Below are 72,089 nucleotides of genomic sequence, written 5' to 3'. Positions count from 1 at the left end.
ATTATAGGCTTGAGCCACCACGCCCGGCCCACGATTTTTGTATTTTTTGTAGTGACGGTGTCTCACTATCTTGCCCAAGCAAGTCTCAAATTCCTGGCCTCAAGTGATCCTCCCACCTCAGCTTCCTGAAGTGCTGGGATTACAGACATAACTCCTGTACCCAGCCTCAAATACCTAAATGTTTAATTTCAACTATTTGAAGTACAGGTACAATATGATTTTCTAACTCTGAAAGTTCAAGAATTTATGGAAGCTTTATAATCTATGTATTTTCCTACTTATAAATCATTCACTTGTTTCCTGAACTCATCTTTCTCATCATATTTTTCCAAAAATAGTGAATTTTAGCCAATACATACAACTACAACATTATTTTCCAACTTCTTACCTCATGGCTTCCAGCACAATGGTATATACCTAGTCCTTTTATGCCATCAAATTAATGATTTTACCAAAAATTTTTCTGACACATAACATATATCTTTACAAATTTCAATGTAAAATTCCTTATCATCCACACCTTAACATTAAGCCAATGACACACAATAATTTGATACCCCAGCTCCCTACTTCTGGATACAAATTTGTTTTATTTAGGGTTGGCTAAGCTGTTTTTCAGAAACAGAGAAATCTCAATATCCCAGTTAGTTTAATAGCGTGAAGCTGTATTCCCTGCTCAAACAAAGGCATGTGTTCTCATTTATATAGGTCTTCTGAATGGTTCTCCTCCATATAATCATTCAGAGACACAGACGCTCTATATAGCATTTTTACTTCCACTTAAACTCTTGCGGTCCTACATGAATTCCTGGTATCTAATTGAGCAATGAGCAGGAGTGGGAGGACATTTTCATGGGCCATTTCCAAGATTAGGCTGGAAATTGGCACATGTCAATTCCAATGTCCCAGACACATTACGTGGTGGCACAGGGATATAAGGGGGCTCAGTGAATGTAGTTTACATGTGTCCCAGGAAAAAGAGGAGCTCTGCATATTGGTCAACACAAACAGTCTTCCCTAACATGAAGACTGAAACACTTGGTTGCTAAACGGGCAGCCCACTTAAAAGGATTAATACAAAAGAACAGATAAATATATTTTGAGGGCCAAATGACAATCCCCATCCCAAGTGTAAACTTTCGTTTCTTAAATGCCTTACGAGCTATGACAATTGGAGTCACCATAAATGAAAAGTAAATAAAATAAAATAAAAAATTTGGCCGGGCACATTGTCTCACACCTGTAATCCTAGCATTCTGGGATTCCGATTTGGGCAGATCACAAGGTCAGGAGTTCAACACCAGCCTGGCCAACATGGTGAAACCCCATCTCTACTAAAAATACAAAAATTAGTTGGGTGTGGTGGCAGGCGTCTGTAATCCCAGCTACTAGGGAGGCTGAGACAGGAGAATCATTGGAACCTGGGAGGCAGAGGTTGCAGTGAGCTGAGATCACCATTGCACTCCAGCCTGGGCAACAGGGTGAGAATCCATTAAAAAAAAAAAAAAAAAACACTCATATATTGCAATTTACTACATGTCAATGTCATTTTAATATTAAATAAACTCTTTTGCAACTACATAATATTTTGTTAAATTGGTATTCCCTAAATACAAAATGCTTCAATCTCTATTTATCAAACATGTATTGAGTATCTACTCCATGGCAGGCATGTAGGAGGGGAATGGAAGACAGCAGTAAACAGGAAGGTGTAGCCTCTAACCATGAGGATCACCTTGCAATTGATCTGGTTGATCTGGTATTGCTCCAGTCACATCCACAAATGCCCCATAGGGTAAATGTACCCTGATTTGAGAAACCGTCTTACACGCTCTTTAGAGAGTCATAGGCGTAATTATTTAAAAAGTGCCAAATTTAACCAGGCTTAAATGATCACTCTAGGTTTTACAATTAATAATTTATTTAGATAGGATCAAATTTCAGTTATTTTGGAATCTTTTCAAGTAGCATGTCCTATATTTTACTTCCCCATTAGGGTTGATGTTAGAAACAGGGCAATTCAATGATATTATGGAGTGTCCAAAGTGAAAAGAGATACAGATAGAAATAATAACTGAAATTCCGGGAGTGTTTGAAATATTGAAAAGAGACTAAGCAGTTTTTGTTTGTTTTCTGTTACATTAATATACAAACACAACATTGCTGATATTTGTATTTAAGGTTTCTTTCATTAGAAGTTGGAATAAGTATGAATTAAATCGACAGTTTATTTTATATCTTTAATAAACCAATAAATTATAAAAGTAAATTATTTTTTCCCAAATAAGGCAAGATAGCATACTCTCCTTAAAGCATGAAAAGATTTATTTAACAATATATGGAAAGTTGTAACATTGGACACTACATTAATGAAGGGTAACCAGGCTCGCCTGACTTGTTCCAGTTAATATCCCAGGAAGCATCAATCACAGAGAAAATATCCTTTTGGGGGTTAATGGCAGAGGCTGAAATGTGATGTCCACTGAATTTAATTTTTCAGGGAATTTTTACACTGTGTCTAAAACATGCAGGAGAGGAAGTACCCAGAAAGTGAAATGCCTGTGACAATAATTGCCTTTTTTTTAAATCTGGGATATTTTGGCATCCTTATTCATATGCCCCCAACATCAAAAGGAAAATCTATAATTATTTAAAAATCATTTTCCCTAATAAGATAACTATTACTATTACTATTTTGTACACGGAGGACATACACTCAAATAATACCTTATTATAAGAAGTGTATCTTAAATATGAATTATTTTATAACATATCAAAAGAAGTCATGCTGCTTGTAATTATTTTTTGAAGCCACATGTGGAAAATGTGAAAACAAAATTTATGTTTTATATAGAAGATTCTTGTCCTCTTTTATCAAGTAGCGTTTGTTTTTACTCATCATTTTCTGCACACAGCAACGTGGGTTTGTTAGCTTGACTTACATTTCAAAAGTAGGAATCTTTTCTGTTTTAGCTCAATGCCAGTTGTGTGCTGACTGCCTGCTGCTTCCCAACTACATATCTAGAATTTTGTAGTTTAATTGCCACTTGCACAGTGGTATTGTACATAAACACAGCAGCTGCTACTGTATGTTGGAAGTGGCTCAGAAAAATCTATGGACACTGTTCAACTTTGACTAAAAAGCCAAAAATTTTAGACCCAGCTGCATTACTCTAACAGCTTGGCAATATAGCACCTTAATAAAAAAAAATCCTCAACACATTGGAAGTCTTCTTACAATATGTTTGAGACCACACCAGAGAAAATTGCGTGGAACCATGTGGTCTAGTGGTAAAACTTTCCAAAAATGATTTTCTTTCTCTTTTTTTCTAGTCACTGAGGTCCTTGGATTTTGTTTGTTAGTATTCTGTATTGCTAGAGATAGCCACTAGAGATAAGAAAGCTAATATGAAACTTGGATATCTTCCTGTTACCAGGTAGAGATTATGTTATTTTTGGTTAAACCAATTAAAAATGTGAAACCAAAGGGGAAATGCACAGAAACTTTGACAGAAGACCTTTGCTGCAGCAGCTTGCAGACTTTAATGAACATTGTTATGTGGAAGAGGTAGGCTGATGTCACATTAAAAGCGTAGTTATGAAAAAAACTCAGTTTGTACTTAAGTGTTTCCACATAACATTTTTTAAAGGGGAAAATTAGAGAGTCATTTTTATGTTTTGTATATAAACAAAATTCAGGGCATTGCAATAAAAGAAATCAAGACTTCATTTGTTTCACTGCTTTGGTATTTATCCCTTCATTATGCAGAGTTTTCTGTGTTTCAGTATTTAGAAGCCCAAGTAGCATCATCTGAAGAATAAAACTTCCCATGAAAATTAGAAGTTGGGCATTTATAGGTTTGCTATAGAATATTGTTGTTATCTTGATGTTATTTTTAACCACTCTGATGAATTTAAGGATGCCTAAGATTGTCTAGCAAGAGCTTAAGCTCAATTTACACATGTGACATTATTTTTTAAACAATGTTAAGCTTGCTATTCGAGTGCTGTAAAACATTGCTAATATCTCTGTCAATGTTGGTGTGTTAGGTACCTAAGAGAATGTTAAGGTCTGATGGCAAAATGGCTTCCTTTAGAGTACAGTGGATCCAAATCCAGTGGTTGTTGTCTAGTATTTGAACAAATAATTCAGTTATTTATTTTCTCTCCCAGTATTATAAGCATTAAGAGACAGCTGTGATAGATCTCTTTCACAGAGTCACATGAAGGAATTTCTCTGAGGTAAATATACTGCAATAGCAATCTAGCAATAAAAAGTGACTTCAAAAAGATTTTATTAAATCAATGGTAGGATCTCGTTGACTTTTTACCTAATTAACTCAAATGACTGCAGCTGCAAATAATGAGGAATTGGCTGAATAAGTCCATTTACCAAGTGAATGCAATAGAAATATATTTAATTTAATTATGAAATCACGATCCTATATAGTTTTTAAATAGATCACATTGACGATTATCCCATTTTGGGGTGAAAACTTAATGCCAACATTTCAATAGTTATCAGCAGACAACCACTTCACCTGTAGGCACTCAGTTATTTTGTTTACTTTTCTCATTTTCTGCCATTAATTGGAGTTAATAAAATTTAAATGTTATAAATTATTTTCCATAAGAAATGTTACCACTTCCAAATGGCAATGTTAATACTCTAAAGACTCAAGGTTTCTGATGACTTATTTTATGTAAAAAGAATGTGCTGGGCACATTCATATTTGGGCAAACTGATAAAGACAGAAAATATAGAGCTCTGTGAAAACAGTATAACAAATATATCTGAAAGTTGATGACAATGTAGATAATTTCTGCAACAAAAAGTACTTAAAAAGACTACTGGAAAAGAAAAGATGTAGAACTATCCTCCATCCAAGTGTGTACATCTCAAAGATTAATGACTGTCAATAAGAGAGAGGCACTTTGAATAACAGAATCCAATGATACTAGCTGTCAGAGTTGATCCTCTATTTAAAAAGGTCATTTGCATGATCATAACCATACTTTATATAATCTTTTTATAAACCCAATAATAAGTCAGCTTTTATGCTGTTCTGAAAATAAAAACAGTCTCTCTGTGCATCTAGCAATAAGCATTTATTTCTTGCTCGTGTCAAAGGAAGGCTGAAATTCAGTTATGACTTTTTTCTCCATCTGGATTGTCTGACTCAGCTAGACTTTGCTTCATATATCTTGTCATTCCAGAATGCAGAATGAAGGACTGGCTTTTATTTGAAACATTTTGTTCTCATGGTGGAGAGAAAGGAAGAGGTCCCAGGAAACCATATGAGCATATTTAAAGCCTCTGCTTAGATATGGCATGTCAATTCTGCTCAATATCGGTTGAACAAAACAAGACTCATGGCCAAGACAAAGTCAGTGTGGTGGACTGTAATATTCCTCTTACCATAAAGTACTGTCAGGGTGGGAAGAGAATAATTTTGAACAAATAATAAGATGTGCAGTTGTCACCAGCCAAGTTGTTGCATGTGGTTAAGGTATTTATATCAACCATTTAACAGTAATTCATTCTAGTTTATTTTTAGCAGCTTAGTTTTATAAATACTCAATCCTTTGGAATTCTTCCTCCTCTCCATTTTCCAACCAAAGAGGGCTTATAGATGTGTAGGTGAAATAGGTGACTTAATGACATCATGATGCTTGGAGAAAGGTTTCTCTGAATTTGCAAAGGTTCTTATGCTCTTTTGGAGTTGGCTGGATCATTTTTGTAATTGGATCCATGTTGACATCTACTGAAGTGTTGTTCGTGGACTTGTGAGCTATTCTCTTGGCTCATTCAAGCCTAGATCGTCTTCCTCAGGGATATAGCTTTTCATTCGTTTCAAAGATGTGGCAGTTCCCTTTAACTTGCTACTACAATTTCTGGTTGGGCTCCATCTAAATTGTCCTTTCTTCGGTCACTTCTTTCACTGGACTGGTCTCACACAGATTTTTCTGACACTTGTTGCAGTTAAATTAAGGCTGGGACCTTGTTCGTGTGACAATACTTTTTTTTTCTTTTATAAACAGTTTATTTACTCTACACAGCAACACAGACAAAACACCATATAAACACAACGGAAGAGACACAGAGCCAAGATGAGGGCTGACCTGGATCTGAGACAAAAGCAACACAGCCCAGGCTCTAGAGAGGAGGGATGGGAGGGAGAGCACGTTTCCATGCAGCCAGCCCAGGCGAAGTGCAGCTCTGCACGGTGAGAAGCATGCCTGCATCCGAGAGAGAAGAACTCACTCCTGGGGGACTTATCCAAGGATAAAAGTTTATAATTTTACAGCAGTTGAAATGCTGACGTCAATATTAAAATAAAAGCGAGTTTTACATAACAACCAACAACAATTCTTGATGTTTTCCACCCACAGAGAAGCTGCCGTAGGTGCAAGACTGTAAGCTCTTAAACTTAGTAGTCACTGGCTTAACCCATTGTATTCTTTTTTTGGAACCCCCTAGCTATTATAAAATGCTCCACTCAAACTTTCCATGTGTGTTTGAATACATTGTCTTCTTCCTTGAGTAAATATTACGGAAAACTGTTTTTCCCCGAAACTACTATATCCTTCACTACTATAGGAAAGGGACATTATATTGTTGCTCTAAGTCAGAAACTTCAAAGAAACAGGTAGTGTGACACAAGTAGTATCCTTTGATCACCATTGTTATTAGGAGATAGCTGATGCACCACCTTTAATGGTATCCTCCGTTTTTGAAATGTATTGACATCTATTTATTCTGTAGTCTCCCCTTCCCTGTTTTATAGCTTCTTAAATTTGTCAGGTTTATCCACTCCATCTAATTTGTTCCAGTTTAATTATCTACAAATACAACCCCCTCCTGTGTTTCACCACTATTAAATATTGGTCTACACTGAATATTTCAAAATCTGCAATTCTTCTTTTGGCCACGAATGCTTGTTTTTTTGTTTTTTTGTTTTTTTTAATGTCTCCCATTTTCTCTTTCTGCTTTATTCTACTCATCTCCATTATAAACTCCAGTTCTTTGAAATATGTTATATTTCTCACCCATTACTACAGTTAAAATTTCACTTAACTTCCTCAACCATTTCTTCCTCATGGTTGGATCCTATGTTAGTATGCTCATGCTATATGCATTTAGCTCCTTGATCATCTTCTCTTGTAAACTTTCTCAAATTCAATTCCACAATTCTTTGATTATTCTATTTCTCCTCTAGGGCTGAGCATTTTATATAAGGTCATGAAAAATGCTGAGTGATTCTACTTTAAATCCCTGCCATTAAATTTTAACTAGGATTTTGTTATTAATTTGAATTCCATATAATTTTCTCTTGTATCCAAGTTATACTAACTATAGTAGCTGTTTTAATTATTTTTCTGTGGTCTTCAAAAAATCCACACTTCCACAAGACCTCTCAGAAAATAGACATAAAAAGTATATGTAAATTTCCAGTTTTACCTGGAGCATATCTCTTCACTACCAGTCAGCCCTACTAATTTTTGCAATGCAGGAATGATGTTACTACCTAAGGAATAATGTTCTTGATCCTCTTGTATACAGGAAATACATTTTTTTCTTTTTTATAACCAATTGTCAGAATATATGGTCTACACAGATGAATTTCACTCCAATGGAAATAGAAAAAAATGCTATTATAATTCAGAACTGTCCCAGGAAAGACAACAATAATCATGTCCCTGAACCACTGATCATTCATAGACTTCTGCAGGACACATCCAGTTTCTGTGATGCTCTACATGCACACAATTTGATACATGTGTCTAGACTGAGATTTTCCTGCCTACTCAGCACAGCTGGAATACCACTTCAAGCAATCACGTCATCATTCTCCAGTGCATGAGAAAATCCCACCAGGGAATTAGGGCAAGGAAGGTCATCTTTCTTTCATATCTTGAAAATATTTTTCTAATGTGTTCCAAATATTAAACAACTTAATAAAGAGATGATGCAGAACCAAAGGAAATGTTTAATAAAAATATTTTTAAAAGAAAACAGAAGCTATAAAAATTTCCAATACATTCTATAAAAATATTTCCCCAAATTTTTGAGTGAAATATCTGTAGTTGTACCGTGTTTATTACATACAAGATGAAAAATAATAGTATTTCTGCATTGCCAGCAATAAATTGGGAGTTGTTATTTCAGAAATTTTAAATTCCAGATTTGGAAGTTCAAGAATTGCAGCTGGCATCTATTATACCTCTGCTGCCAAATGCATAATATAATTCCCTGCGTTCTAATTAGATGCATTTACAAATAATGTAAAGTGTTTTTGAAGGACAGAGAGAAAAAAATTAATTTAATAAGTAAAATCTAAACAAAATATGAAGGACAAAAAAGTCATCAATAATTTTATTTGTTAAATGTTATAACTAATTGTGCTGAAAAATTAAGCATTTTGTAGTGAAAATGCAAATAGTTTCTCTTAATTGTATGTATTGTGATAGTAAGACAATGTAAGAGAATAACTGTCCACATTAAATTATATATAAATGCTAAAATAATTTGATATCTGTTTACATACTTATAGAAGTTAATCTTCCTGTAAGAAAACATACTCATGAGTACTCATTCTAAAGTAGATTTGCTTACTATTTTAATTTGAGAATGTAGATTTTTAAAATTGGAGATGAAAGAGGGAGAAAGATTCACTGAAGAAAGGAAAATCAATGCAGACAAAATGGAAAGGCATAATGGAAGACTGTGCTTGAAAAGGTGAGGGTTAGCTAAGATCCTGTGCAGAAATAGTTTGGCTGATCTGACTTAGATTTTACAAATTAGGTTAGTTCATTTAAAGTAACAGGAAGGAAGGCAAACTATGGTTTATGAGTAAAGATCCAGGCTGTTGCGTAGACAGGTTGTTTGGTTACAGAGGAAGCTCTCTTTGCAATCTTCTCCTCTTCTCCCTTAGTGAAATTAAAAGGAAGTCGCCAACTGAGTCTGAAAATTGGGAGATGCTGGAAATTTATGAAGAAAAAAGATAAGGACAGGAAAGTCTTCTAGGCAAGTGAGAAAGGAACTGACTCGGAATATGTAGTTTTAGAAACTTATATTGAGAAGTACTTATAATTAGATCCTACAATAAACAACACATAAACAATTAACTGGCACGGGCATGCTTTCGTGTTCCTGAGATGCCAGCCCCCATTGCCCTGGGCTTTAGGGATTCAGGGTAAACATTCTTTTTTAGTTTACAAATAATAGGCAACTTTACTGTATATCACAATCTTTGGGAGACAGTAATATTCTGGTCCAAATTCAGCAAAAATTGTATAGATCATCCATTGTAACAATTATGTATCGCAGCATGTCAAACCACTTCAAAACTTTGTGGTTTAAGAAAACATCATTCATTTAGTTCCAAATTCTATGGGTTGGTAAATGAGGCTGAGCTACATTGGACAACTCTCTTGCCACTCTCTGGACAGCTGCTGGTCAGCGAAACACTTTGCATTGGGAGATTGGCTGTCTGTCAGGGGCTTGAGAGCTACCATGCCATGTGATTCTCTTCATGGAGCAGGCTGACCCAGCTCAAGGCAGAGGTATCAGGTATCCCAGCAGCAGCAAGAGAGGAATCTGAAAGACCTTTTCAAGCATAGGCTTGGGACGTGTACAATATCAGTTCTGCCATATTCCACCGTGGCCATGTTTACAATCCATCCACACCTGTTACTTAATATTATAATGTCTTGCTTCTCATTTGACAAGATCCCACTTATGGAAAAGTGTTATCAGCTTTGTCTTCAAAACATATCCTACATCTGACCACTTCCTTCTATTCCTCTGCCACCGCCTCGTTCTCAGCGCCCATCTCCTGTTCCTGGGATTATTGTAGTGATTCCTCACAGATCCCCTTGGTACCTCCCGCTTTAATCCATTCCCAACCACGTAGCTAGTGATTATGATCACTACTCTTTCAGCAAAAACTCTCCAATACCCTGATACCTTCACTCAGAACAATAACTTAAAGTCTTTACAGTGACTTTAATTTCAAGCGTGATCTATGCCACCTCTCCATGCACTCTGTCATAGCTCAGAACATATTACCTACTCTAGTTCATCTCACTTTGATCTTGTCTTCTTTGTCCTTTCTCAAATATGCCAGGTAAGCCCCCAACGCCCTCACCTGCCTATATATTTGAAGTACTTAAGAAATGATATAATACAGAAATAAGATGGATGAATAAAAGGCAGACAACAAATTAGAAAAAATGTTTCAAGTCGAAGAATGAAATTATTTTAAAAATCATGAAATACTGGTCTACGAAAGCAGAAATATATAGGCATGCAATTTTTTATTTCATCTTCTAAATATCCACACGGTTTGTTTTCCCTCAGGTCTCTTCAAATGTTACGGTCTCAGCATGGTCTTCCCTGACCACGTTATTTTTAATCCTACCCCTTGATCCTGCTTTTTTACCTACCCTGGCTCAGTTATTATGTGGAGACAATGTTATGAACATTTTAAGCATACGAAGAAATTAATTCACATAAGACAACGATAAAGAATGTGCTATTCTAGCGTCCATTTTACAGGTAAAGCCGTTGAGGAGGCATATAGTTAAATATCTTAGATGAGGTCATGCTGTTATTAACTGACAAAGCCATGATACACATGTAAAGTCATCTGGATACACAGCCAGCTTTCTTAAACCAGTTCTTTATTCCATTGAATTGGCTCATGAACAGCATGGTGCATGCTTTAGCACTGTCATACTTTATGAGGCAGGTACTATTGCTAACGTGATTTTACAGAAGAACAAGTGGACACGTAGATGATTTAAAATACACTTTCAAGGTTACACTTTTTGTGGAGTCAGGACTCAAACCCCATCAGTCTCATGACAAAGCCCATATTCCAGCTGTCTATGCCACACTGTTTACCCTATGATCTGAACCTACAGTCTCCCAAATCCTTTCAGATTTAATTTTGGGTTCTACAACATGCTCCACTGTGACATGAAACATGATATTACAATTTTTTCTTCTACTTGGAACATTGTTTCTAATTACTTTGTTTCTGTCTTTTAGTCATCCGTTTTATTTCTGTATTATATCAGTCCTTAAATACGTCAGCCAGGTGAAGTGGCCTTCCTATGTACATATCATATCAATTTAAAAATCAGTCTTCATGGTTTATTTCTCACTATTGCTTTCTGAAGGAAATAGAAATCCTAAACCAGGCCTAGATTATCATGGTAGCTCCAGAATTTTACAATTTTACAATGACATACTAAGGGTTAAATAGATTTTTGAAATAATAAAAGAGATATATTTTTTAATAACAGTATGTAAATTAAATGCAAAGTTAATGCCTTAATTTTATGCAAGTACAAGGAGACAAATATTAACTACAATAACATTTTTTCCCATTTCACACAAAAAAATTGTGATTTCTTACAAGTTAATAGATAGAACAAATGTAAGTAAATCTTCTCAAGTCAATCCTGAGAGGTGGGGCTAGAGGGCTGCCTTGTTTGTCGCTTTAGGCAAGTCCTGAAGCATTTAGTGCCATGGAGAATTTTGACTGAAACCCTCTGCTACGGATCACTGGATTGTCGACATTGGAGGGATTCTGGATTTGCCATTGATTAAGTATATGATCATAACTAACCTAGGTTGTTTTGCGTGGCCTAACTCCTTCACCTATAAATTGAAGGTTACCTTAGGTGATGGTTGGTATCCATTTCAGGCATAAATTTATTTGCACAATAAATAATTAGCAAGTGTGACTTAAGTGTGTTCCTTCCTAATATATATCCTCCCCAGTGTATATGTATATTTTACATAGGTCATCCACAAGCTGTGCTAACACACACACACACACACACACACACAAATGGAAGCAGGAAACATAATTGAGCTGCAGTAGAGTCAAATGTCGTCTAAACTGCAAAGGTAACTTGAACAAGGTTATTGTCAGAAGCCACGTGTGAGACCGTAACTCAATATATGAGCTGACACAATGGAGCCCTCAAGATATCTGGAAAAAGGCGAGGCCCGGTGGCTCACACCTGTAATCCCAGCACTTTGGGAGGCTGAGGCAGGCGGATCACGAGGTCAGGATATGGAGACCATCCTGGCCAACACGGTGAAACTCCGTCTCTACTAAAAATCCAAAAAATTAGCTGGGCGTGGTGGCGGCACCTGTAGTCCCAGCTACTCGGGAGGCTGAGGCAGGAGAATGGCGGGAACCCGGAAGGCGGAGCTTGCAGTGAGCCGAGATTGTACCACTGCACTCCAGCCTGGGCGGCAGAGAGAGACTCCCTCTCAAAAACAAACAAACAATAAAAGATATCTGGAACAAGAGAAACAGGAATTCCAACTTGGTTTGGGTATTGAATGTTTGGGAGGTTTACAGTTATTTTATGCCTAAATATTTCTACATCATCTCAAGCCTAGAAATATCCCCAGTAATCTCAGAGCAGAAATGTAGCCTTGTAGGGTTTCTTGGTGTGGGAGTTTGACAGCAGTTGCTGACCTCTCCTAGAAACTCCGAAATGAATGAAAGATTTTCTCTCCATTTTGGGCTCTGAAAGTTGCTATGTGTTTGCCCTGAAAGTTTCAGTGGCCAGAGACTAATAGGTTAATTAGTGTTGCCAATTCCTGAACTATTCTTTTTCCTGCTTTTCACTTTGTAAGTCTTTAACTATACTTATCACTCAGTCCTCATTATTTTAAATCAGATCCTCACTACCAACTTGGTCAAGCCCAGTCTCTACTAAAAAATACAAAAATTAGCCAAGCATGGTGGTGGGCGCCTTTAATCCCAGCTACTCGGGAGGCTGAGGCAGGAGAATCGTTTAAACCTGCGAGGCGGAAGTTGTAGTGAGCCGAGATCGCACCATTGCACTCCAGCTGGGGCAACAAGAGCGAAATTCTCTCTCAAAAAATGAAAACAAACAAACAAAAATGAATAATTTTAAAACTTTTTATATGACTTTTAAAAATATTCTTCCCATGTAAATTATTTTTATTCAATAATTAATGAAATAAACAGCGTGCACAAACAGCTGCATAAGAAACAAGGAATTTTTGCCGGGTGCGGTGGTGGCTCATGCCTGTAATCCTAGCATTTAGGGAGGCCGAGGTGGGCGGATTGCCTGAGTTCAGGAGTTTGAGAAAAGCCTGGACAACACGGTGAAAACCTGTCTCTATTAAAATTAAAAAAAAAAAAAAAAAAGTTAGCTGGGCATGGCAGCCTGCGCCTGTAGTCCCAGCTACTCAGGAGGCTGAGGCAGAAGAATTGCTTGAACCCAGGAGGCGGAGGTTGCAGTGAGCCGAGATCGTGCCACTACCCTCCACCCTGGGTGACAGAGCGAGACTCCATCTCCAAAAAAAAAAAAAACAAAAGAAAGAAAGAAACAAGGAATTTTCACCCCTTTTCTGTTTTCCTTCTCCTCCCAAGTAGCATTATCTAGAATTTGGTGCCCAATATTTCCTGGATTTTCTTTTTAGTTTTACCATATCTATTATATCCATATACGTTAAGATGTAGATTATATTTTAAATATCCAAATATATGAATTGTCTGGTTATTTTGGCTACTGTCTTTTAATTTAATCTCATTGGGTCAGATGCTATTACTGTATGGAATAATTTTTGAGATAATTTCAATTACTGACACCTTTGTGATATATAGTTGAGTTCATCATATTCATCAATTTATGTAATTATCACTGTTAATATAGGCAATGCTTTCTTTACTTAATCACATTATTTGATAAAATGTTCTGTTTTGTGTGCAAAAAGAAATTTTAATTCATTGTATATCTCACACTGCTTTTTAAAAATCAATTCAGATAATTGTGTTTTCAGAATCAGCTCAGATAATTATTTGCACATTAATTCATTGCTTCTAAATGCTGTTACAATACTCCATCATGAAAATTCACCACTATTTTTGAGTCTCCTAGGAACAAACATGAAGTTTGCCTCCAGTTCTCTGATACCCACGAAGAAAGCTGTGTGAACATCTCGTACTGTATATGTCACTTTAGTATTTTACTTGATATTTTTGGGTATACCCAGGAAAAAAATGGTTGATTCACAGTGTATGTGTGACAGATTATAATATTGTTTATTATAATTTACTCCCATCTTTCTCTGCCCCCTGCCATATGACCAGCAGGACTTTCCAGTGGGAAGTGTATCTACCTGAATTTCTCATCTATAAAAAGTGAGCAAAAATGACATATTTTCACTTAATGTTGAAGCCCTAAGAGCTATTGAGTGTGCCCGATAGCTCTCTTGCTTTCTTCTTTCCACCATGATAAAACATATTCCAGACCTGGCATCCCACTTCAGCCCACAGCCCAGAAAGAAGACGCGTGAACACATGTGATACAGAGTTGAGCACAGCCACAGCCAACCAGCAACTGGCACGTAGTAGGAACAAGGTACAACCTTTTCTTATCGTGAACCACAAGAAATATGGGGACGTTTGTTACCACAGAGAAGCTTAGTGGAAAATTATCATCACAAAATGTTTGTAATTAATTTTTATAACTATGGGAGATTGGTTATTCATTTATTTTTCATATGGAGTCTCACTCTGTCACCCAGGCAGTGTGCAGTGATACCATCTCGGCTCACTGCAACCTCTGCCTCCCGGGTTCAAGTCATTCTCCTGCCTCAGCCTCCCACGTAGCTGGGATTACAGGTGTGCACCACCACGCCTGGCTAATTTTTGTACTTATAGTAAAGACAGGGTTTCACCATGTTGCCCATGCTGGTCTTGAACTCCTTGCCTCAAGGGATCCGCCTGCTTTGGTCTCTCAAAGTTCTGGGATTATAGACTTGAGCCACTGCGCCCAGCCAAGCAAGATTGCTTTTTAGAATACCCATCTACACACTAAGCAGCAATCCCTATATTGAAGCCAACACTTGACACAGTGATTTTTTAAAACACTAAGAGGAGAATGATAGCAAATTATTGTTTTACTTTTAGTGTCTGTGATTACAAATGATGTAGAGTATCTCTTCATGTGTTCATTATATGTTTTAAATTTCCTCTCTGTAAATTTTGTTAGGAAAGCATTTTGATTTTTTCATACAGTTTGCCTGCTTTTTCTATCTTCTCCTAAACGATCTCATCTCTTCTCCCCTTATTCATGATGCTGAATTTAATGTATATTGAGTCTGTCTCTGAGATTGCCATTTTGCTACATTGGTATATTTATCTATTATTGTGAAAATGCCACATTATTTTTATTACTATGACTTTCAAATATCTCATTAACTTCTAAGGAAAGATGCTTCCTCTTTTTTTCTTAAAACTAACCTATAGTAAATATTTTTAGTAGTCCGTATAATGTTATAAAGTTTAGCAAATCATTCAAGAAAGTTTCTGGCTCTTTATTGATAATCAATTTATTTTTAGATTTACTTGTGGAGTGCTGGTTTCTATAATATTACATCAATCGCATAAAATATGAATGACAAGAATTGTTACTGCTGCCAATTTGTCCAGTCTTCCAGTTGTTTAGTTCCTCTTTCAAGTTGCTGTTATTGCTAAGAATATCTTAATTTTAGTTACATTCACTAATTGCCGGTTACTGTTTAAAAGGAATTATTCTGTAGGTTGATCATTACATTTGTACATTTTTGATTTTGTTAATTTTTTTTTTTTTTTGCTCATCTCCCAAGCTGATGACAAAATTATCTTCAAATAATGACATTTCCATTATGTGCTAATGATAATACCTCCCTTCAAATCTTTTTACGTCCACCACAGGGAAGGCTGGGAACTGTTTTTGCACACATGGTGAGATGTCATGGCCAGTGTCATGTATCATATATCTAAGTAAGAAAAGGAGCACAGGTGTTCGATAACAAGAAACTTTGCTGCAGCTGCTTTCTCTAGCATGAATATTTGTTAACTTATTTTTTTCACCTAGTAAACAATAATGTACATAGATGTTTCTTAATAATTCTGTTTGAAAGATTCATATCCTGAATGAAGAATGGATTCTCAAACTTGGTGATGTATTATTAACCCAGTGGAAAATCAAAGGAAGAATCTAGACTGAATTTATTCAAAAATGTAAGATTAGCATTTTGCTGGGTCGTAACAAAATTGCTAAAATTTAATACTTTTATTTTATGCTTATTACCCAAAACTTACTTTCTGTCAAGTAAAAAAGTCATGATCTTTTAGCATGTAATGTTATTTAATATTGAAAACAATTGAATATCATAATAATCTACCAATACAAATATTCTAATAGAGTCTCCATGCATTCACAGTTGTGGATTTTGTATTAAAAAGTAAAATAATGCAGAATTGCAACATATATCTTACTGAAATAATTTTTAAAATCTGGTGAAGCAAGATATATGATCAGCAGCTTCTGGTCTTGTTTTCTTTGATCAACGTTAGCAAATTGCAATGGTATGTTTTGTACAACATTTATGTAAACCTGTAGGCAATGTTAAAACAATTCTTTAATTACTTTTATAGATTCCATTTAAAAACGTTAGTTATTTTTTATATGATCCAGCATGTGAAAACACCACAGCAGAATTGGACGAAGAAAACATTGAAGGCAAGCTACAGATGTTATTTCAAGGACAGCATTGGAAAGGGCATCGTCCTGTTAAGAGCTGAATTCAGTGTTTCTACTTTTCTAAGATCACTTTGAAATGGAAATGACAAGAACCGTTAATGTCTTGTCCAAATAAAAAGGTATACAGAAATCAGAGTCATGCTTGACAAGAGATAAGAGGCATTGCAAATACAGCTGGGATGAGCAAGTCTAACATGCATGTTCCCAACAGAATAATGACAAGATAGAATAGCCGGGGATTTTAAGTGGAGGTACAGAGGTGGTTAGAGATACCTTCTTTATGCATTATCTTGTAACAGTGGGCACATAAATATGTATTTTGTAAATAAGGATATTGTAGCAAACCTGTATCAAAATTGATATATACATTGCTATTTAGCTTTAGAAATTTCTCCAAAGATTTTCCTGCTTGATATATATTTGCTCTCTTAACTGAGGTACAAATTATTTTAATATTATACAGCCTTGCTTATATCATGTATAACAACAACCTGTATATGAATAAAGATGAAAACTGTTGAAGACTATATCCAGATTTTATGATAACTGTAAGTGCCAGAAATAAAGAAAGTAAAGGAAACAATATATTTAAAGATGTGTTCAGGAAATTTGCACAGCTATTGCAGATAGAGTTATGGTGTTGAGAATATTATTCTGAACTCATTCTAAACACTACACTAAGGAAAACCTTGATCTACTTTTTTCTTAACTTTTGTTTATCAGAAAGCTTATACAGGGGACTTCCTATAATATTGATGCTTGTTATCTTTCTTTTACTGTTATCTAGAGAGAGGACTTTAAAAAAGTAAATGTACTCAGCACTGTGTTCAACGAGGGAAACTGATAGCTCAGCGTTGGACAATTGAGACCAACAGGGAGTTTCTGCTGAATACAGATTCATTGATTTTTCTTCTTTTCAGAAAGATGCTACTCCATTTACTCTGTCAAAACCCTTGCTTCCAGGCCATGTAGGTGCATGCTGGGTGTGAAGAAAAATCACATGCTATCAGACAAGTGTCTGTGATTATTTGCTCTTTATTTAGACAAGAGTTTTAGAAAACAAGCTAGTCTTTAGCTAGATTACAAAATTAACTAAGTAGATACACAAATATGTAAATGGATTAGTTCACATAAGTTAATAAAAATAAGTTATTTAATTTATATTAACGTTCTTTCCATATGTAAGCTTTACCTTTTCAAAATATAAGTGCATATTTCATAATTGGCCTTTTTTCCAAAATGAAAACAATCTTTAGAAAAATTCTTTTGGAGAAAACTGTTAAGAAGTGATGTTTTTAAAACTACGACCACCTACAAACATCTTTAAAATTAACTTTTCATTGTATTTTAACTTTCTAAAGAGGCTCAATGATAACCGGGCGTGGTGGCGGGCGCCTGTAGTCCCAGCTACTCAGGAGGCTGAGGCAGGAGAACAGCGTGAACACGGGAGGCAGAGCTTACAGTGAGCCGAGATCGCGCCACTGCACTCCAGCCTGGGCGACAGAGCGAGACTCCATCTCAAAAAAAAAAATTAAAAATTAAAAAATTAAAAATTAAAAAAAAAAGAGGCTCAATGAAATGAAAATGAGTTTATAAACTGAAGCTTAGTTAATCTGTAAGGACATTGCATTCTATATGTTTAAAGAAAACAACAACTATGTTTTTCATCTTTCAACAATGTGAGCTTAAACATCAGTAAAGAAATTTCCATAGTAAACTTACTAAACTTAGATATTAGAAAAAATATAATCATGTCTATTACATAACTCGAATTCATTGTTTTATTGATTCGAAGCCAATGTGCCAATTCTACTTGGATTTTTGGGCATTTGATTGAAGAATGTGTGTTAAAACTCCAACTGTAAGTACCTTTCTTACCTATATAACTACTTCAAATAATTATATTTAAAATAGTTTGGATATAAAGGAGATGTCAATTTGTAGATCTTACCAATTGTCAGATATAATTGGCAACTATAATCAGATATAAGTCCTAGGATATAATACTAAGAATGTTGGGTAGACTGATGACATAGGGCCTTATTTAAGGCAATGGGAAGCAAAGGTGTCAGAAAAGGTGCCAGATTAGATACCCATGCAATTGTTGCACATACTGCTAGGTTTGTTGTTGTTGTTGCTATTATTGTTTTCATTGCCATTTTAAATAAAACAAGCAACGATTTTCTCTATCTTTACTAACTATTGAGGCTATAGTCTTCTTTGCCATGATCTTACCAGGATCAACCTTGGTTTATACTGCCACCTAAGTTTAGCAATAACTTTTTTTTTTTTCTCTACAAGACAAAGCTCTATTAGGCTGAAATTTTTTCAAAACTATAAAATGTCATTCCATCTTTATGTAAGTGACAACTCCTAGGTACATTTCTTTTAAAATTAGGTCGAGATATTGAGTTAAGTATTATAACATATTAAGGAAGGCATCATAAAATGTTTAATAATTGTTACATTGGCATCACAGGAATTCTCACAAATTACAGATTTGCATTGATAAATAAGGAAGCTATGAGATAAACAATAATTAGAAATAGACCATTGAAATCATAAAGAGAGCCATGTTTACTGCAGTCATATTTATGCTGCATATCCATTACTTATTTAGTAAAATGGATAGTTAAAAATAGATACTAACTATCCCCCACATCAGGGGAACATATAATTCAGTGCTCTTTCTACCTAATAGATCATAATCTAAATTAAATAAATATTATCTGTTATATAGAAATATATATATGTATTTTACATATGACCATGAAAATAATTATTTTCAAACCTTCAACTCCATAGCAGCTCTATACATTTTATCTGGATCTTGAGTCTTCTCGAGTTGTACATTAAGTATTTAAAGAATTGTTTTAAATCTTGCTGTTCATCTGAATACAGTGAGTTATTACTACAAAAGAAGATTTTGAGGACCTGGAAAATATAGTCTTCTTCTGAGTGTCAGACTTGAAAGAAATTGTTTTACTGTTTGTTCTGAGAAGGTGACGATTAATCCTGATTGTCATTTTCTATCCATAAGGAGGAAGGCAATTTGAGTAACATGCATATGGCTGAATGATTTCAAGAACAAATTGGGACACATTTTCCTTAGATAGTTTTGTAAATGATTTTGCACTATGAGGTCAATAGGATTGTAGCTTCTCAGGGATGTGATCTTGACAGAATAAAAGCAACTGCTTATTTTCATTAAAAATTCAAGGAACTCTGAATACTTTTTGAAAAAATCATTCAAATATTTCATTCATTTCCTCCAATATTACTCGGGCATTGTTCTGTATCCTCAATGACAGCTCTTCTCAAACTTTAATGTGAAAACAAATCACATGGGGATCTTATTAAAATTCAAATCTGACTCAGTAGGTCTGAGTTGGAACCCATGACTTCGTTTCCAGCAAACTCTCAAAAGCTTACACTGTTGTTTCTTCAAAACACATTTTGAGTAGGTAATGTTGATGCTTTCGGTTTCTTAAAAGACAGAGCTCTATGACCATCATGGGGGAATAGGTAGAATTCAACATCCTTCGGGTTTATGCTTGATCATAATCTTAATTATAGGAGGGTCGTTTTACAGTTTTATTTTCTATTTTCATAAGATCAAGGATTGTAGCCAATATTCTCTTTGATTCCTAAGAGAAAGCATTGATCCGAGTAGATTCTAAGACTTCAGATATTGTGACCAGTTTTTCTCTATTAGCTATCTCAGTAACTCACTGTTGATTTTGCATACCGTAGGTTCTCGTTAAGAAATCATATTCACTAACAGACTGCAACCTACAAGAAAACTCTTGAACTTTATGCAAACTTTAAAAATAGTAATAAATGAAAGCAAATTTTTTGAAAAACAAGAATACTTATGCTTAAAACTTTACAGGTTTACTTCGTTAAAAGTCCTTAGACATTCATACCTCTCTAAATTCACATAGCATGGCACCCAAACATAAAGCATCCATTATCCAAATGAAGAAAAAAATGGTGGTGAGTATGTGTGTGTGTATAATCAAGAAAGACAAGGATATGAACCGGGCCCATAACTCGTGGGGGTAGCTATAAATGGCATCTAAAGGACATCTGGTTCTTACCTCAGGGCCATACTACTAAGAAATACATACAAAAAGAAAAAGAGAAAGAAAATTGTCAGAATAAGATGAGATTTTGAACTTTTCACTTAAGCAGCTGTGTCGGAAATAATTTTTCTGCATGTTGTTCTCCAAGACTGTGGACCATTCCTTTGCAGCCTGCATTTTCTAACTGGTTAAAGAAAGTCACCTGACTTGTACTGCCTTTGTCTTTGCTCTAAATGACATGTAGCATCAATGTAATATTGGAATTTTTCCCCTTTGCTGAAAGTCAGAGAACCTTGGTGGTAGATTTGCTAAATTCACGTTCTTAGTGGTTTTATCTTACTTTATTTCATTTCATTTTTTTGAGACAGAGTCTCACTCTGTCACCCAGGCTAGAGTGCCGTGGTGCGATGTAAGCTCACTGCAACCTCCACCTCCAGGGTTCAAGCAATTCTCCCACCTCAGCCTCTAGAGTAGCTGGGCTTGCAGGCATGCCCCGCCACACCCAGCTAATTTTTTTATTTTTGGTGGAGTTGGGGTTTCATCACGTTGGCCAGGCTGGTCTCAAACTCCTCGCCTCAAGTGATCTGCCTGCCTTGGCCTCCCAAAGTGCTGGGATTACAGGCATGAGCCACTGGACCCTATTTGTAAAAATGCTTCTATCAGTATTTCTATTTAAACACAAGAAAGCCTTTTAAAATTATTAAAAAGTATTATAAATATAATTGTCTTATATGTTTTCTATATCAGACCCCAAATATACAATGAAATAAAGCAAAATGCACTACTACGCATTTTATTAACACTGAGAAAAGAAAGCATTTCTTGATTCATGCCCGTGGTTCATTATTTCACTTGCCAAAAATCAACAGAAGAGTAATCATCTAGACTAGCTTGATTTACAATGACATGGGGTTATTGGTTGAAAGATATCTGGACTGTTGCACCACCAAAATGATCTAAACCTGAGGCATTATTTCTTTGGACTGGTGCCCAGACTGTCTCTATCTTGTAAACAAAATTTTGTCTCAGAGTGCTTTCAATTTCTTTTCCACCTTGGATTGGCCATTTTTAGAAAATACTACTCTATAATGCTAGGATTTTTTCCCATGAACAATTTTTACATAAATGTGTTCCTCTTAAAATGTAGCTTTGTAACCCCCTTATTCAAGCCCAATAGGAATGAAGAAGGAGGGCTTGAGATTTTGTTCTCCTGATAACAAATTCCACCCTGGCTTTCAGCCTGCTCTTAGCAGGAAAGGAGGAAAGTCACAGCAAGCATTTGCCCCTGGAATACTCAAAGTCTCAATGAATAATTTCAGGAGACCAGGATTAATCTCTCCATGCCTTCTTTGCATATTGATGTCAGTCACCACAAAATGTCCTAAATAACCAGATTTTCTCTCATATTACAATGTCTCTCGCCTTACGGAATCTTACTTTCACAAAACACTGCACAAACTTCCACCTTTCTCCAAGCATAAAAACCTTTCCACTCCCCTTTCTGGAACTCATATCTCATCTCTTTTTTATTATTCCTTCTATTTTTTGCCCTAACTGTAACCTGGCTTTTCTCAAAAGATGTTGCTTCTGAACTGCTGGTACCACAAGTTGCAGCAATTTCTCTCCAAATCTCAAATCAGTTGATATGAAGATGAGGTTGTATTCTTTGCTCCTCATTGTAACTTACAGATCATTGCTCTCTTTCCCCTAAAACACTCCAAAGTTCAAACCTATGTTACCAGATGCTACCTACTTTTTCAGAACAGAATCCATATATCCTCACAAAATGTCCCCAGTATACCTAGAGTATATTGACTCTGGATTATTGTTCTTTTATACTAGTTACATCTTTAAAGTTCAAAATCTCCAGGGGTTAAGAAACGGCTTTGAAAAGGAGGAAAAAAAAAATGCCTTGTTTCTAACTAGAAAACCTAAAGATCTCCTTCATGTCAATAAGAAAAAGACAAGTCAATAGAAAGAGAAAAAACTGAAATGGCCAAGAAAAAATATAAATGTTAGTTCTTACTTTACTAGTAATAAAGTTGCAAAAAGCCGCAAAGACTACGTACCTACCAGATAGACAAAAATCAATGTGTTTGATAATTCCAAGTGATGGCAGAAATGTAGACCAAAGGAAGTTTTAATACCCTGCTGATGACACTGCACTGTGAAGGCATTTGTATATTGTATTTTCTAATAAAGGCAAACATCCATGTAGCCTATGGCTTATAGATTGTGTTTCTTGGTATTTAACCAATAGATGTATAACAACATTGTCTGTAATTGCAAAAACAAGGAAATAACTAAACATTTATCAGCATTTAATTCTGGCATATTTAGAGAATGGAGTTTCATGTGTCAATGAAAATTTGATTTTCTATATGCAAGAACATAAGTAGAATTTACAATTTATGCTAGTGCAATAAACCAGACACAAAATATGTGTCCCAATGCCTCCACTGATATAACGCTCAAACAAACCAATCAAAACTGTATTTTAGAAGATGCATTTTCAGGTGGCAAAACTATAATAGAAAACATTGAAACAATTTCAGTTGACACTGGAGCATGGGTTTGAACTTCATGAGTCCACTTAGAAACAGACTTTCTTCTACGTCTACCACCCCTGAAAGAGCAATTCACACCAGCACCCCCACTTCCTCCTTTCCCTAGGCCTACCCCATGTGAAGATGATGAAGATGAAGACCTTAATTAAGATCCACTGCCACTAAATGAATAGCAAATAGATCATCTTTTTTTTTTAGATTTTCTTAGTAACATTTTCTTTTATCTAGCTGACTTTATTATAAGGATAGAGTAAGTATACATATATAAAGCATGTGTTAATTCACTGTTCATGTTATCTGCAAAGCTTCTAGTCAGCAGTAGGCTATTAGTAGTTACCTTTTGCGGGAGTCAAAAGTTACACTTGGGGGCCAGATGCGGTGATTCACACCTGTTATCACAGCACTTTGGGAGGCCAAGGCAGGTAGATCACTTGAAGCCAGGAGTTTGAGACCAGTCTGGCCAATATGGTGAAACTCCGTCTCTTCTAAACATACAAAAATTAGCCAGGCATGGCGGCAAGTGTCTGTAATCCCAGCTACTCAAGAGGCTGAGATAGGAGAATCACGTGGGTGTGGGAGGCGGAGGTTGCGGTGAACTGAGATTGTGCCCCTGCACTCCAGCGTGGGCTACAGAGCAAGACTCTCAAAAAAAAAGTTCCACTTTGATTTTTGGCGGTATAGGCAGTGGACCCCCAAACCCAGCATTGTTCACAGGTCAACCGTATTGTAAATGTCACTTGTGGCCACCTCTATGAGATTAATGGGATTTTGATTGGTAAGGAGGATATGAGGAGCTATAAATTACTGGGAGTCTTCTACATGGTTTGAAATTACACAAATATTTGCTTCAAAATATTTGGTATTCATCAGTATATATGTTACTAAATATGCAGCTTCTTAAAAAATATGAAAGATTTGTATTTCATATAAAGCTTTGAAATTTCTTTGAACTCTGCATTAGTTTCCTATTGATACAGTAAAAAATTGCAACAAATTTATTGATTTAAAACAATGCAAATGTATTTTCTATATATTATCTACATTCCTGAATATCAGAAGCCTAAAATTAATCTCACTGGACTAAATTCAAGATATTGGTAGTGTTGCATTTCTTCTAGAGTCTCTAGGAGAGTCTATTTTCTTACCTTTTCTGACTCCCAGAGCTCCCTGCAGTCACTATCTTATGACCCTATTCTCTACCTTCAAAGCCAGCAACACAGCATCTTCAAATCTCTCTGTCTCTGCCTCTCTTTGTCTTTCTCTCTCTCTTTCTCTCTTTCCCTCCATCTTTTTCACGTTTTCTGTCCCATCTCTGTTTCCATCATGACATCCTCTCTGAGTCTCACCCTCCTGCTTTCCTCTCATAAGGACCCTGTGATTACATTGGGTCCACCCACATCATCTTCGATTATCTTCCCATCGTGAGCACCTCAGCTTGATCATATCTGCATAGCCTCGTTGCCACGTAAAGTAACATAATTCTAGATTCTGGAGATTATTGTGTGCACATCTTTGAGCGGCTCTCTCAGTCTACTAAACCTCAAAATTTTCTTTTAGCTGCTTATCCATTTCTGTTCTCACCAGTAGGGCAAAACATATCAAAAAATGTTAGGCTCCAGATCTCCACATCCTATAGAAATTCCCTTTTCCCATAGAAACAGCTTTATTCAGGCATTTCTGTCCAATATTGTACACAAATAGCCTTTGTTACCTATGTTGATACCAAGTCCAGTGCTTAGTTCTCATTCTTCGTTATAGGATCAGTAGTTGAACAAGTTGAATATTCTGCATTTCTGGAAACATCTTTGTTGTTTATTTCTTGCATATACTTCTACTAAGGCTGCTTCTGTTCAGACCTCTCTGATGGTCTCACCTCATCGCCCTGACCCCAGTATGCTGTTCGGAGCAAAATCCTTAGGTAGCTTCTCTTTTCTATTCACATCAAGCCCTTAGTTAATCTCTTCTAGTTTTATTTCTAGATCAATGATTCCAAAATGTGTATCTCCAGCCCAAACTTCCCCTCTAAGGAAGCTGACTCATGTCCAGCTGGGTTCTGGATCTCATCCTACAAGACAAAGAGGTATTTCAAACTTCATAACCAGAGCTGAACTCTCAATTTTGCCCACCACAAACTTGTTCTTCTCACTTCTTAAATGACAACTCCATTCTCTATTATTCCAACTCAAACACCTTGTAATCACCCTTTTCTCCTCCTTCTTACTCACACCTGGCATTGATTGCTTTATAAAGATTGTTTATAATCCCTTTAATATATGTCCAACATTTGATCAATTCTCCACACCTCCACTACTGGACTCCTAGTGCAGGCTGTCAGTTCAGAGACTAAGGCATTCATTCAGGCAAGAGGGGAATGCGCATTTTCTCATTTTATTTATTTATTTATTTTTGCATGTACTATTCTGTAGTCTATTCTACACAGAAAAACCTGAATCATCCTTTAAAAGGTATGAATCATATATTGCCACTCCTTCTCCTTTGCTCCCGACTCTACAATGTCTTCCTTTATCACTCCTAATCAAAGTCCTTACAACAAAACCCTACATGATCTGACCCTTTGTGCCTCTCTGATTTAATCTCCTTCTACTCTCTCCCCTTTCTTCCTCACATTACACCTATTGTATGGCTTCCTTACCATTATTCACACATTCAAGTATGTTCCTCTCTCAAGATTTTCCCCTTGATTTTTTTCTATTGGAGAGCCCATTCCCCAACACCTGCAAACTATACTCTCTGGCTACTTCTTGATAGTCACTCAAGCACCAACCAATTAGTGAGGCATTCCCTGAACACCATCAAAAAAGTAAGTAGCAGCAGTTCCTGACCAGCCCAGTCCTCATTAATTTTGTTTTATTTCTTTTCAGAACACTTCCATCATCTAACATGACATTTATTTATTTATCTATTTAAATTTGTTATCTGCTTACCTGTAGAAAACTATCTTACTGATTCTAGCAGGGGCTTCGTTTTGTTCACTGTTGTACCTCCATTTCCCTAGACCAGTACCTTAAGCATAGCAGACACTCAATAACTACTTATGGAATGTGCAAGTGCCTTAGTCAGTTTGGACTGATGTAACAAGAATACTTGGTGACTTAAACAATAGAAATTTGTTTCTCACTGTCTGTAGGCTGGGAAATCAAAGATTAATTGGTAGCTAATACTGTTGTCTAGGAAAGTCTTTTCCTGGTTTTCAGATGACTGCCTTCTTGCTGTATCCTCATAGGGCAGAAAGAGAGATTGTGTCTCTCATTTCTCTTCTTATAAGGACACTACATGAAGCCTCCACCCTCATAAGCTAATAACTTTCCAAAGGCCCCACCTCCAAATACCATCACAATGGAGATTAGGGCTTCAACATGTAAGTGTTGGGGGGATGCAAATATTCAGTCCATGGCAACAAGCCAGTGGTTAAGTGGATTACAACTCTCCATACTCTATATCAAATAAATTGGTTCTTGAAAATTAACAATGCTAAGATAACCAAAGTACACAGACCAATGTAAAAGCATTAGTGGGCCAGGCACAGTGACTCACACCTGTAATCTCAGCACTTTGAGAGGCTGGGGCAGGTGGATCACTTGAGCTCAAGAGTTTGAGACCAGCCTGGGCAACATACCAAAACCCCACCTCTAAAAATTAAAAAAAATTAGCCAGGCATGGTGGTGAGCACCTGTAGACTCAGCTTCTTTGGAGGATCGCTTGAACCAAGGAGATTGAGGTTGCAGTGAGTCACGATCGTGCCACTGCACTCTAGACTGGGCAACAGAGTAAGACCCTGTTCCAAGTAAGTAAATTAAAAATAAAACCATATAGTACCCATAGTTATTTGCTTCAGCTCACAAGAGACAAAGTGGCTATTGAAACATGAGATCTCTGGGAATGGACATCTGTGAATTGAGGTTAGTGTAACAGCACAGATTGTGCTTCTGTCATGTTTCATGATAAGGCTTTGCTGGTGTTTTTGGAACAGTGGGTCTTATTGTCATATTGGAGATAGAAGGTGCTACAAAAACTAAGATTTGGAAACTAGTGCCATTGGAATTAGAATTTTGCTACCATGTGTCCCCATATAATTTGCCCCCTTACATATGCTGAGGTGTTCTGGTGGCCTGCACTCACACTGTTACTTAGATTTATAACAAGGGCTAAATTACTAAAATTTACTGCTAGTCAGGCACATGGTGGCTCATGTCTGTAATCCCAGCACATTGGGAGGCCCAGGTGGGAGGACAGCATGAACCTGGGAATTCAAGACCAACCTAAGCAACACAGTCAGACTCTGACTTTATAAAAAAATTTAAAAATGAGCCAGGTGTGTTGGTGCGCAGCTGTAGTGCAAGCTACTTGGGAAGCTGAGATGGGAGGATCACTTGAGTCCCAGAGGTTGAGGCTGCAGCGAGTTGCAATCGTGCAAGAAAATAAATAAAATAAATAAATAAATAGAAAGAAAATTCTTTTAAAAAATTATAAAAATTTACCATGAGATAGTGTTATACAATCAGAATACTACTCTCACATCAGTCAAAAAGACCTTCTGACACATATACAGATGCAATGATCTCTAGCCAGCTGGTTGTGGCTCATACTAAACAACCAATTTAGATTTGCATGGTGAGTAATCAGCATTTTCCCTACTAGTGGAAATGGCCTTTGGTAACCCTTGCTGGTTCAATAGATAAAGTCCAGAATCCCCAAGGTCAAAAAATATTACAAAACAATATTTTGCCTATTACCTAACTGTACCTTCTTCTTTCTTATTTGATTTTCCTAAAGCTATCACCTTGCCCAATTGACTAACGGATTTTTTTCATGGGCCTCCCAGTTTGCTGTGCAATGCTATTAATTGGACCCTTCATCATTGACATTTAGTCAGGGTCAACTTTATGGTAAGCTGCCAGGGCAGTTTTACAGGGCCCTCTGCTTAGGGTTTAATGTTCTGCCTTGATCATCTTGAAATTTCACTTTGCATTTTGCAATGAATTCTGGTAGGGTAATGGTGGATGAGCTGGGGGTGTGCAGCCTCTGTTTACCCGAAGTTGTCACTTTTCCTGTTGCCACTCTAGCATGGGATCTTGGCAGCCCACCTCTTGTTGCCTGGCGCAGCGGTCCTGCTAGCCCTTTTTCTAGCTTGCTGTCCAGTGGGGTTGGGTACCTGCAGCCCACAGCATGTCAGTGCAAGGAATGGTGACCCATTGCCCAAATATCATTGTGTGTCTGGTGAGCATCCATCCACAGGTGGCATCTCTGTGAGCATGAGCCTCTCACACACCCCCATGCAGATACCTAGTATGGCCCAGCACAAAGATTTAAAGACCTTGGGAGTCATCTATCTGCTATGGGTCGGGGCAGTGAGCTTGTGAGAAAGCTTCTGTCTCAAATTCCCCAGACCCCTTCCAGACTGGGGTGTGGAATGTGAGTTTGGCGGCCGGCAGGAATGAACATTCCACATGACAGGGTGGTAGTCCCATGTTCCCATGAGGGTCCACACTCCGAGATTACCTCCATGCCTGGAATGTTCTTTCCACCAGCTTCTTGCCTGGAGGGAGCCTTTTTGCTCCTTCAACCCTTTTTGAGTCTGGTCTGTGATTTTTCTCTTTCTGGTCTGCTAGAGGCATCTTCCTGGATGAGCCCCAAGAAACAAATTGCTTAACGTTGCTTACTCTGCACTCAAGTTAAATGCTCTCATATTTCCACTTGAAACTGGCATTGTAAGATATAAAGATGAACAGCAAAATGTGTTCTAATAATTTAAAATATAAATTTTTCTTTACTTAAAACAACATTAAATAGCACACAAGAAAACTTACCATAAATCAAGTAAGAGGCTGTAGAGAAAAGGATGATCTGTGCCTTTAACGGCATTTATACCGAGAACTCCAGACTTTCCTTTTGCTGTAGGCTCTGAAAATTACGTAGCTGGACCTTATGGTGTAAGCCCTGAATGGCGTGTTGCCTTGATGTTCGGTAAAACCAAGTAGACTCAAATGAATGGTTTGACAAGTTCTCACCATTCTCGCCCTGTGGATAAGGTCTCCCGAGCCAAACAACCTTCTTTGTCAAGGGGGACCAGGCAACGCTCCCACCTAGGCCTCAGTGGCAGGATGCAGTTCTCTTTCAGACTGTGGAATTATTCAAACAAGGCAAGCACATCCTCCTGCAGGAACCAGGGGGCATCCTATCCTCTTAGCACTACAAAATCTGCCTTCTCCTGCCCCTTCTGGTCCACGCTGTTTCCAGAACAATCTCTGTGTGAGCCTGCATGGCATGTAATGTCTTCCTCTCCTTGGCTGTGAGCACATATCCCAAGAAACTGCTGCTGATCACGTTTAGCCTGTGTTGAGGGGCGCAGGTTCAGCCACCCCCGTAATCTTTGGGTAGGTACCCTGTCTCGCCAACAGAGGAAGAGAAGCCAACTACAACAGCTCTACCTTTGTTATATTAAAGAAATCATCTTTTAGCCTCATTTCTAGTCACTGGTGTGTTAGTTATCGATTGCTAGGTAACAAATTAGCCCCAAATTTAGTAGTTTAAAACAACAACCATTTGTTAACTCTCAGTTAACGCAAGTCCAGAACTTAGATGTGGATTAGTTGTGCACCTCTGGGTTAAGGTTTTTCAAAAGTTTGCAGTCAAGTGTTTCTCAGGGCTGAGGACTCATCTGAGGGCTTGAGCTGGGGGCAGATTCTATATCAAATTCATGCAAATGATAATTGGAAGCCTCAGTCCCATGTCTTTCCACAGCATTGTCTCTCAGTATGTCAGCTGGTTTCTCCTGGGCTGAGAAATCCAAGAGAGAGCAAAAGAATAAGAGAGATAAAAACCTAAGATAGAAGCTGTAGTCTTCTATAATCTAACCTCAGAAGTGACATCCTGTAGTATTTTATTTGTTAGAGGCAAGTCACTGTATTCGGGTCCCATTCAAGTGGTGAGAATGATACAAGGGTGTGACTATTAGCAGGTGAGGATAATTGGGTCATCTCGAAGTCTGCTTACCAAAGTCAGCTCCAATGATTAACATCCCTTTCACAGGCAAAATATTCTCCCTCCCTCCCAAGGTCTCTGTGACTAGTTTCCCAGAGCTGCTATAACAAAATAGTACAAAGGGATAATTTGAAACAATAGAAAGTTCTTCTGGAGCCTGTGAGTCTGAAATGAAGGTGTTGGCAGCTCCATGTTTCCTCTAGTGCTTCTAGAGGAAGATCCTTCTTTGCCTTGCTCATCTTCTGATAGCCCCAGATATTTCTTGGCTTATGACAGCTTAACTTTAATCTCTGCTCCTATCTTCACGTGGCTTTCTTCCCTTTATGTGTCTCTGTGTCTTTACATGGCATTCTCATCTCTGTATCTCCTCTCCTCTTCTTGTAAGGGTACCAATCGCATTGAGGACTGAGGGTATACCGTACTCCAATGTGACTTCATCTTAACTAATTACATCTGCAATCATCCTTTTCCAAATAAGGTCACATTATACGGTTCTGGGGTTCAGAACCTCAGCATATCCTTTTAGGAGACACATTCAACCCATATCAATCCCCAAATGCCTCAGTCTATTAAAATGATGCTCTATCTATGACATATATAAACATTTTTCCACAGTGTATATTTTATTTACATATCAAAAATCTATATAGTTTTTTATCTTATGAAAAATATAGTTTTGTTATTTTATTAAAGTTTTCTTCTTTGTATTATATGCTTTTTCTAAATTAAACAGGAAAATAAATAAATCTGTAACAAATGTATAACTGACATACAAAGCAGTCATGCAACTCCAAACAATAACAAAGACGTTGCAGAGGAGTTCTTGGAACCTATATATAGATGCATCCTATATTAGTATCTGGGTATCCATAATAAAAGATAGGAATGTTGAACATGCACTTGTTTTTTTGTTTGTTTGTTTTTGTTTTGTTTTTTAAGACAGAGTCTCACGCTGTAGCTAGTCTGGAGTGCAGTGGTGTGATCTCGGCTCACTGCAATCTCTGCCTCCTGGGTTCGAGCTATTCCCCTGCCTCAGCCTCCTGAGTAGCTGGGACTGCAGGCACGACCCACCACACCCAGCTATTTGTGTGTATGTGTGTGTGTGTGTTTTAGTAGTGATGGGGTTTCACCATGTTGGCCAGGGTGGTCTCCATCTCCTGATCTTGTGATCTGCCTACCTCGGCCTCCCAAAGCACTGGGATTACAGGCGTGAGCCACCATGCCCAGCCAAACATGTACATGTTTATTGCTTATTGAGAGAAAGTGAATATTGATTCAAACAGGTAAATTCACCCTTGGCTTTTATTTTAAACATTTAAACATAAGTAAACATTTACATATGCAGGTCTACTAAGCTAACTTTGGCTCAGCTATAACTGTGCTCTCATTCAAGTAACAAAAAAATGCAACTTGCAGTGGCTTAAAACACGTGTATTATTTTTCCCACATAACACAGTCTAGAAGTAAATGTAACCTGCATCAATTCAACAGATCAAAGATGCCAGCCTTTATCTCTCACAGTATTCTCTCAAAGTGTAATGGCTTTATTCCCCCATGCTTGTTACTTTTTGTTCCCAGACAACTGCTTTTGCTCTAAAAAAATACATTTATTTGAAAGACAGGATGACAGAGAAAAGAGCACAATGCTATCTACTCTTGCCCCATTTATAAAACAACAACAACAGCAAAAGAAAACACTTTCTACAAAACAAAACTCTCACTAAAAAAAAAAAAAATCTATGCATGTTTCAATGACCAGACGTGAGTCACACAGCCACTGCACTTGTGAATTCTGAATGGCAAGTGGCCATAATCGTCACAGTGGAGCTCAGTATTTAATGCAAGTTGATTTCATTACCTCTTTTTTTAAATATCGAAGATAAATTTATTTCTGTGCAAAATGCAGTGGAACATAAAACAACAAAAAGGGAGCTTTAATTAAAGAAAATGACTTTCTGACTAATATGCAAATATCACTAGTTGTTATGTTTGAATAATAGAGAGAAGTCATCATTATTTCTAGAACCAATATCTTGCATAGGCAATTTCTATAAGAAATATCTGGGCTGGGCGCAGTGGCTCATGCCTGTAATCCTAGCATTTTGAGAAGCCAAGGCGGGCGGGTCACGAGGTCAGAACTTTGAGACCAGCCTGGCCAACGTAGTGAATCCCTGTCTCTACTAAAACATAAAATAATTAGCCAGTGGGGGCTGAGGCACTGAGGCAGGAGAATCACTTGAACCCAAGAAGAAGAGGTTGCAGTGAATCAAGATTACACCATTGCACTCCAGCCCGGGCCACAGTGTGAGACTCTGACTCAAAAAAAAAAAAAAGAAAAAAGATGGATCTGGGCCGGGCACCACAGCTCACGCCTGTAATCCCAGCACTTTGGGAGGCCAAGGTGGGTGGATCACCTGAGGTCAGGACTTCGAGAGCAGCCTGGCCAACGTGGTGAAACCCTGTCTCTACTGAAAATACAAAAATTAGCTGGGTGTGGTAACAGGCACCTGTGAACCCAGCTGTTCGGGAAGCTAAAGAAGGAGAATCACGTGAATCCAGGAGGTGGAGGTTGCAGTGAGCCCAGATCATGCCACTGCACTCCAGCCTGTGTGACAGAGAGAGACTCTGTCTCTAAAATAAAAATAAAAATAATAATAATAATAAAATAAAATATGGTAATTTTAAAGAATAGAACTTTGTGCTAGCTTTCTGGTCAAAATATTCCCAAGCCTTACACATATATCCTGCATATCAAATGTTGCAACCACATCTGTCTCTATGTGACTCTGCTTTTGCTGAGATTATTTCTTATATTTTTCTTAGTTTATAACTGCTATTTTAATTATTCTGTACATTTTTATGTGTCTTGGATCAGTTTCTATCTAATATTTGCTTTGAGTCAGCCAATGACACAGCACTATACAACCATTAGGATAGCTGTCTAAATTATAATGCCTCAATGGTAATCATAGCATCTAAAAGAGATGTAGAGGCAGTTTGTTGACAAATGACAATTATTATGGTAAGTCATTCATAACTAGACATGGATTCCAGAAGATGGTTCAAATGTCTCCATTTTTCTCATTTATTTGCTTTGGGTACATACAGAATTGATATCAGATGGTCATTTAAGTGAAAAAAAAAAGTGCCTTTCTTGTTTCTTTCCTTATTATTCTTCATACTTCAATTCTCTTTCATTTTTGCTTTTCAATTCTCTTATTAGCTTCTATTCATACCAATGCCTAGTTCTAGCTTTTTGTGTGTATGGTAGTTATAGATTCTTACAGTTGGTAAGAATCTTCAGTATAGATTCTTCAGTAGATTAAGGGTTTGGGGATTATTCGGAATAAAAAGACAACACACAGTCTGAGATAAATATTTATAAACAATGTGTGTAACAAGGGACTTACATTCATAAAATATAAAGAACACTAAAAGCTCAACCATAGGAAATCAAAGCAATTGAAAAAGGACAAAGTATTTTGAGTACTTTATCAAAGAAGATTGCAAATGGTAAATAATTTGTATGCATGGAAGATGCTGAACATCCTAAGTCAGTAAGGAAATCCAAATTAAAACCACCTGAGATACTGTTGTATTCTTATTCGAATTGGCCTGAAAATGTTAATGTCAATTCCTGGCAAAGATGTAGAGCGACTGGTGCTCTCAAACATTTCTGTTAGAAATATACATGTCCAAAAGAGTGAATTCTGGCCGGGTGTGGTGGCTCGCACCTGTAATCCCAGCACTTTGGGACGTCGAGGTGGGTGGATCAACTGAGGTCAGGAGTTTGAGACCACCCTGGCCAACGTGGTGAAACCCCGTCTCTACTAAAAATACAAAAAATTAGCTGGGTGTAGCTATTGTACTGTTGAGCTGTCAAATTCTCATAAAATATGACATATATACACTTACCACACTATGCAAAAATCTCACTCCTTTATATTGATCTGAGAAAAATGAAAACATGGGTTCACACAAAATTTGTACATGAATGTTTATAAAGACTATTTCTGATTACCCAAAACTGAAAACTATTCCAATGTCCTTCATCTGTGGAAGGTATAAACAAACTGTAGAATACCTATGCACTAGAAAACTCCTTAGCAATAAGGAACAAACTACAGACACATACAATAATATGAATTATTGCAATGCATCACAAATGCATCATGCTAAATGAAAGCCAGACTCAAAGACTACATATCATATAATTTCATTTATATAATATTTTGGAAAACGAAAAACAACGGAAACAAAAATTATATCAGTTGTTATCAGGGGCCGGATATGGGGAACAAGAAGATTCTAAACAGGCATGAGTGAATTATAGAATGGAAATATTAAATATCTTTTGTTGTTGTTGTTGTTTTGAGACAGAGTTTTGCTCTTGTCATCCAGGCTGGAATTTGATGGCGCAATCTCAGCTCACTGCAACCTCCTTCTCCTGGGTTCAAGTGATTCTCCTGCCTCAACCTCCCAAGTAGCTGGGATTACAGGCACCCATCAACATGCCTGGCTAATTTTTGTACTTTTTTGGTAGAGACAAGTTTTGATCATGTTGGCCAGGCTAGTCTCGAACTCCTGACCTCAGGTGATCCACCCGCCTCAGCCTCCCAAAGTGCTGGGATTACAGGCATGAGCCACCATGCCCGGCCTAAATATCTTTATTTTAGTGGTGTTTACATAATATATATGTTTGTCAAGAGTCACAGAATTCTATGTCAAAAAATGAATTCTGGCCAGGTGCAGTGGCCCATGTCTGCATTTTGGGAGGCCGAGGTGGGTCAATCACCTGAGGTCAGGAGATCGAGACCAATCTGGCCAACATCAGTGAAATCGCATCTACTAAAAATACAAAAAATTAGCAGGGCATGGTGGCGGGCGCCTACAGTCCCAGCTACTTGGGAGGCTGAGGCAGGAGAATTGTTTGAACCTAGGAGGCGCAGATCTCATTGAGCCGGGATCGTGACACTGCATACTCTATCCTGGGCAAAAAGGACAAAACTTCGCCTCAAAAAAAATTTTTTTAAAAAGTGAATTTTGCTATATGTAAATTACTATCTTAATATTCAAAAATAGAAAATGATATAATTTCTTTGACTTCTTCCCTAATCTTTAGTATTGTAGTATTGAAAAAGCAATTTTTGTCCTTCCTTCACATTAATTTTACATTTTGCCTCCATATACACAGTAATCATATACACAATAATTCATATACACAATAATGTTCATTGCCCTTGGCATTAGTCTGTTCTCGTGCAGCTCTTAGTGCATACCCGAGACTGGGTAATTTATAAAGGAAAGAGGTTTAACTGACTTACAGTTCCACAGGACTGAGAAGACCTCAGGAATCTTATAATCGTGACAGAAGGGGAAGCAAACACATATTTCTTCATATGGCAGCAGGAAGAAGATGTGCAGAGTAAAGTCAGGAAAAGCTCCTTAGAAAACCATCAGATCTCATGAGAACTCATTATCACAAAAACAGCCTGGGGAAATGCCCCCATAATCTAATCACCTTCCCGTGGAAGGGAAGGTCCCTGCCATGACACGTGGGGATACGGGAACTACAGTTTAAGATGAGATTTGGGTGCAGGCACAGTCAAACCATGTAACTCTTTATACCTTCTATATTCATAATCAGACCACAGCATGATCCAGGGAGGCAATTACAATTTCTGAATTAGAAAGAGGAAGGTTACAAAACAAAAGAGGCAAAAGTTTTTTTCATTTATAGAGCAAACTATTAGAAATACATGTGAAAATAAATTGTTAAGTGTGCTGGTATGAAGAAGAGGCAACACTTTTATATCAGGATCAAATAATCAATATCAATTACCAGAAATTCTGAATTCTCATCCAGAAGGAAAGAAGTATTTTATCTGTTTAAGAAACTGGTTGAATAAAATGTGATTATAATGGTGGTTATCTCTAAATGAACTTGAGATACTAAGTTTCCTATATATAATGTAGAGGAAAAAAATGCAGAGCTTAGACACATAAAAACATTAAAATATATTTAACACACATGACCTATATTTGTATTTGTATTGTCAGTCATGGTTTGGAGTACACAACATTCAACAAGCCATTGGGGACCGATTGGTTAAGGTAATATCCACATTCTCGAAAAGTGAAGTAATTAGTGGCTTTTTTCTGTAGGCCAAGAATAAAAGTGAAGGAACAGCTATATAAATGGGTTTCCCAATATTAACAAGGATGACTGGATAGTGGAGTCACAAGTGGCAGTGATTAAATGACAGATAATTGAACAGACTTGTTTAATAGTAATAGACAAGAAGGCCCAAATTATACGGTGGTGTTAATTTTAATATAGAGTTTCAAAGTTTGAATACTATAGAGGCCAATATAAGTTTATCCTTGCTATTAAACCACAAGTTTTAAATTGTCTGACAAAAAGAAAAAAGGACGTTTGATTTAAATAAATTTAAGATTTAAATTTAAATTTTTAAACATAATATTTACAATTTTAGACTGGAGAGTTGTAGCCTATATCCCATTCCCTTAGTGGAACTAGTTCACACCCCCACTACCTCCTAAATGAGGGGGAAGCTGTGAATCTGTGAACCGTCACATTTATGTGCTTTATATATAGCTGCTAGTCTTTCCCAAATGGACTGAAAACAATTTAACCATGGACCCATGCACTGAGGAAAGGGAAATACCAAGACTTTAGGGGATTACTGAATACTGGCTCTGAAATAGTCGTAATTACTACAGAATTCAAATGACGTTCTGGTTTACTATCATAATGGGGGACTCAGAAGATAAATGGGAATTTTGACTTGAATCTATTCTCATGAGCTCAGAGTGTCCCTAAATGCATACTGTGATTATTTCTCCCATTTTAAATTAACTGTTGGCATCAACACATACAGACACAGGAAACATTCTTATTTTAGTTATGTGACCTGTGGAGTGGGGGATAGTGCTATAGAAAGAGCTAAGTTAAATCCCAAGAACAGCCAATCCCCTAGAATTAGTAAACTGAAAGCAGTATCACACTGATGGAAAAATGGCAGTTTCGTCTTCAGGAGCATCTCAATGAAACAAGTAGTGTGCAAATAAAGCTCTGATCTCTTTGGCAAAGGAAGAAAACTGAGAATCTACTTTTGGCATGTTATTGGGTACGGGCAGAAAGTTAACGCCTGATTATGGAATACTGAGTTCCCATGAGACAGACAGGATTTTAAGTTTACAATGTAGTGTGATATGAGTAGAATAGGACAAGTAGAGCAACTGATGAGGCTTTAGCCTCGCTTTTTGGAAAAAGAGTGAGCATGTTTTCTTTTGTGTGAGCAAGATTTACATCCTAGTAAGAATGATGTTGCTGTACTTGTTTTTAGATTGAGTTACAGGATGATGTGGTTACTGAGGGCTACAATGGACATTATTATTTTGCACTCTACCTCCTTTCCAATTTGTTTCTAGTGAATAGCCTATTGGATAAAGGCTAAAAATCTAAAAATGGATGTATTCTTTGCAAATAGAGATCTTGATACAAATTGGGTTTTATCACTAACATGCCCAAACTAAAGCATGGGATGACAGAAATGCCAAATTCCTGTTTTTTTTTTGTTTTTGTTTTTGTTTTCTGTATTTGCTGGCAAGTGGCTAGATTTACTATTCCATATTTATATATATGTGTGGAGACAATTGTAGTGGTGGTGTTGGTGATAACGGTGGCAATGGTGGTGGTGGTGGTGATGGTGATGGTGGTGATAGTGGTGGTGGCAGTGGCAGTGGCAGTGGTGGTGTTGGTGGTGGTGGTGGTGATGGTGGTGATGGTGGCTGTGGCAGTGGCAGTGGCGGGGACAGTGGTGGTGGTGGTGGTGATGGTGGTGGTGGTGATGGTGGCGGCAGTGGCAGTAATGGTGTTGGTGGTGGTGGTGATGGTGGTGGTGGTGGCAGTGGTGGTGGTGATGGTGGTGGTGATGGTGGTGGTGGTGGTGATGATGGTGGTGGCAGTGGTGGTTGTGATGGTGGTTGTGATGGTGGTGGTGACGGTGGTGGCAGTGGCGGTGGTGGTGTTGATGGTGGTGGCGGTGGTGGTGGTGATAGTGATGATGATGGTAGTGGTGGTGATGGTGATGGTGGTGGTGGCAGTAGTGGTACTGGTAGTGGTGGTGACAGTGGTCATGGTGGCGGTGGTGGTGGTGATGGTGGTGATGGTGATGGTGGTGGTGGCGGTGGTGGTGTTGATGGTGGTGGTGGTGACAGTGGTCATGGTGGCAGTGGTGGTGGTGGCAGCAGTGGCGGTGATGGTGATGGTGGTGATGGCAGTGGTGGCAGTGGTGGTGTTGGCGGTGGTGGTGATGGTGCTGGTGGTAGTGGTGGTGGTGGTGGTGATGGTTGTGGCAGTGGTGATGATGGTGACGGTGGTGGTGGTGGTAGTGATGGTGGTAGTGATGGTGGTTGTGGTGGTGTTGTTGTTGATGGTGGTGGTGGTGATGGTGGTCATGGTGGCAGTGTTGGTGGTGGTGGCGGCAGTGGTGGTGGTGGCAGTGGCAGTGGTGGTGGCGGTGGCGATGTTGATGATGATGGTCACGGTGGTGGTGGTGATGGCAGTGATGGCAGTGATGGCGGTGGTGGCAGTGGTGGTGGTGGTGGTAATGGTTGTGGCAGTGGTGATGATGGTGGCGATGGTGGTGGTGGTGGTGGCGGCAGTGGTGGTGTCAGTGGCGGTGGTGGTGTTGGTGATGGTGGTGGTGGTAGTCATGATGGTGATGGTGGCGGTGGCAGTGGCAGTGGCAGTGGTGATGGTGGTGGTGGTGGTGGTCGTGGTTGTGATGATGGTGGTGGCGGTGGTGGCAGTGGTGATGGCGGTGATGGTGGTGGTGGCAGTGGCAGTGGTGGTGGTGGTGTCGGTGGCAGAGGTGGTGGTGGCAGTGGCAGAGGTGGTGTTGATGGTGGTGATGGTGGTGGTGGCAGTGGCAGTGGCAGTGATGGTGGTGGCAGTGGCAGTGGTGGTTTTGATGGTGGTGGTGGTGATGGCGGTGGTGGTGGTGGTGGTGGTGGTGGCAGCGATGGTGGTGATGGGAGTGGTGGTGGTCACAGTGGCAGTGGTCATGGTGGCAGTTGTGGCAGTGATGGTGGTGGTGGTCGTGGTGATGGTGGTGGTGGTGGCAGTGATGGTGGTGATGGTGATGGTGGTGTGGCAGTGGCAGTGGCAGTGGTGATGGTGGTGATGGCAGTGGTGGCAGTGGTGGTGTGGTGGTCGTGGTGATGGTGGTGATGGTGATGGTGGTGGTGGCGGTGGTGGTGTTGATGGTGGTGGTGGTGACAGTGGTCATGGTGGCAGTGGTGGTGGTGGCAGTGGCAGTGATGGTGGTGATGGTGATGGTGGTGGTGGCAGTGGTGGTGGCGGTGGTGGTGGTGGCGTGGTGGTGGTGATGGTGCTGGTGGTAGTGGTGGTGGTGTGGTGATGGTTGTGGCAGTGGTGATGATGGTGACGGTGGTGGTGTGGTAGTGATGGTGGTAGTGATGGTGTGGTGGTGTGTTGTTGTTGATGGTGGTGGTGTGATGGTGGTCATGGTGGCAGTGGTGGTGTGGTGGCGGCAGTGGTGGTGGTGGCAGTGGCAGTGGTGGTGGCGGTGGCGATGTTGATGATGATGGTCACGGTGGTGGTGGTGATGGCAGTGATGGCAGTGATGGCGGTGGTGGCAGTGGTGGTGGTGGTGGTAATGGTTGTGGCAGTGGTGATGATGGTGGCGATGGTGGTGGTGGTGGTGGCGGCAGTGGTGGTGTCAGTGGCGGTGGTGGTGTTGGTGATGGTGGTGGTGGTAGTCATGATGGTGATGGTGGCGGTGGCAGTGGCAGTGGCAGTGGTGATGGTGGTGGTGGTGGTCGTGGTTGTGATGATGGTGGTGGCGGTGGTGGCAGTGGTGATGGCGGTGATGGTGGTGGTGGCAGTGGCAGTGGTGGTGGTGGTGTCGGTGGCAGAGGTGGTGGTGGCAGTGGCAGAGGTGGTGTTGATGGTGGTGATGGTGGTGGTGGCAGTGGCAGTGGCAGTGATGGTGGTGGCAGTGGCAGTGGTGGTGGTGGTGGTCGTGGTGATGGTGGTGGTGGTGGCAGTGATGGTGGTGATGGGAGTGGTGGTGGTCACAGTGGCAGTGGTCATGGTGGCAGTTGTGGCAGTGATGGTGGTGGTGGTCGTGGTGATGGTGGTGATGGTGATGGTGGTGGTGGCGGTGGTGGTGTTGATGGTGGTGGTGGTGACAGTGGTCATGGTGGCAGTGGTGGTGGTGGCAGCAGTGGCGGTGACGGTGATGGTGGTGATGGCAGTGGTGGCAGTGGTGGTGTTGGCGGTGGTGGTGATGGTGCTGGTGGTAGTGGTGGTGGTGGTGGTGATGGTTGTGGCAGTGGTGATGATGGTGACGGTGGTGGTGGTGGTAGTGATGGTGGTAGTGATGGTGGTTGTGGTGGTGGTGTTGTTGATGGTGGTGGTGGTGATGGTGGTCATGGTGGCAGTGTTGGTGGTGGTGGCGGCAGTGGTGGTGGTGGCAGTGGCAGTGGTGGTGGCGGTGGCGATGTTGATGATGATGGTCACGGTGGTGGTGGTGATGGCAGTGATGGCAGTGATGGCGGTGGTGGCAGTGGTGGTGGTGGTGGTAATGGTTGTGGCAGTGGTGATGATGGTGGCGATGGTGGTGGTGGTGGTGGCGGCAGTGGTGGTGTCAGTGGCGGTGGTGGTGTTGGTGATGGTGGTGGTGGTAGTCATGATGGTGATGGTGGCGGTGGCAGTGGCAGTGGCAGTGGTGATGGTGGTGGTGGTGGTCGTGGTTGTGATGATGGTGGTGGCGGTGGTGGCAGTGGTGATGGCGGTGATGGTGGTGGTGGCAGTGGCAGTGGTGGTGGTGGTGTCGGTGGCAGAGGTGGTGGTGGCAGTGGCAGAGGTGGTGTTGATGGTGGTGATGGTGGTGGTGGCAGTGGCAGTGGCAGTGATGGTGGTGGCAGTGGCAGTGGTGGTTTTGATGGTGGTGGTGGTGATGGCGGTCGTGGTGGTGGTGGTGGTGGTGGCAGCGATGGTGGTGATGGGAGTGGTGGTGGTCACAGTGGCAGTGGTCATGGTGGCAGTTGTGGCAGTGATGGTGGTGGTGGTCGTGGTGATGGTGGTGGTGGTGGCAGTGATGGTGGTGATGGGAGTGGTGGTGGTCACAGTGGCAGTGGTCATGGTGGCAGTTGTGGCAGTGATGGTGGTGGTGGTCGTGGTGATGGTGGTGGTGGTGGCAGTGATGGTGGTGATGGGGGTGGTGGTGGTCACGGTGGCAGTGGTCATGGTGGCAGTTTTGGCAGTGATGGTGGTGGTGGTGATGGCGGTCGTGGTGATGGTGGTGGTGGCGGCAGTGATGGTGGTGATGGTGGTGGTGGTGGTGGCAGTGATGGTGGTGATGGGGATGGTGGTGGTCATGGTGGCAGTGGTCATGGTGGCAGTTTGGGCAGTGATGGTGGTGGCGGTGGTGGCAGTGATGGTGGTGATGGGGATGGTGGTGGTCATGGTGGCAGTGGTCATGGTGGCAGTTGTGGCAGTGGTGGTGGCAGTTGTGGCGGTGATGGTGGCAGTGGTCATGGTGGCAGTTGTGGCAGTGATGGTGGTAGTGGTGGTGGTGGCAGTGATGGTGGTGATGGAGATGGTGGTGGTCATGGTGGCAGTGGTCATGGTGGCAGTTGTGGCAGTGATGGTGGTGGTGGTGATTGCAGTCGTGGTGGTGGTGGTGGTGGTGGCAGTGATGGTGGTGATGGGGATGGTGGTGGTCATGGTGGCAGTGGTCATGGTGGCAGTTGTGGCAGTGGTGGTGGTAGTGGTGGTGGTGGCAGTTGTGGCAGTGATGGTGGCAGTGGTCATGGTGGCAGTTGTGGCAGTGATGGTGGTAGTGGTGGTGGTAGCAGTTGTGGCAGTGATGGTGGCAGTGGTCATGGTGGCGGTTGTGGCAGTGATGGTGGCAGTGGTCATGGTGGCAGTTGTGGCAGTGATGGTGGTAGTGGTCGTGGTGGCAGTTTTGGCAGTGATGGTGGCAGTGGTCATGGTGGCAGTTGTGGCAGTGATGGTGGTGGTGGTGGTGGCAGTGATGGTGGTGTTGGGGATGGTGGTGGTCATGGTGGCAGTGGTCATGGTGGCAGTTGTGGCAGTGATGGTGGTAGTGGTGGTGGTGGCAGTTGTGGCAGTGATGGTGGCAGTGGTCATGGTGGCAGTTGTGGCAGTGATGGTGGCAGTGGTCATGGTGGCAGTTGTGGCAGTGATGGTGGCAGTGGTCATGGTGGCAGTTGTGGCAGTGATGGTGGTGATGGGGATGCTGGTGGTCATGGTGGCAGTGGTCATGGTGGCAGTTGTGGCAGTGATGGTGGTAGTGGTGGTGGTGGCTCTGGTGGAGAGGGTGTTCTGCAATGGCTTCCTGATACTTGGAGAGAAACCACACAATGGCATGAACCATTTTAGAAATAGTTCGAGTGGCAACCTCTAAAGAATATTCTTCCAATGCTTTCAATAATTTTATAAGCACCAAGTTCTTCTACTAAATGTCTTCTCTCCTTAATATACTTTGGGTGATTTCTGTTTCATGCAGTGAATCCCTGACTGGAAGAATGCACAGTGACATTAAAAATGTAAAAACTATAGAATGAAAAACAGAATACATAGTTTTAAGGCAGTGAATATAAAAGAATAAAAAGAGAAAACCGACTCAATTTAAAAGAAAGTATGCAAAGAGAAAAGAACTACAAGAAATACAGGACAAAAGAAAAGTAAACAGTTTGGGTATACAAAAATGTTTAAATACAATACTACTAAAACAAAGGAATATAGACAGACTTCTAAATTTATTAGGTTAACACTGACTGTTTAAAGACAATCAGCTACATGCTGTTCACAGAAAAATAACTCAAAATAGATAAAAAGAGGTGAGCCTAGTGTTCCATTAATGGAACGCTAAGTGCATGGGAGTTATTTATATCCTATTGCTTAAGGCCATCACCAAAGTCTGATTGCAAAAATTCAAAAAACTGCAACCTCAGGCATAAATGGGTTAAAGTATGAATAAAATATATCAAGCAAATGCCAATCAAATGAAAGTTTGGGTAGCTTTTCTTTTATGCACTTAATAATATATGTTCAACATATATAAATTGACAAAAATACATGGAGACATTAAGAAATACATCAATATATTGAGACATTTGAAAATGACTTTCACACATAATTAATCCATTGGTCATACATAAGAGCACATACACAAAAACAGTGACAAATGCCACATAGATTCAAAGAGCATAATTGACAAGATGTGTTTAATGGAAATATTAATATAAGGATTCCTGCGTTCAGCAATTACAGGAAACATATTTTTAACACACATATCATACTTTTTTAAAAAAAAAAGTCAATAATAAAAGCAGTCATAACATTTAAAAAAAGAATAAAAAAATGAAAACCTTAAGTAACAGGCAGAATGCAGTGTGATGTAGTTCGAAGTAAGCATCTGAATTTTCGCCTGTGGATTTCTAATGGTTCCAGCACCATTTCTTGAAGAGACTATTCTTTTTTCCCCTGTTGAATGGTCTTGCCGCTCTTGCTAAGTATGTTGATGATGTATGTGTGGGTTTATTTCTGCACCGTCAATTCTATTTTATTGATTTATATGTCTATCTTTGTGCCAGTACCAAAATGTCTTGAGCACCACAGCATTGTAGTAAGTTTTAAAATGAGGAAGAGTGAGTCTTCTGTTTTGTTCTTCTTTTGAAGATTATTTTGGCTTTTTTCATTCCCTTGCAGTTGTATATAAATTATCAAATCAGCTTGTAGTTTTCTGTACAACAGCCATCTGGGATTTGAGGGAAATTTTGCTGAATCTGTAGGTCAGTTTGAGGAGCATTGCCTTATTAACAGCATCAAGTCCCTGATACATTAACATGGAAATTTTTCCTAATTGCTTGTTTTTTTCAGCAATGTTTTGTAGTTTTCAGAGAATAAATTTTGCATTTTTAATTAAATTTATTCCTAACAATTTTGTTTTCTTTAACACTTTTGTCAGTTGAGTTGAAAACATATAGAAATACAATTGATGTTTTATATTAATTCTTTATTCTGCAACTTTGCTGAACTCACATATTTGTTCTAGTAGTTTTTTAGTGGAATCCTTAGGATCAACTATTTACAAGATTTTATAATCTGTGAATAGAGATAGAATTACTCCTTCCTCTCTATTATAGGTGATTTTCATTATTCTTTCTCTTGTCTAATTGCTCTGGATAGACCCTCTAGCATAATGTTAAATGGGGTTGGTGTTAGTGACATCCTTTTTGTGTTCCCAAGCTTAGTAAGTAAGCCTCCAGGTGTTCATCATTAAGTATAATATTAGCCATGGGTTTTTCATAAATGCTCTTTATTAGGTTGAAAATATTCTCCTCTATTCATAGGTTGCTGTGTGCTTTTTATAATAAAAATGCATTGAGTTTTGTCAAATGCTTTTTCTGAAACTGTTGAGATCATTATGAAATTTTTGTTTTTTATTCAATTGATATGATGTACTACATTGATTGATGTTTGAATAAGCCAGCCTAAAATTCTTTTCATCTCTCATTGACCATGGCATATGAATCTCTCTATATGTTGCTGAGTTTGACTTGTTAGTATTTTGTTGAAGATTTTTGCATCCATACTCATAAGAGATACTGGTCCGAGGTTTTAACTCTTTATGATGTCTCTGTCTAGTTTTCATAGCGGGGTAATACTGGCCTCATAAGTTTGGGTATCATAGTAATACTGGCCTCTTAAGTTGGAAAAATGTCTCTTCCTTTTCTAGCTTTTGGAATAGTTTGTGAATAATTGGTATTGATTCTTTAAATATTTGATAAAATTCAACAGTAAAACCATTTGTACCTGGGATTATTTTATGGGTAGGTTTTTAGTTACCGCATTTATCTTTTCACTTATAGATTTACTCAGATTCTCTAGTTCTCCTTAGTTGGTTTTGCTAGTTTGTATCTTTCTAAGAGTTTGCCAATTTCATCTAAGTTACCTAATTTGTTTGTGTATAGTTGTTTATAACATTCCTTTATCTTTTTTTGTTTCAATAAGATCAGTAGTAAATGTCCTCTCTTTCATTTAAGATTCCAAAAATTGAGGCTTCATTTATTTTTCATCTTTGATCAGACTATCTAAAGGGTTTTTAATTTTGTTAGCCTCTCCAATGAATCAGCTTTCAGTTTTATTAATTTTCCCTATTGTTTTTCTATTTTTTCATTAGTTTCTGTTCTAATCTTTATTATTTTTTCAGCTCACTTTAAGTTTGCTCTTCTTTTTCTGGAATTGTAAGGTGAAAGTTTAAGTTATTCATTTGAGATATTTCTTTTTCTTAATATAGACATTTTGGAGCTATACATTTTTCTCTAACTACTGTTGTAGCTTCATTCAAAAGATTTAATATGTTGTGTCTACATTTTCATTCATCTCAAAGTATTTTCTAATTACCCTTTGATATTTTATTTGATCAATTGGTTATTAAGTAGTGTGTTATTTAATTTTAAATAGTTGTGAGTTCCCTTCCATATGGTCAGAAAGTATACATTTATCTCTATCCTTTTAAATGTGTTGAAGTTTGTCTTATGGCCTAGAAGATATCCTAGAGAATGTTCCATGAGCGCCTGAAATGAACGTATATTCTGTTGTTGTTGGATTGAGAGTACTTTAGATATTTGTTAGTTCTATGTAATTTTTGAAGTCTTCTATTTTTTAATCTTCTGTCTGGTGGTTTTATCCATTATTAAATGTGTAATGTTGCAGGTTTCTAGTATTATTATTGAATTTTCCATTTCTCCTTTATTTTCTGTAAGTTTTGTGTAATGTATTTTAGTGCTAGGTTATTAGATGTATAGATGATTATAAGTATACATTTTTGAGGAATTGACCTTTTTATTATTATAAAATATCTATCATCTATCATTGTCTCTGGTGACATTTTTTGTTTTAAGGTCTATTTTGTCTAATATTACTATAGTCACTCTAGCTTTCTTGTATCTGCTGTTTGCATGATATGCAGGTTTCCATCCTTTGATTTTCAATCTATTTGTATTTTTGAATTCAAATCGTATTCCATGTAGAGAACATATAATTATATCATATTTTTAAATCTGGCTTGACAACCTCTGCCTTATGATAAGATTGCTTAACCCATTCACATTTTATGTTACTATTGACATGGTTGACAACATCTTCAACTATATCAACTAAAAATTTTTAGTTTTGTTTCTATATCTCTCACGTATTTTTTGTTTCAATATTTCCTATTCTGCTTTTCTTTTGCAGTGAAGAGTTTTTGATATAGCATTTTGATTTCTTCAGTGATTTCTTCATTAGACATTTTTGTGTTAATTTTTCTGTTTTGTTTTAGTGGTTCCTCTAGAATTTACAACATACATTGTAACTGACAAGAATCAACTTCCCATGTATACTAACCTAGCTCCAGTGATATATAGAGATGTTACTCCTACAGAGCTTTATTCATTTTCCTCTATTGTGTTGCATCATTTTATACATACTACACCTATTAATGTTACAATTCCAACAATACGTTGTTATATTATTTTACTATATGTAGCCATTGCCCTTGCCTAATACAGCATTTCCTCATCTATCTTCTCTGTGTTATTATTGTTAAATATATTACACATGTAACTTTTCTATATATTATAGTATCAACAATGTATTACATACTTATATTTAATAAAATGCTTTTTATAAATCTGTAAAGAGAAGAAAAGAGGAAAAAGCATGCCTGAAAACTCTCTTGTACAATTACATAGCTAGATTAATTGTTGCACTTTGTTTTTTCCTGTGAATTTTTATTACCAGTGGAATCACTTGCTTTCAGCTGGAAAAACTTTTAGTATTCTTTGGCAAATATATTAACAGAAAATTATCTCCATTTACGTTTATGTAGGGAAGTCTTTTTAACTTTTATTTTTTAAAGATTCGCTGGACTTAGAATTGTTGGTTGTTTTTTCCTTAGAACGCTTAGAATGTATTAACCCACTGCCTTCTGGCCTCTAATGTTCACACTCAGGATACAACTGTTAGCCTTAGTGAGCTTCTTCTCTAAGCAATGCATCATTTTTGTCTTGCTCCCTTCATAATTGTCCATGTGTTTGATATTCAGCACTATTACTATGATGTGTTTATTTGTAAATCTCTTTGTGTTTCTCCTGCCTGGGGTTTGTTCAGCTTCCCAGTGAAGGAAATCAAAATATTACACCCCAAAATATGGCTCATTTATATAGCAAATATTTTGAATTAAAAATCCTTTGAGAACAACAAGCACTGGAAGAAACTTTTCCTTTGTGTACATAAAAATAGGACTAACCCATGAAAGAGAACAATTATCCTTAATCCATTCCCTGTAATCTTATTATCTGTTAAAGGAAAGAAGACCAAGAATGTAACCACAACTGTTCAAGTCCTTCTTCAAGATATTGATTGTTTCCAAGGTTCATTTAAATTCCAGAGAGCAATTTACAAGTTAACTTCTGTTTCTCAGTCTAATAATTGTTCCTAGTGATCATTTATTGCTCCACAGTAGAAATCCTTTTCTCCAGCTTCCATGATTTGTCTTACAAGGATCCAAGCCTTCATTCTTTCTATAACCTCAAGATTGTATGTAAGTTTATATAACTCATCGAGAAGTTGCTTCTTCATTCGGAAGGCTCCTGTGTAAACACGTTAAACAAATCGGTGTGCTTTCTCTCCTGTTAGTCACTCGGCCTCCTGTCAGTGATTTTTCAGTGAAGCTTTACAGGGCCAAAGGCCTTGGTGCCCACACTGGATATGTAATTTGTTTGTCGATAAATGAGGGAAGTTTTCACATATTATTTATTTGAATATCTTCTCCACTCCTTTTACTTTCTTCTCCCATTTTGTTGTTTTCATTATGCATATAAGCATTAGTGTGCTTAATAGTGACCGTCATTTCTCCAAGATTCACGTTATTTTTCTTTATTCCTTTTTCTTTCTGCTTTTTAGCTTACAAAATCTCTGTTGGTGTTGGTCAGTCTTCAAGTTTGCATAGACTTTCTCCTGCCAGTCTAAATATATTCTTGAGGCCATCTAATGAAGTTTAAACATTTCAGTTATTAAACTTTTTTTTTTTTTTTGATGAGTCAGAGTCTTGCTGTCACACAGCCTACAGTGCAATAATACAATCACAGCTAACTGCAGCCTTGACCTCTTGGGCTCAGGAGATCTTCCCACCTCAGCCTCCAAAGTATCTGGGACTACAGGCATGTGCCACCTCACCTGGTAATTTTGTCAGTTTTTGTAGAAATAGGGTCTTGTTATGTTGCTGAGGCTGGTCTTGAACTCCTGGGCTCAAGCAATATACCTGCCTCGGCCTCCCAAAGTTCTGGGATTATAGGCCTGATCTACTGTAATTTTTAAATCCAGGATTTTCATCAGGTTCTTCTTTTATAATTTGTCTATTAACAATCATATTTGATACAAGAGTGTCATTATACCTTGGCTTATTTCCTTAATAATGGTTTCCTTTAGTTCCGTGAACATGTTTATAATTATTCTCTTGGAGAATTTTTCTGATATATCTGATATGTGGTCATCCTCAAAGACAATTTCTGTTCCCTTTTTTCTTAGTTTTGGGGTTATGCTTTCTTGTTTTTTGTTAGAATTTTTTGTTGAAAATGGGAAATTTTAAACAGTATATTGTAGAATGTCTGGGTATTATTTCTTCTCCTCCCACCCCTCCCAGGATCTTTGAATGTTTTTACTTATTTATTTGTTCTGTGATGGACTAGATCATTTGCATAAACTTGACCTTTCCTTCCACAGGTTAAAACTCATGATATTAAATCTAAGGGAGGGGCAGCTTTGCATCTGCCTACAATCACCCTGGGATGCAATTGTTTGGGTTTATTTCTCCTCCTCTCTTTCCTAGACTATACAAAGCTGTTAAACTCTACTCATTGCCCATTCACTGAACAAGTGCTTTCAACAATGCCTTACAGCATAAATTATTCTACAAAACAATCCAGTCACATTATAATTCCTTTGAAAATAGTTTCCAAGGTCAGTGTTAGATACTTGTTTTGACCCCGTTATCCGAGCAGCCTTATTCCCCAGTTCTGTCCTGCAAACTATCTTGCCTACAGATTAGCTTGTATCTTGAATCTGCTCTCAACTCTCTCTCACTACCACTTCCACTGTTCTTGAGAACACCCTTAGGTTTGAGTTTCTCTACTCTCTGCTTCAAGTGAATTCAGACTTTTGGAAAGAGATTAGGAGTCATGTGCTTTAAGATCTGCTTCTCTCCACAGACAAAAATCTCCGAACAAGTACTCTGGATCTGTAGGTGTGCACAATATCAAGGTTTTCTTTGAGTGACAGAGAGAAACTCCTGCTCTAGAAGCTAAGCACTCGGTGGAGAGTGGGGCAGCATCCTGAGGACCTCTCAGTTTGCCTCTCTTGATGTGGAATCACTGCCTTTGAGCCAGGGAAATGATGATGAGGGCCCAGTTTTCATAGCTGACTGTACTCACTAGTAGAACTAGGTGGCATAAGAGACCTACCCAACCTGTCAACTACGCTTGCCCAGAACTTAGCCCCAGCAATAAGTAGGTGTTACAGGATGAGAAATTCTGATGTTTGGTCCTCAGAGAGGAAATCCATCTAACTGATTACTGATGGCAAAGGAAGCCCTGTATTCTTGACTGCAGCTCTATTAAGTAGAGTATGCAAATCAATGAGCTAGGAGACAGGAGCCAGGGGGAAGACTTGGGTCAAATACCACAGACTCTACATTTTACTGAATCTTTGTAGATTTCCTTGATTAGATGTGTAAAAGGAATATAAAAAAATCTCAGCACCCGAAACTCACTAGGCCAATGGGAAAAGTTAAGCTTGGGAACCGAAATACACAAAAGCTGCCTTTTATTTTGTTCCTAAATAGATAGCTACAAAGATAAGAAGGTCACATATCTCCCCACACAGCCCCCCTCACGAATCACTAAAAAGGAAATTCCTTGCGGGCCTTAAGATTTTTATCCCAAAACAGAGTTCTGTTGACTTTCACCCTGACGGCAAATTAACAGCCTATATTTCCAGGTACGGGACAAAGACGGGACTAGATATCATTCCTCTGCTCATCTAAGACAGATGCCTGTTTGACTGCTTCTTCTACCCTGTGTTTACTTCATCTTACGTAAAATTTCAGATTTACTGAGTGGAGACAAATGCATAATTGACGGTTGCACTGCCCTCCTTTCACATGTAAGCTGTGGATTCACTAAGCACTCATCAAAGTGACAAAAGAATGTAACCCTTTGCCTTTTTTGTTCACCTTTCTCTCTCTCTCTCTTTTTTTTTTTTACTTTCCTCTTTCCCTATTGCCCACTCTTTTCCCTTTCAATGTTGAAGTCCTAACATTCTCTTTGGAGAAAGGATGTATCACAAATGTTTCTGTGATTTATTTTTCCTTTTTCCTGGATGTGTCCTCAACTTTGGGAGAATAAACCTCTAAATTGACTGAGACTTGCCTCAGTCATTTTCTTTGGTTTACATATGTTTCTTCATTTGCTGTTTTCTCTTAGGATGATTTCCAGAGAATTTAAATGGCAGTTTTTATTTATTTATTTATAATTTTTGCCAGTTTCACTAGGGAGCAGTCAGCAGAGCTCCTAGCACCATTATGCCCGCAGTTAATCTCCTTCTCCAGTATTCCTTGACATACATCAGCAACAGACATAAAATAACATTTAAAATATAAAGTGTTTGTAATTATAGAAATATTAGCCACCTAGGAATGCAACTAACAAAAATATGAATGTGCCATTTGTGAAGATATAAAATGTTATTGTAACATAACACAAAGTCCTAAATAAATAAACACATATATTTATAGATAACTGGTACATTATAATATATTTGTCAAATCTCCCCAAATTGATCTTTGGATTTCAATGCAATTCCAATGTCAATATTTGTGGCACCCAAAAAGACAATCTTTGAAATTACAATGTAATTTTAAATTGTTTTGTAAAACCAGTTTAAGTGAAAAAGCTGAAGAAAGTGTTTTGAGTAAGATTATTTTATATGATAAGTAACACATTTAAGAAACACACAGGCACACACATAAACACACCATGTACAGTGAAGATATATGTCAAAAGAACACAGGAGTCAAAGGACTCCCAATGACCTGAGCTGGAACAGCTTAAGCAAGAAAATAAATAAAGTACTATTGGATAATATCCTGATAACAAAGAAATATGTATGACTCTACACTGACATAAAAGGATAAAAAATAATTAACTATGAATGGGTAACTAATGTCCCATGCAGAAAAATTGCAAATAAGGAAAGTAAATACATCCATTATTGGAGATATTGGACATATATGTGTATATATATATATATATATGTCCTTCATCCTCAAGGAGATAGACAATAACGTCCCCTTTCTTAGGTATGGGCTGCATGCAGTGCTCTCTTTCCAAAGAGTCAAGTATGGAAAAGAGGCAAAAGATTAACTTGGTGGTGGAGAAGCTTTATAAGTACTGCATCAGCAAGATTATCAAGGTTAACATAGTATATTATAATGTGTATATATTTATACATATAATTGATATAATATATAATATGTAATATAAAATAACTACAATATGTAATATATCTCATTGTATATAATGTATTAATGCAAAATTGATGAGAAATCCAAGTGGTGAGAAACATACAACAGGTTCTCAATATAGTTAATAATTAGGCAAATATAAAACTAATACTGAATTACTCCTTTTACTGTATACCAGACTAACAGAAATTAATAACCTGGAAAAACCAAGTTCTATAGATGATGAGAAGCCATTATAACTCTTAGTTAATGCTAAAGGAAGTGGGGATTTGGTAGAACCACTTTGGAAAACAATTTGCATTCTTTCAAAGAAACCCTGTACTTTACATACTATGTGAAATATACAATCATTACTGTAAATATCCTGGTGAAATTCTGTCATATTATCTCCAGGGAACATTTACAAAAAAAAACAAAAAACAAAAAACTTCTTTTGCAGTATTATTATTTGAAATATCTTTCTGAAACAATCCAAATGATCAACAATAGAATACATTTCAAAATTCATAGTCTCAATAAAATAAAATACGACAACAAAATGTAATGCCAATTTTAACAAAAGAAAGTCAAAGAAAAATGCATTGAACATGCAACCACATTTGTAATGCTCCCAAACAAATAAATCAAGTAATAGATATAGGAGTAATAACTTTGTTAATAACGTAAAAGAAAACCAAAATATATGTCAAGAAATCCAACGGTGTGTATACCTTAGGTAAAGGAAAGCAAGAGGATAAAAATCAAAGAATAACACAAAAATATGTCTTGTATATATTTCTCAAACTCATTTTTTGAAAATAAATGGTTTTTGCCTAATTCTAAATTAGACAGTTGGATTGGGGGTACTTGTTGCATTATATTGCTTTCCTGTCCATTCTTTCCTCACATATATGTTGCTATTTTTTAAATATTGCATGATTAAATTTAAAATTGAATTTTATGCATGCTGAATTGAGAAGTATTGTCATTCAAGGATATTTTTGTTATAAACAGTAAGAAAATTTATTTTTAAAAAGTTAATAATATTTTAATTATCTTGTTTTCAATTATATGAAAACAACTAAAGGTCCTTCACAGCAGCCGTCCACAACCTTTTTGGCACCAGGGACCGGTTTTGTGGAAGACAATTTTTCTATGAATGGAGGAAAGGGTGACTGTTTTGGGATGAAACTGTTTCACCACAGATTATCAGGCATTTGATTCTTATAAGGAATGTGCAACCTAGGACCCCGGCATGTGCAGTTCACAGTAGGCTTTGTGCTCCTGTGAGCATCTAATGCCGGCTGATCTGACAGGAGACAGCGCCCAGGCAGTAATGCTAGTTTGCTTGAAGCTCACCTCCTGCTGTGTGGCCGGGTTCCTCACAGGCCACCAACTGGTACCAGTCCGTGGCCAGGGGATTGTGTACCCCTACTTACAGCTTCCTTCATCTGATAACCATGCCCCTGAAAAAAAAAAATGTGTTTGTGTATTCAAACATTTTTGTAAAATTAACTTCCGGTGCAATTCAAATTTTAAAATACTTAATGAGATAATTTTGTAAGAACAACTTTTAAACCACTGTAAAGGAAGAATTTTCATTTAGAAAATTATATATTTTCTACTTTAAAAAAGACTTTAAGATGCTTTAATAAGTCATTCTACAATTATAATTAAAGTAGCAAAGCAATAGTTTTAGACAAGGTAATGTCTTTTTAAAAATACTGTCACTTTTCCTTTTTTTCCTACAATCAATTAAATAGAAGTATTATCTTTCATAGAGATAAGATCACTTCATAGTAGATAAATGCAAGAATACAATTTAGATTTAGTTAATGAGGCATGACTGGTCAACTAGTAAATGGATTCTATTTTCACTTAAATTTTTTTGGTTTTCAAATATACAGCTTGTAATTTGTTTTACAACTTATATTTTGAAGTAACATATCTATTAAACTTACTAAAAGAAGAGAAAAAAATAAACAAGAATAGGATCTTAGGATTTAACTCTGGATAAAGTTAAATTTAGAAACAGTTTGGGTAGAAAGATTTTAAATCAGCCAAGCTAAAATATATTTAACCAGTAATATTTGCTGTTTTTTTTCACATTTAGTTAAAATAAAATGAATGATTTTTCACCACCTTCATTTCCATCTGACATTATGTTCCTTTCAGACCTGTGGCCACACAAGGTACTATCACATTACACAGAACTACTATATATGGAATATTTCAATTCTAACATTTTTACACACTGAATAAAACCTTTGTTTCCACACCTTGAACTCTATTTCTTAATTTCAACCTAAACATTAGTCACCAAAACATCCAAACCAGTATAGCAAACACAATCCTGCTGGCTCAATTTCCTTTCTCTTCTCCTCCTGATTCACTTCCTTATACAATGTAAATTTCAAGATTTGCCATTTCTATGATCCTTTAGCTATTCCCCATAATACCTTTAGAGAAATATCACAGTGTTGGTAGAAAATCTTTTCTAGCATGAACAAACGGTGAGTCTAAGTATGATGATATCACAGTGGGGCTAAGTGTAATTGTATCAATATATGGATCTGTGCTATATAGGTTCTTCATGTTTATTTAGTTTTTGTTGGCTTCCCAATAGATTGGAACAATATCTAAGCAGAGAATGTTGATCTTGTTTGCTATTGACATTTGAATATTTACCCAAATAACTAAAATGTAGCAGATTCTTCATAAGTTTCTCCATAAATGTATTTTTATTCTAATAAATGTTAGTGAGGCCTAATATTTTGTATGCCTATGATTGATCTTTTATTTATTAATTTTTAAATTGTCTTTTCCTGGAGTATACATGTAAAATATGATAGGATACTTAGTATTTTGTCATGAATATTTTCACATTATGAAGCTTAAAATATAGACTATAATATTATTACCTTCATTTACTTATTATTTGATGTGCAAAAGTTTATTTTTATTTTTAAATAGTCAAATATGTTTATTGTTCCTTTTCTGTGATTTGACGAATTAGTTATATAATGAAAAAGTCTATTCTTATCTAGATACAATATGAATACTCCATATTATTTCTTGAATTATTTATAGTTTACTCTTCTTAGATGTAATAATTCAGTGAATTCAAAAAGTATTTTATGTAAACTCTCTATTAAAAATATCATTTTTACCCCAAATGGTATATTTTCAAATACAAATAATATATATACACACACACACATATATATATATATTTCTCTGTCTTAGAAATGTCTAATCTTGGAAATGATCAAATAATATTTATTGAGAAATATTTTGTTTAACATCGATTCAAGTTGTTTTAGACATTCTTATATTGCCTATTATTCATCCCTCAGGTTTCCGTTTAGATGCTAATTCCTCCTTACCATCTTGCTGGGCTTTTGCTTCCTTCTTTCCCATGTGCAGGCCGACTTGACACAGAGACCTTTTGTTGTGAAATATACTCCTAACAGTTCATTGAACCCAATGTGTAACGCTAGTGTTTTAATGTTTCTGTCTCCACTGAATATACTTGGAAAGCAGGAAGTGTGCAGATTTATCGCTTTTTCCCATTTTCTGGAATAGTGACTACCGTACAACAGATCAATAAGAGCTTCATGAATACAGGGCAATATGAAATCTAGTTATAATTTATCATCAATTGAATAACATGTAGGCACCTCAAAATTAACTTAAAATGGAGTTCATACTTCACTCAAAGACCTATTTCTTCTCAAAAATCTTTCTTGTGGGAAGTAATACAAATTACACAGTTACTTTTCTAAAGCTGAGGATTATAACTCAACTTTGTTCCCCATCTTTCTTTACAACATGTGACCATTCACTCTCCGAGTATTATCTCTCTGATCTATGTGGGTTTTTTTCTTTTTTTTCCCTGTCTTATCCACCCAATTCTCTTCATCTCCATTACTATTGCTTTATTTCAACTATTGTCTTTTCTGGTCTGGAGTACAACAATGAGCCTTTAAACTAGGCTCTTTTCCTTCCTAGTACCATAATGTCCCTGCTGACATAGAATTACTCTTCTAAATAATTTTCATGCCACCTGTCTCTCAATTACTTCTATTTACTATGTGCATGTCTTCATCTTTATATTACTTAATGCATTGAACATAATTCAAAGTGTTAATACACTATTACACCTTAAATTAAAACCTACTTGAGGCATAAAAAAATTTTATTTATCTTTGTATTCCCAAGTCTTAGCACAATGACCAGACACGATACCTGCTTTGTATGTGCTTCTGACATAAACTAACACAGAAGAAAATCTACCAATTATAAATATACATAGGCACACCTTATTTATTTCTATAAAATTCATTCAATTAATATTTGTTGATCTTCTTTGGTATTTAAAGCAGTGTGTTAATGTAGTATTGACAACAGTGAATGACATTTCATGCATACCATGCACTCAGTAGGAGAGATTAAACAAAAATTTACAACTTGAATAGGGTGTGAGGAGGTCTGTGATATGAAGTGCAGAGAGTGCTAAGGGAGAATATCAGAAGAATAACTAATCAGGTCTTTTTTTTCTTTTTTTTTTTTTTGAGACAGACTCTTGCTCTGTCACCAGACTGGAGTACAGTGGTGCGATCTCGGCTCACTGCAACCTCCGCCTCCCATATTCATACGATTCTCCCACCTCAGTCTCCCGAGTAGCTGGGACTATAGGATCGCGCAGCCGCACCCATCTAATTTTTGTATTTTTAGTAGAGATGAGGTTTCTCCATGTTGGTCTTGATCTTGGTGGTCTTGATCTTGGTGATCATCCTTGATCACCAGGATGGTCTTGATCTCTTGGCCTCATGATCCCCCAGCCTCGGCCTCCCAGAGTGCTGGGATTACAGGCAAGAGCCACCACGACCGGCCGATCAGGTCTTTTAGTGTTATGCTCAAAGAAATGTGGGCATTTTAGTATGGCCAGAGAATGGAGTGCAACATGGGCAGTATGGAGAGTTTCTTGGAGTTCATATAGTTTATAGCCTTGTACGCCGTGTTAAAGAGTGTGATCTTGTCAGCTACAATATCAATGCAGAGCCACTGAACAAGAAAGACTTTAGTAGGTGAGTAGCAGCTGACTGAATGTGGGTTTTTATTAGCTGGTTTTTCCAAAAAACAGGCTCTGAGAGAGAGATGTCTTAGAAAGTTTTGTGGATTATGTGAAGTTGTGAGGGAAGCAAATCAAAGAGAATAAAATGTTAGAGCCTATTAAAGCTTTGGAGATAAGATGACCCCTCAGCATTTTCTGAATGGGAGGATCTGGACTTTGTACCTATCCAGTTGGAGGTGGACTGATGCCAGAGAGAAAGCACAATGTTCAGCTGGAGGCAATTCCTGGAGAGGGCCTCAGTTTCCTGCCATCAGCAAGCAACACTTCTAGAAGCTGGGAAACGATCACCACTTTCATTGTCAGTGGAGAGTGCAGAGAGGAGATCTGGGTGGCAATTTGTGAAACAGTTTACACAACAACCTCATATTCACTCCCAGTACATGCTCAGAGTCACTTAACATAACAACAAAGGTCTCAGTTAAAACCGTCAGGAGTGCTAGAGCTGGCATGGCCTTTCACTGTTGTCTCAAAATGAGGCGAGGATGTCAGAAGGACAAATAGCTGCATCAACTAGTCAACCAGACATAGGCTGCTTCCAGCAAGGGGGCATAATATTGGGAGAGGCAGTTCCTTTGAGTAGTCAGAAAGCTATTTCCCAAAAAGGTGGTTAGCTGTGAGGAGGCAGCAGGCAATATTCCTGGAAGCAGGAAAAATGGGCTTTTTGGTTCAGAAGGGAAACGGGGGGCAGCGCACTACAGCACCCACTGCAGATTGGATGGGTCATCGATGGGGCAGGTCAGTTCCAAAATGAGAAAACAAAATCTGCAGAATGGATAGATCAAATATAGACACTTCTTTAATGACGTGTTAATATAAAATAGGATAAATAAATATTTTTCAAAAATAGTAAAAGAAAACATGGATAGAATTAATGAATTTCTAAATCTATTTTTAATTGTAAGAATGGATGAGGTAAGATCTGTAGGGACTGGCTGTGGATAGCTCAGTAAAGCAGAAACTATCCATATCTTTTGAGAGGAGAGTGGTGGTGACGATGAGTGGAACCCTAAGAGTCACTCTTGGAAAAAGGAGGTGTTGCAAAGAATTGGTTTGCAATTTGCTTTCAGAGTACAGTTGATTTTGAAGAACTCTGTATGCCATGGCATAAAACCTGTGCTGCTGCTGTGATTTTTTTTTGAAATGGCATCTCACTCTGTCACCCAGGCTGGAGTGCAGTGGCGCAATCTCGGCTCACTCCGCCTCCCAGGTTCAAGTGATTCCCCTGCCTCAGCTTCCTGAGTAGCTGGGATTACAGGCATGAGCCACCACGCCTGGCTAATTTTGTGTTTTCAGTAGAGACGAGGTTTCTCCATGTTCGTCAGGCTGGTCTCGAACTCCCGACCTCAGGTGATCTGCCCTCCTTGGCCTCCCAAAGTGCTGGGACTACAGGCATAAGCCACTGCACTTGGCCTTGTGATTTTTTTTTTTTTTGTATCTTAAATAACTTTGGTTAATGTTGTTATACAAGCAAAGAATCAAATGATTGGAGTGATTAAGGATGAAATTTGACAAAATACATGAGAAGGTCCAATAATGAGCTATGGTAGTTGACTTACTGACAAAAATAGAGCTGGATGAAGCTTGAGTAGGGAAGGAAAGGAAAGCCAGAAGAACACTGAGAAATTCAGAGAATCTATACAGGTTAAGAGACTGAGAATTCAATGACATTTTAAAAATGTAGTAGGAGCAATAGTTCATAAAATCACAGATTGAACACCTTTGTTTTCTTCTTATTGATGGTGATAATGATAACAGGACAATCTATGTAAAAATGGTTAACCAGGCTGGGTGCGGTGGCAGATGCCTGTAATCCCAGTACTTTGGGAGGCTGAGGTGGGCAGATCACGAGGTCAAGGGTTCCAGATCAGCCTGACCAACATGGTGAAACCTCATCTCTACTAAAAATACAAAAATTAGCCAGGCATGGTGGTGGATGCCTGTAATCTCAGCTACTCGGGAGGCTGAGTCAGGAGAATTGCTTGAAACCAGGAGGTGGAGGTTGCAGTGAGCCAAGATTGCACCATTGCTCTCCAGCCTGGGCAGCAGAGCGAGACTCCATCTCAAGAAAAAAAAAAAAAAGTGCTTAACGAAAACTATATGTAAATAAAATCTCCTCTTTACATATATGGGAGAAATGAGTCAGTTATACAAAATGTTGACGGAAAGAGAGACAAAAGTCGAATAAGAATTCTGTATGGAAGTGTATTGGAAATGTGCTAGAATATGCCCAAGTGAGCTGAAAGATAAACAGGACTTGGATATTATAAAGTATTCAACACAGATTAGCACTTTTATCACTAGGTATTCTTCATTTTTATAGTTCAGGGTGCAATTACTTGTCTCATAAAAGGGTATAATTTAGGATAATATTAACTTGAATTACATAAGAAACTGCAAATATAATTGCATTGTACTCTTCAATATCTACTTGATTTCTGCTCTAAAAAGATGTTAAAGATAGAAATTTTAGGTTTATAAACTCTGAATAAGTTATTATGAATATGAATAAGTTATTAGTAGCTAAATTTGAAGACAAAAAGTAAATTGAATTAATTTTTGTATCAGTTCCTTTATGGTAGAAATATTGGTTAATGTATGGGATACTAGTGTTGACTATGTCAAAATTCTGTTGTGTAAATGAGTTTCTATGACATCAATGAGATATAACAGAATTTGATAAAGGATAAATAATAAAAATGAACAAAAATGGGGAATTTATGGTCATGTAGATTTCTAGCCAATGAGTTACAGCCATTACATATGTATGGTTTGTTCCACACTGTCAATCAGTTCTGTGTTGCATGGTGATAGAAAATAATGACTGCTTTTGGAAAGGTGCATACATGGGGTATATATATTGCATTTGTTACATCACTTTGAATCTATTTATAGTTTCTCCAGAGTTTCATTAAGCCTCTCTTCACAAAACAAAATAAATAGTAACTGTCTTCATTTCTCACAAATGCCTTTTGGCAATTGCTTCTCTCTAGGAACCTAACAGAATCTTCTCATAGGTTTTACGTACAAGCCCTTCCTTCTTTCATTGGCTAGTTCTGTGTCATCTTTGCTCCAGCATAGGAAGCTCATATCTTTTAAAAATTGCCTGTACTCTGTTAAGGTCTACAAATGTAAGGCATGTGTAATAAACCCACACATGCTCTTTGTGGTTGTGCTGGGTGGGTTTACAGAATTTCCTGGACTGATGTAAATAAATTGTAAAGACGAATTCTACTGTTGGTTATACACCATTATTCTATATTGAATTTCCCATCATAGCATCCAGGATTTTGCTCCCTCTTTCATGTCATGCTTTTTCATTTTTTAATTTATTCACTTATTAGTTACAAATTAATTGAATATCTAAATGTCTCAGGCATGTTCTTAGGTACTTTTTAAAAAATGACAAGGGAAGACAGATATACCAGCCCTTGGGAGACTTATAAAATAATAAATATTCTAGATAAATTCTAGATATAAGTAAATAAAAGTGGAAATTTCAACAGCAATAAATTCCACAAAAGAGAAGTATTTGGTGCTATGAGATAATGCAATTAGCAAATTTCACCAAATCATGGAGATTCAGGGAAGGATAGAAGGAGAAGAAGGAAAAGGGAAATGAGAAGGAGAAAGGATGAACTGGTAGCAGAATTCTATGATGATAGAAACATGACTTGTACAGAAGTGAGAAGGTGAGTGTGAAATGAACTTACAAAGTGCAGGTAGCATAATGTGATATAAGAACAAAACCCAAAAGTTCATGTGTGTAGTAGTGGAGTGAAGGATGCATATTGCCTTATAGGCCTTGATAAAAAATATTTTGACTATGTTAAGAAAAATGGGAAACTATTAAATGTTTTTCAGAAGAGGCAGGAAGAATCTTTATGATTTTTAATGGATAGATTATTCTGGCTGCGTGTGAAGAGTAGGAGAAAATCAGAGAGAATGGAGGCAATTCAGCTAAAGTATTACTGCACCAGTTAACAACAGAAAAAAAGGACTTAGACTAAGTGAAAGTGATAGAAATGAAGTGGAAGATTTTAATAAATGTTCAGGAAAAAGAAAAGATAAAATTCGTGATTGAGTAGAAAAATAGAGTGAAGGGAATGGAGGATTTAAGAATGAGGCCTAGGGATAGTGGCAAATTCACAAAAAGTAGAGTAATCTGCAGGAGAATCACATTGGATTAAAAAGCTAATGACTGATTTTTTATTTACTCTAAGGCGACTATGGGATATTTAAGGGTGAGCATAAGATGATATAAAAGGAATTGGTAAACAACATAGAAAGTAAAGATATCGTACCATGAAAAACTTAGAAACACAGAAATAAGATTTAGAAAGAGGCAGCCTGGGCGTCATGGCTCACGCCTGTAATCCCTGCACTTTGGGAGGCCGAGGCAGGTGGATCACTTGAGGTCAGGAGTTTGAGACCAGCCTGGCCATCATGGTGAAACCCTGTCTCTACAAAAAATATAAAATTAACCAGGTGTGGTGTGGTGTGCCTGTAGTCCTAGCTACTCGGGAGGCTGAGACACAAGAATCGTTTGAACCCAGGAGGGTTGCAGTGAGTCGAGATCATACCACTGCATTCCAGCTTGGGCGACGAGAGCAAAACTCCATCAAAAAAAAAAAAAAAAAAGATTTTGAAAGAGGCAACAGCATTGGATGCTATGTATTTCACGTGTCCATGTGAAGAGATCACCAAACAGGCTTTGTGTGAGCAACAAGGCTGTTTATTTCACCTGGGTGCAGATGGGCTGAGTCCGAAAAAGGAGTCAGCAAAGGGTGGTGGGATTATCATTGGTTCTTGTAGGTTTTGGGATAGGCGGTGAAGTTAAGAGCAATGTTTTGGGGGCAGGGGGCGAAGCTCACCAAGTACATTCTCAAGGGTGGGGAGAATTACAAAGAAACTTCTTAAGGGTGGGGGAGATGATAAAGAACCTTCTTAAGGGTGGGGGAAATTACAAAGTACATGGATCTGTTAGGGTGGGGCAGAAACAAATCACAATGGTGGAAAGTCATCAGTTAAGCTGTTTTCACTTCTGTGGCTCTTCAATTGCTTCAGGCCATCTGGATGTATACATGCAGGTCACTGGGGATATGATGGCTTAGCTTGGGCTCAGAGGCCTGACACTATGGTAGCTCCAACAGGGTGATGACCCATTGCATTAAATGACATGGAGGTCATTGTTCCCCTTAGCAGGGTTGCATGTTGAAATGAAAACAGTGAAACTCAGACAAGATAGGTCGAAAGTCAATGTTTGAGGATTTAATTCCCATTAACACCAATGTTTTATTACTAAGGTGTCTAGTGGAATGGAAGAAAAAGTAGACATATTGTCACTAATATTATCAGCTTGTGTCATATGTCACATTCCAAAATCATAGATATCTGGTAGGAAAATACACATATTTTGATACTACAGATGAGAAATCTGAAGTTGAGATAAATTAATTAAATTTCTTGAATTTCTTTTTGGTTTTAGCTACTTATAAAGCTAGAATATAAATAGAGATCTGTCTGGTTTTAAATAGTTTGCCTTCAATATGCCTTTTGACCTCTCTGTTAATTAAGTGAAACTCTGAAACATTGCTGTAGTAGCAGAAGTTGATACTCTTAAGTAGAATAACTCACACATTTGTGTTATGTATTAGTATCTTTCCATTTCTTGCATGTGTGTGTGTGTGTGTGTATGTGTGTGTGCATGTTAAATACAGCCCCACTCCTCAATGCCATCTTAAGAATTAAAAAACAATAAAATTCATGTCATCTACTTAGGAATGGAGAGTATGCAATAGGCCATGCATCACATAACAAATAACTTACAGATAAAAATATTTACTAATAAGAAAAATAGCAGAAACCCTCCAAGCAGTTATGAGCAAGGGTGGTAAAATCAAAGTTTGAAAGGATTTAAATTTAACTCAGCCTGAGGTTCCATGGGTTGACTTATTGAGCAGGGATTATGACTTTATCACTGACATTTTTGTGATTATGTATTGAAGATGGCAGCAGAAGCATGAAATCATTTCTGATCACCAGTCTAGAAATACCTATTTCTCAAATTCTCAATCTTTTATAAAATCCCATTTGACAGATGCTGCTTAAGTTTAGACACCATCTTTTTATAATAACTTTGATTTTTAAAGGTACATAGATTATACAAATGTAGCAATCTAAAGCTTTCTCTTTGTACTTATAGAAGAGTAGTACTGAAAGAAAGAGGAAAATATACTTCAGATATAATCTGTAACATCTTCAAAGGGAAATCATTTTAAACACTATTATAATTTAAATCATGGTTACGCTACCATTTTTAGTAACTTGTATTTAAAAAACTATTTCATGGAATGCATTTGGTTTTTCATTTCAATACTGCAAAAACTGCTTATTTACATTTTATCTGAGTTGTAGAGTATGATTTTGGAAGGCATTTTAATGTAATCTTTAGGCTGTTTCTTAAACAGTTACGAAAGTTGGCATCGATCTTCATTGAGTTTATATTTCATGAATCACTGACTTATTATAAATGTAATAATAAGTCCAGTGCAAACCATCTTACAAATTTCATTGGTGCTTTTCTAAATGGCATCATCTTGCGTTGTATTCTATAGCCTCTTCTTACAGAAAACATCATACACTGTATTTGTGGGTTCCTACCCAATATAAATCAGCAAATTTATTGGTCCAAAATAGACTCTTGAAGACTATTAATTACAACTGAATGTATCAAATATACTTATCACTTTATAGTACTGAAGTTTGTGCTTCTATTTGGAAGACTGTAAGATAGCTATCAACAAAATTATAAAACAATTTAACATATGAAAATTAATAATAAGCCCTCCCACCATTTGAGAGACAATGTCTATACTTCTTTCTAAATGATTATAGTCTATTTTGCATTTGACTTGCGTTTTGTTGATGAAAAGAGCAAAATTTGTAAAATATTTGAAGAGATTTATTCTGAGCCAAACATAAGTGACCATGGCATGAGACAGAGTCTCAAGAGGGTCTGAAAACATGTGCCCAAGGTGGTTGGGTTATAGCTTGGTTTTATATGTTTTAGGGAGACCTAAGACGTCAATCAATACATGTGAGCTATACATTGGTTTGGTCTGGGAAGGCGGGACAACGAGAAGTCAGGGTGGGTTGAGGAGGCTTAGAGGTCATCAGTGGATTCAAATATTTTCTTATTGGCAATTGGTTAAACAAGTTATTATTTAAAACTTCAATCAATAGAAAGGCATTTCTGGGTTAAGATAAGGGGTCTTGAAGACCAAAGTTATTATTATGTAGATGAAGTATCATAGGTGGCCACCCTTAGAGATAATAGATGGCAAATGTTTTCTATTCTCACCTTGAAAAGGTGTTAGACTATCAGTCAATCTCTTCAGGACTGGAAGGATCTGGAAGAGAAAAGATCTAGTTATGTTAACAGAGATTCTCTACAAATGCAAATCTTCTCCCAATAAAAAATAAAAATGGCTTTTCAGGGCCACTTCAAAAACGGCAAAGAAACATATTTTGGGGTTAAATATTTTGATTTCCTTCTTTATTTGTCATGTGATGTGATGCCAGAGTCAGCCTGGAAAGTAAGCCACTTTATATAGGGTTAGATAAAACCCATCCGAAGAGATTTTCTGATTTTTAGGGCATGACTCCCCAAGCCCCTTAGATGGGAATTTGGGCAAGAGAGAAAAAAGGTCAGAATTTAGTACTTGGTTTTATAGCTTGCGTATTAGTTATCTCATCTGATTCTCAAACAACTCTGGGACACAGGCAGATAGAAATTAATTCCTTTACAGATGAGGTAAAAGAGGTTTAGAAAGTTCATATTTAAATACTTTGCTTCGTGTGTGTGTGTGTGTGTGTGTGTGTGTATCTGTGTGTGTATGTGGGTGTAATTATTCTTCTTAAAAGTTAGAATTAAGCCTTGTAGGGAACAAGAGTGCTCAAGTCAGCTTTTTTTTAGGAGAAATAAAAACACAAGCAAAAGATACTAGTAAGTTAGCTTTTGTTTGGTTTTGTTTCAGGATTACTTCACAAAATATTTTTTCTTATTATGTTTTATGCAACTTTAGTGACTCTCAAAGTGTTGATGCTTTTTCTCTAACCAGGTTTCTGCCACAAAATCAACTTGGGAAACTGAGTTCAGAAATATCTCAGTCCCGTGGAATTCTAAATACTAAGACTGGATGGGGGAAAATGGTGAAATATTAGTCAAAGACAAACAAGTGAGACTAGACGAATAAACTCTGGGTGTCTACTGGATAGCATAAAGACAATAGCTAATAATGTATTGTATACGTGAAAATTGTTAACAGAGTAGATGTTCAATGTTTTCACCTCCAAAAATTTGTAAATATGTGAGGGAAGGTATATGTTAATTATCTTGATTTAATTATTTCACAATGTGTACACATATCCAAACATCACATTTTACACACTAAATAGATACAATTTTTATTTATCAATTATACCATAATAAAGCTAGGAAGAATAAAAAATAAAAATGAACCAAACCCCACATAAAATAAACTGGAATAAAAATGAAGACTATAAATGAAAAACAGTATTAACTACTAGAAATTAATCTAATAGAAAGCAGAGTCAGTTATTTTTATAACTGCACTTTGAAACTCCATAAATAGAAAAAGTCTTTAAAGTAAGAAAACAAACTATGTTATGATCTACCAAACATTTTCTTATTTTCTTAAGAATGTCTTACGTCCAAATATATTGAGAGTGTTCTAAAAAAGAATTACTTCCTGAAGGTAAAAATGCTGATTGACAAATGTTATATTGTCAGTATGTTTTAGTTTCAGAATTGCCTTAGAAATACTTACTGCATAACTACAATAATTAATATTTATATATAAAAATATTCATTTCATAGACATACACACTGAAATTTTAGCATCTTTAGAAAAAAGCAGTGTAACTACAGCAAGTCTTTGGAAAAGGTATTTAACAAAATAACAATGTAGCATCACGTTTTATATGCTGCTTTGAAACATGTCATTAGTCTCAACCTACTGATCAGTTTACATGAAACTTACTTCTGAAAAGCAGTGAAGAAGACTAAATGCAACAATGCTATCAAGATTGTTAACTATCAATATTTTTAACTGTCAAGATTGCATAAGAAACAACAAGGAAGCATTGGATATCTCTCCCTGAGTGTGTGAAGTAAAAATTTTTTGACAGTGAAAACAAGATAATGTTATAGCTATATCATTAGTCATCGTACCACCTTATCTACCACTGGTTATATATGATTTACAAGACACTAAATCAATGTTCACATGTAGCTAGGAAGTAAGTATAGATGTTTTACTTTTAAGAAGAGTGAGAATTAGTACATATATAAATAGCAAATGTCATGAAATGGAGTCACACTTTTTGAAAATGTTGGAAAAAATAGCATTTTTTCCCAAATAGCTATTGGATCCAGATTCCATTTCAAGTATCAGTAAATAAAATTTTAAAATTTCAATAGCAATTCTTAATAGGAACATATTTTTGACCAAAAAAAAAAAAAAATGGCTAGAAAAAACAACAAGAAAAGAGTAAAATATATTATTAAATTAATTTTGATATCTTACAAATAGAGGAAAATTCTGCATAGCATACTCGTCTTCAACCCAAACCAAAAAAAAGGAAAAAGTAAAAATTTTTGAATTTTGATTGCCTGTCATAATTTTCTACTGTTTTGATTTATCTCTTTAAAACATTAGATGGGGCCGGGCATGATGGCTCAAGCCTATAATCCTAGCACTTTGGGAGGCCGAGACGGGCGGATCACAAGGTCAGGAGATTGAGACCATCCTGGCTAACATGGTGAAACCCCGTCTCTACTAAAAAAATACAAAAAACTAGCTGGGCGAGGTGGCGGGCGCCTGTAGTCCCAGCTACTCGGGAGGCTGAGGCAGGAGAATGGCGTGAACCCGGGAGGGGGAGCTTGCAGTGAGCTGAGATCCGGCCACTGCACTCCAGCCCGGGCGACAGAGCGAGACTCCGTCTCAAAAAAAAAAAAAGTTAGATGGGTAAAGATATGAATTTTCCTACGTCTTTAGAGAATTTTCATATTCGCCATAGAAACATTTCTCAAATGTGGAATTTTTCAGGCTATTCTTGATGTTCCCATCTGTGAAAATATGGGAAAATAATCAATCTCTCCTCTCAGTGTATGCATTAAAATAAGCAATCGTTTTAGAATAAAGGAAGGACAAGGATTTCAGTAAAGGAATAAAACAGGAGCTAAATAAAAGAAAATGGTTTCCTAATTTCTAGCAAAACAAAATACATATATCTAACAAGTGAGCTGATGCTAAATCTTACCTATAATGTAGAATTATCACCAAGAAAACTGAGAAGGAAATATTTTCATAATTGATAAATAAACTATACAAATTTATTTGGAGATTTGGATATGTTTTTAAATGTGTCTTGTATAGTTTAATTTTAGAAAATTTTCAGATGTCTGAAGACATACTAAATAAGATTATAGGCCAGGTGTGGTGGCTCACACCTATAGTCTCAGCACTTTGGAACACCAAGGTGGGTGGATCCCTGGAGCCCATGACTTTGAGACCAGCATAGGCAAAATATTCAGCTCCCCATCTCTACAAAATAAAAATTAAGAAACTAGCCCAGCATAGTGCCACACACCTGTAGTTCCAGCTACTTGGGGGTGCTGAGGATCACTTGAGCCCAGGAGGTTGAGACTGTAGTGGGCTTCAATTGTGCTACTGCACTCCAGCCTGGGTAACAGAGCAAGACCCTGTCTCTAAAAATAAATAAATAAATAAATAAATAAATAAATAAATAAAATTATCTGAAATCATTTATTCTTGAACTATTACTGTATTTGGAATTATTCCGGTAGTCCGTTTTGCCTGTGTGTTGACTGTGTATTTTCCGATCTTGCAAAGCTCACTTGTTAGTTCTGGAGGTATTCTGTAGATTCTTTGGGGTTTTCTACATATACAGCCATGATGTGTATAATATAGTCTGTTTTATTTTTTGTTTTGCAATCTGAATTCTTAATTCATTTTTATTACCTGACTGCACTGGTTAGAATTTTCAGTGACAGATCTAAAGCTGGAGAATTTAATGTCAGTGAATGATAGTTTGATAATTTTGGAAAGAGGTTTGGCTTAAAATGTTTTTCAAGAAAACTTTTCTGGAAAAGTTTCTGCCAAACAAGAAGCAGCATAATTCTCAGATGCCATTAAGAAAATCCCTGAGAAGAATGAATATCTGCCTGCATAGGTTATTAATGTGACCTATTCTAGGGGGAAAAAAAGTGACCTATTCTGGGGGGGAAAAAAAATTCTACAAAGGATATGTATTAGAAAGGAAGAGAAGTGAACACCAGGATTTAAGGCAGAAAGGGGTAGGCCAACTCTACTGTTTTGTTCAAATGCAGTGAGGATTATGGTTAGGATAACCCTTATCTACAAAGTTGCAAATTCCTGGGCACTGAAGGAAAAATTTAAATATTAGCTGCTAGTCTTTCGGTTGTACAACCAGAAGGCCTGGACAACCAGAACACGTTTTCTGGATTGATTCCACTCATGCTTTGTTCCTGAAGTCAGAATGTACCCTGCCAGTAAAGGACTGCCTTCTAAAGTTCTTTTGATATTGGACAATGCCCCTGGCCACCCAGAACCCCATGAGTTCAACACCAAAGTCAACAAAGTGGTCTACTTGTTCTCAGACACAATGTTTCAAATTCAGCCTCTAGATCAGAAGGTAATACAGAACTTTAAGGCTCATTACGCATGGTACTTATGGTAAAGGGTTGTCAATCATATGGAAGAGAATCCTAATAGAGAGAATATTATTAAAGTCTAGAAGGATTACAACATTGAAGATGTCATCATTGTTACAGAAAATCTACGGAAGGTATGAAGTCCCAAACAGTAGTTTTCTGCTGGAGAAAGTTGTGTCCAGATATTATGCATGAATTCACAGGATTTATGACAGAGTCAATCGAGGAAATAATGAAAGAGATTGTAAATGTGGCAAAAAACGACTGAGTTAAAAGTTTCAAGATATGAATCACGGAGAAATTTGAAAGCTGATAGACATCACAGCAGAGGAATTAACAAAAGATGACTTGATGTAGACAAGTACTTTCAAAACAGTGCCAGAAGTTGAAGAAGACATAGAGGATCCAGAGCCAGAAAACAAGTTGACATTAGACAAACTGGCAGAAGACTTTTGATTTTCAAGACTGCTTTTGATTTATTTTACAATATGGATTCTTCTATATTGTAGAAGCAAATGGTAAATGGATTGGCACTCTATAGAAACATTTTTAGAGAAATGAAAAAGCAAAACTATCAGACAGAATTTACAATGTATTTTTGTAAAGTTACACCAAGTGTGCTGCCTCTTCTGCCTCCCCTTCCACCTCCTCCACTCATTCCACTTCTGCCACCTCTGAGTCAAGGAGACCAACCCCTCCTCTTCCTCCTCCTCTGTTTAGTCAATGTGAAGACTGTGAGGATGAAGACCTTTTGATGATCCACTTCCACTTCATGACTAGTAAATATGTTTCATCTTCCCTGGGATTTTCTTAACATTTTCTTTTTTCTAGCTTACTTTATTATAAGAATACAGTATAAGATACATTTAATACACAAAACAGTTAATCAACTGTTTATGTTATTAGTAAAACTTCCAGTCAATAGTAGGCTACTCAGTAGTTAAGTTTTGGTATAGTCAAAAATCATAAGCAGATTTTGAACTTTGTGTGAGGTCACTTTCTTTAGCCTCTATCTTTTTCAAGAGTCCACTGTATACATATATTTTTTCTCTTCCTTTATTCTTAATTTCAAGTTTCCTGCTGGTGTCATGTCTATTCTGTATGAATAACTTTTGTTAATTTTTAAGCATTTTTAATTTTTAGGTTTTTTTTTTTTTAATTTTACTTTAAGTTCTGGGATACATGTGCTGAATGTGGTGGTTTGTTACATAGGTATCTATGTACCATGGTGGTTTGCTGCACCTATCAACCCAGCATCTAGGTTTTAAGCCCCACATGCATTAGGCCTTTGTCCTAATGCTTTCCCTCCCCTTGTCCTCACCCACCACAGGCCCAGTGTGTGACGTTCCCCTCTCTGTGTCTATGCGTTCTCATTGTTCAACTCCCACTTATGAGCAAGAACTTGCGGTGTTTGGTTTTCTGTTCCTGCTAGTTTGCTGAGAATGATGGCTTTCAGCTTCATCCATGTCCCTGCAAAGGACATGAACTCTTTTTTTTATGGTTTTACAGTATTCATTGGTGCATATGTGCCATATTTTCTTTATTCAGTCTATCAATGATGGGCATTTGCGTTGATTCCAAGTCTTTGCTATTGTGAATAGTGCTGCAATAAACATATATGTGCGTGTGTCTTTATAGTAGAATGATTTATAATCCTTTGTGTATTTACCCAGTAATGGGATTGCTGGGTAATAATTCTTTAAAACAAGTCTGCTCACAAAATATTCTCTGAGTTTTCTTCCAGCAGAGTATATTTTAATTACCTTTATTCCTGAAAGATATTTTGTGCTGGATATAGAGTTATGGGTTGAGAGTTCTATTTTGGCTTTTTTTGAGTACTTTAAAATACTATGCTAATTTATTCTGGCCTACATACTTTTCAATGATGAGTCCACAGAAATTCAAATAATTGGACCCCTACAGCTAGTATGTCATTTTCCTTTGGCTGTCTTTAAAACTGTCTTATTGTTAAATTTTTGCCAGTTTGATTGTGATATTGAGAGGTAACAACGTCCTAGCAGCCCTCGCTTGCTCTAGGCCTCAGCCTCGACCTCCACTCTGGTCATGCTTGAGGAGCCCTTCAGCCCGCCACTGCACTGTGGGAGCCCCTCTCTGGGCTGGCCGAGGCCGGAGCCGGCTCCCTCTGCTTAATGTGGCAGGAACCGCGGCTGCGGGCTGCCTACGGCACTCGCAGGCCAGCGCAAGTTCAGTGTGGGCACAGGTGCGGGCTCCGAGGGCCGCTCACATGGTGCAGCTGGCCGGTGCTGTGGCCCATGCAGTGAGGGGTTTAGTACCCAGGCCAGCAGCTGCAGAGGTTGTGCCAGGTCTCCCAGGACTGCCGGCCCACCCGCACCACTGTCAAAATCTCGCCAGGCCTCAGCCGCCTCGCAGCGGGGCAGGGATCAGGACCCGCAGCCTGCCATGCCCCAGCCCCTCCCCCACCACGGTGAGCTCCCACGCAGCCCGAGCTTCCCTGATGTGCACTGCTCCCTGTGCACTGCTCCCTGCTCCGTAGCGCCCTGTCCCATCAACCACTCAAGGGCTGAGGAGTGCAGGCGCATGGCATGGGACTGGTGGGCAGCTCTGCCCACGGCCCTGGTGTGGGATCCAGTAGGCGAAGCCAGACAGTTTTGGGCCCCTTCAGCTTCTCGAATATGTGAAATTATGCCTTTTGCCAAATTTAGAAATATTTTCCATACTTTTTTTTGTTTTCAATCCTACATTGTTTTCCTCTCCTTCTGGGACTCTGAGACACAAATTTCACAACATTTGCTATGGTTCCGTAGTTCATTTTTATTCAATATGTTTTCTCTGTGTTGTTAAATTGAATACTTTCTGTTGACTTCTCTTCAATTTGACTGACTCATTCCTCCTACTTTCTGTTACTGGTTTTAATGAGTTATTTTTTATGTTAGTTGTATTATTTCAGTTCTAATTTTTTTTTTCCTCTTTATACCTATTTTAATTATTTTTTCTATTTTGACATTTGTTTTCAGGATTGCTTGGTCGAAGATTTTTGTAAATAATTAAAGTCTGTATAAGATATTGCCAACATCTCTATTTGTGGGTATCCATTATCTTTTCCCATGCAAGTGGAGATTTTCATGGTTCTTTGTATGCTTAGAGATCTTTAATAGTGTCACGAGCATGGCTGGACGCCGTGACTCCCGCCTGTAATCCCAGCACTTTGGGAGGCCTAGGCGGGCAAATCACGAGGTCAGGAGATGGAGACCATCCTGGCTAACATGGTGAAACCCCGTCTGTGCTAAAAACACAAACAATTACCCGGCATGGTGG

General features: G+C 37.8%; 2 pseudogenes; both read right to left on the bottom strand.

Annotated features, from left to right (window-relative positions):
- Window positions 1-37,972: 37,972 nt before the first annotated feature.
- LOC117084861 lies at window positions 37,973-39,946 on the bottom strand (annotated as a pseudogene).
- Window positions 39,947-40,138: 192 nt separating this feature from the next.
- On the bottom strand, window positions 40,139-41,824 carry LOC117084860 (annotated as a pseudogene).
- Between the last annotated feature and the right edge of the window lie 30,265 nt (window positions 41,825-72,089).

Source organism: Trachypithecus francoisi, unplaced genomic scaffold, assembly GCF_009764315.1.
Source record: "Trachypithecus francoisi isolate TF-2019V2 unplaced genomic scaffold, Tfra_2.0 Lachesis_group1, whole genome shotgun sequence".
NCBI classification, from domain to species: Eukaryota; Metazoa; Chordata; class Mammalia; order Primates; family Cercopithecidae; genus Trachypithecus; species Trachypithecus francoisi.
This window is presented reverse-complemented; position numbering and strand designations above follow the sequence as displayed.